This window comes from Ammospiza nelsoni, chromosome 10, assembly GCF_027579445.1.
Source record: "Ammospiza nelsoni isolate bAmmNel1 chromosome 10, bAmmNel1.pri, whole genome shotgun sequence".
Taxonomy (NCBI): Eukaryota; Metazoa; Chordata; class Aves; order Passeriformes; family Passerellidae; genus Ammospiza; species Ammospiza nelsoni.
Window position 1 is genome coordinate 18,439,094 of NC_080642.1, and position 72,089 is coordinate 18,511,182.

The 72,089-nt window shown below is 41.9% G+C and overlaps 1 protein-coding gene and 1 long non-coding RNA gene across 5 annotated transcripts in view; both read right to left on the reverse strand.

Annotated features, from left to right (window-relative positions):
• Positions 1-3,265: 3,265 nt before the first annotated feature.
• Positions 3,266-51,164, reverse strand: PXYLP1 (2-phosphoxylose phosphatase 1). 4 transcript variants are annotated; one of them, XM_059479724.1, is made up of 6 exons: positions 51,059-51,164; positions 36,485-36,616; positions 15,927-16,088; positions 14,924-15,050; positions 6,908-7,047; positions 3,266-5,610 (listed from the first exon to the last, which is right to left on the reverse strand). In XM_059479724.1, exons 2-6 carry the CDS (start codon positions 36,561-36,563, stop codon positions 4,679-4,681), a joined length of 1,440 nt encoding a protein of 479 aa, XP_059335707.1. In that variant the 5' UTR covers positions 36,564-36,616; positions 51,059-51,164; the 3' UTR covers positions 3,266-4,678. The 4 variants fall into 4 exon arrangements, with proteins under 4 accessions (XP_059335707.1, XP_059335705.1, XP_059335708.1 ...); XM_059479722.1 differs by lacking the exon at positions 51,059-51,164 and adding an exon at positions 48,461-48,595; XM_059479725.1 differs by lacking the exon at positions 51,059-51,164 and adding an exon at positions 21,090-21,156 and having other exon boundaries at positions 36,485-36,618.
• A 13,710-nt stretch (positions 51,165-64,874) lies between these two features.
• Positions 64,875-72,089, reverse strand: part of LOC132077708 (uncharacterized) — a 16,909-nt gene continuing 9,694 nt past the window's right edge. Inside the window, exon 3 of the long non-coding RNA XR_009419098.1 lies at positions 64,875-66,272. This is a non-coding gene — a long non-coding RNA (uncharacterized LOC132077708). The remainder of the gene's footprint in view (positions 66,273-72,089) is intronic.

Genomic DNA, 72,089 nt, shown 5'->3' on the forward strand with positions numbered 1-72,089 from the left:
TTTCCTTCTGTCCTGTAGCTGGCCATTGGTCCTCAGTCTCCTGGTGAGGAACAGCTTCAAACCACTGCCTCTATACCTGCTCCAGGAAAGGTGGATGCAAGAAGCCACGTTGTCTATTTGCTATTTTCTATTTTTCATCTTTTATCCTACATATGCTGTTTTGCAAGGACCTACAGGAACAACTTCTGCTCAAACTTTCCCCTCCCACATCTTCCCATGACCATTCTACAATGGCATCTGTAAGGCTGTGTCCTGGGGTGATGCTATGACACTGCAGCCCCTACCGTGGGCTTTATCCCCACACGTGGGTCCTGTAACTTAAGGCTGGGAGGGCAAGCAGGGGAAATTCCTCAGCGAGCAGTTTGTGTTCAGTTCTCAGAGATCCCTGGCTCTCTCTACTGTGCAGCCAGGAGAGCTGTGTCTCTGCTTTTAGCTAGCTCGTTTGTTAGCTGAGGCACGGAGCTCTCCTGGGGCTGTGGCCGGTTCTTCGGGAACTGTTCAGCTGTGCTGCGGTCCAAAATCCGGGCCAGCCCCGGGAGCCCCAGCCCGCGGCCCGGCGGGAGCGGCTGCAGGGACATCCCGGCTCCGGACCCCGGGAGAAGCCGAGCAGGACTAAAAATCTACCAGCTTTCTGCACAATTAGAAGGTTATTACCTAACATTATTCATTCTTTTTTTTTTTCCATGCTTGCATTCTCTCCATTAAATAACAAGGGTTTTTGTTTTTTTTCACTTTCCTCCAAGAAATTCCTTTCAAACCTGTGAGGAGGCTGCCCAAACCTATCTTTCTTTAGAGAGCACATTCATTTTAGGATGTTTCCTCCTAATTTGTCTCAAACTGAGACAGACTGCCAAACAGGTGATTTTTTTTTACCCTGCCAAAAAGACTTAGAATGCAAACTGGACTGCTTCACATTTCAAATGCCATCACTTTTTTTTCACCCTACATTTTTACTTACAACAGAAGAAAAAATAATTATTATTTTGGCCAGGGCATCCTAAAGGAATAGCTTAAGTGTAATTATAAATCACTTTTTAAAATGGCTCTCCAGATCATATGGAAATAACAAGCTTAATGGTGTTTGATTTCAATTTGAAGGAAATTAACAAAGTTCAGACTCTGTCACATCTCAAGTGCTTGAATAAGGTCATAGTACTCACATACAGCATAGCTTCTTCCATGTGAACAAGGGGGAAGGAACAAAACTGCAAGGCAAGCAAACTGAGACCAAACCAGAAAAGTGACAGGAAAAAATAATACTCTGCTTTATACTTCCATATAGAATAGGCTTTACTAATTTCAAAAATAATTCTGCTGAAAAGTGTAGGGCTGATTTTAGTACACAGGCAAGCAAAGCTGTAGAATACCTGCAGAATACACCTGTGCTCAACAACACGAATGACACTTCAAAATTACCAGCACAGCTGTCATTACTCCTTCTTCACCCCACAAGGATTTGAGCCTCTCACATAGACGCCTATTCACTTAAACCACGGGAATGAAGGTCTCATTCTGAGACTGCAGGATGAAATCCACCCACGGGTCACCTGGTTTTAATTCTTCCTTTTCCAGAGCCCTTCCCGGTGTGATTCCCGCAGCCCGCGCTGCAGCGCACGGAGCCGCCACGCGAGGGCGCCGCAGCCCCGCCGCGCTCCCGCTCCCGCTCCCGGCGGCGCCGGGAATTCGCCTTGGGAGCCTTCCCTCCCCTTTTCATGCACTAACAACAATACACGGCAGCTCAGGCCAAGCCGTTTGGCACTCGCAGCGTGCAAGGAGCGTTTGGAGCCAAAGCTGTTACGGCTTCCTAGAAATGGAACAAACGGAGGGGAGGAGTGGGCAGGGAGAGACGGGACATCAGCACGGCGCTGGAAAATGAGCTGGACCGGGTGAGGAAGCACTGCACGGATTTCATTCACAGTGCAACTACTCAACATGTTTAAACATCAGTTTCTGAATACCGTGTTTAGCACACAACAAAACAGCCCACTCCTACATCGGTTTCAAGCCGAGAGCAAGATCTCAAGCAGCATTCCTTAAAGCAGCAACACTTGATTAAACTGTGCAACTGCTCAAGCCACTGTTTCCCAGGTGGTACAGCTAATTCATCAGTGCACCCCTACAGAAAGGCTATTTATCAATTCCAGGATAACTAAATTCTCACCAATTCTTCTTTTCATTGTTCAGGTACTTAGATTTGTTACCTTAAACCAACTATAAATCCACTTGAAATTACAAATTGAATCATAAATTAGGTCAAACTTCAAAATGTTACAATTAATCAACTTCAGTAATGCAGTTTGCTTATCACTTCATGTCCACAGCCAGGTGCAAGGTTTGTGAGAGTGATCTCAGCCCTGCAGCTCTTTCCTTTAGCTCTTCTGGTGGCACTGGAGATGGATCAAGTCTTTCATTGCTGCAGATCCTCTGTGTGTATGGCTTACAGGAGATCTTAATGAACTGTGCATACACAGAAGAATAATTAGCTTTTGCCCTTTTTAAAAAAATATTTTTTACATTAAAGATTTGGTTCTGCCCATCCAGTGACCCTCAAACATACAGGTGAGCAGATACTGACAACCTGAAGCTGTAACTGAAATTTAGTTCCAGATTTCCTTAAATTCCCCAGTCCAGGTTTCTTGCCACTGCCCTGACCACAGGGGAGGCTTTTGTGGCTGAACGAGCTATAAGTGCTCTTTTCCACTCTAGGACAAGAGAGATGGAGCTGCTGGAGAGTCCCCACTGACAGCCAAGATGGTTTGGAGCACCTGACATGAGGATAGAGCTGGGTCTGCTTAGCCCAGAGAAGGCTCAAGGAAATCTGAAGGGAACTATAAGAGACATCTTCACCGTGTTGGCCAGTGACAGGAGAAGAGGCAGTGGGGGCACAGTCACAGGAGGTCCCACCTCAACATAAAGAAAAAGTTATGGGGTCACTGCCTTTGCTACTTATATTGGGCAAAAGGTCCCCTTCATATTATTTCTACAGTCAGCTCAACTTTCAGATTCTCCCTTCCTGTTTGCTCTCCAGCACACAAGCAGATCCAGTCTCTTAGACAGAAATGTTACCACTCCAGTGTGGTACAAAAGCCCCAAATATTCTGTCAGGATTTCTAGTTCAGTGTTCATTAAATGTTTACTTGCTCCTGCCCAGACTGGGGCCCAGGACAGATTAAATGCAGAAATCAGAAATGCAACAAGCAGCTTAACAATATCCACCTTGTTCCTGCAAACAGCTAAGGAAGTCACAACGAACATAACACAAAAACACAGAGACCCCAGAATTTTATTTAAAGAAACATGTTCAAATGCAGCATTGAAAACAGAGAGAGTGGAATGCCAAGAGTCAGAGAACTTATGCTGAGTTATGTTTTCTTTGACAAACTAGCACCATTGAATCACAACTCACAGACTAATTTATTTCTAGAAGTTACAAAACCTCCATCATTATAAAATTTCTAGGAATTCTATTAAAAATTGGTTCTCAATTTACTACTCCTACAGAGATGAAAGCAGTCTGAAGTTTTCATATCTACTCATTGTTCGAATTACCCATAAGAGACAATAGTTTATTCTTAAGTCTAAACATCCTGATCAAGGGAAAAAAAATGTCTAAAAAGAGATCTCCACAAGTCTTTACAAACTAAACAAGTAAGAAAGATCTACTGTGTTATAAATATACACAGTACAATATGTACAAGTCTGGTCTTACAAAATAAGAGCTTCCTAGTCCATAAAAATACTAACTCCACTACAAAGTTTTCTCAGTATTTAGTCAAGCTGTCTCAAGCAGTCACCATAGCAAATTCCTAAAATACTGATTTGTACCATAGCACAACAGCTTGAACGTGTTCACAATGGGAAAGAGCCCAACACTTCACCATAAAACTCATTTCTAAGCCTAATTTCCCACTCAGGTTTAGTGGTACTGTTAGTGTTTGCTACCTATTTTAATGTCACAAGGCCTTCACATGTTTCTAGACTGTGTTTGAACTATTCAAAGTGCTGAAAGTGCAATCAGAGAGTAGAGTTTTGTATCCCTTCTCCAGTACACCCTTCTCTGGCACTGGCAACAACAGCCAAGGGTTTCTAGGTCTGTGAGGTGCAGAAGGCACACTCTCATTTGTACATGCTCAGGAAGTATTCACACACACACACACACACATGCACTTTGCTTTAAGGACCATAATATTCTAGTATTATGGCTTCCTCTGAGTAAAGAAATTCAAAAATTCCTTTAAAATGCCTTAATGCAGACACCTGGAATTCCTAATGACCCTGACATGAAGTGCTTAAACTGACTGTGAGATGGTGTTACAAAAAAAAAAAGGAGTTTTGGCTTTAAACTCAGGCTATCCAAGTATTGCTCTGGAACAGAGAAACACAAAGTCTATGCTCTCTCACTATATCAAGCAAGGGCCAGGTCACATTCACCACATGGTTTATCACAACATTTAACAGCATTTGTGAGTATACACACACACATAACCCTTGGCATTTGTTCTTCTACTAAAGGCCATCTGCAGCCTGAATGAAAATAAAACTATTTGAAAAATGTTTCAAGCATTACCCTTCTGTACTTACACATGAAAATACAAGAAGTAAGAAAACTGAACTGTGCCTCTGCCAGAAAACAAATCACTGACATAAGTTAACACTGCCTCCTTTCCTCCTCCCTTCTCTACAGTGCTCTCCTATGACATGCATCATAGTAGCTTGTACTGTTAAAAATTAAGAACATATCCCTCTTGACAAAGTTGACAAGTTTTTCTAGTGGGCACATTGGCTTGCTGGAACGTTTATAATGATCCCTGCAAAAGGAGGTCTGGAATGTGACATCAGCCCCGTTGTACAGGATGCGGATAAAGTGTTCTTTGGGCCTCTTCCCATCCTGCCACAGCTCAAAAACTAATCTGGCAGCAAATCTGGGAAATCTGGCCTCTGTAATGCCCAAGGCACTAAGAACAGGTGACAAGGTGACATCATGTGCAGAGTAGAGGACAAACACTTCCTCCTTCTTGCCCTCTGCAATACGCTGCAGCCTACTGACAGTCTGGTTGAGGAGAGGATGAGTAGCCAACAGGGCATACAAGAAGTAAAGTTTCTTTTCCTGTCTTTCTCTCTCATCCTCCAACTGGTGTCTCTTGATTACTTTGAAGTGTTCCATACCAATGCAGCCAGCTTTGGTACATGGAAATGAGACATTATGACAGAAATAGCACAAGAGAGAATCTATAGGGTTAGAAGCTCTCAGCTGCCTGGTGGGAACGCCCACAATCTTTGCCATATCCACGTAGATCTTCTCCAAATTGCTGTTTTTCACCCGTAAGCTGTACTGCCTGCGCTGCTCCTCCTCCAGGTAGTGGTTTCTCATGGGACAGTCACAGCTTCCTGAGCAGAAAATGGTGCTCCACTGGTGCCTCATGTTAATTTTCTTCCAGTCGAAATCTGGCAGGAAGGTGTAGAGCAGGGCCAGCGCGCTCTGCAGGGTTCGGCTCTTCCCCGTGGTCTCCAGGTAGAGCTGCTTGGCTGTCCAGTCACTGGGGAGCAGTTTGTGTTTGTTGATGTAAATTTCTCTGAGCAGCTGTCCATTTCGCAGGTGTTGTACAACCCCTGCATTGTGACAGAAATTACAACACGTGATTAGAATCTTTGCAGTTATGCAAAAAAAAAATTACAGCTAGTAGCCTTACTGATAAACTTACAAAACTGAACTGCACTTATGATGACTGTAAAAAAAACTGTCTGAAACATGAGAAACCTTCTATTCTTCAGTATCTCTCATTTCTAGGAACTAGCCTGATATACAGAAAAGAAGTTGGTTCCATAAAGTTTGTTTGTAACCTCAGTGGTTTAATATTAATTCTTTGGACTAAGACACAGACTGAATGGGTCTAACATGACTATAAAAGTAAGGTGTTTTCAAAGACTGCACCTCAGTCAGGTTTTCAGGCCTGCAGAGAATGCTGCACCCTTGAAAATTTATGGCAGCCAATAAAACCACCAGCAGTCAGGACACAAATACATAAAATGTAAATTAGTGTGCAAACTCACAAAACAATCATGAGGTGTAGCAATTGTATCCAGCTTCCTTCTCCATCTTCCCTCAGGGAGTTTTTAAATTACTTGATAATTTATGCTAAAGCTCTGCCTTTATCCAGCTGGAGAGTGTATCCTTCTCACGTGCCTAAACCTCCACTCCAGAATCCATATTTCTTGCACAGCAGCAAAGCAATAGCCCTGAAGCCTTTATGCACTAGAACACCTCTGTATACCTTGCTGCAAGCCACAGGAGTCCCCAGATGCCAGCTCAGTGACACAATCTGTGTGTCTGTGCAATTTCAGTGGTGTCCTGCCTTGCTTTCTCCTGATAACACTTTGCAAGACTTTGATAGTGGCCAAGGATTCCTTCCAAAGGGATCCCACAAGAATTTGAGAGGCACCAGATGTATAAAGCATTTCCATAACACCAGGTTTGGCTGCTACATCAGCATCTCTTGTAGGGGACACAGGGCCCCTTTGAATCCCAGCCCTGTCAGTAACAGAGCACCAGATCTTCCTCAGGAGGGACTGAGCAGTGCTGTTTGTCACAAGGGTAACAGAGCAGCTCTGAGGTGTGAAGCAACATGAAAGAAAGGTGCTCTGACTTGCTACAAAGGAATTTAAATGGGATGCCAAGATTGACCAGTGTGTAACAGGATTGTCAAGCTATAGGACAAAGCATGGTTTCTTCAACTGTTGCCACTTTCACAGTTGAGTTACACATCCCAGCATGGCTGATGATATGACCAACATGATAAGATGCCATAAAAAAGCATTTATGTCAATATAAAGAGAATCAGAAGGTCCCTTCTCAAGCAGACTGTGTTTAACAGAGCAGAGGATGAGACAGAGCTGCAGAGGAACTCACCTGTCTGTGTAAGCTCTCCCATTTCACACAGGGAATGGCTGGGGAAGTGAGGCAGGCTGCTCAGAGAACCGTCCATTTGGGCTGCAGACCCTTTGGACATATGCTTAATGAAGGCTTCAAGCTGAGGATGAGAAGGTTTCCTAGAGAGATAAAAACCAAAATGTGAAACTTCCAAAAGCATATGGGAAAGCAGCTCGAGAGAGTCAAGTATTCCAAGTATGTCAGCTCAGAAATTTCATGATGTGAAGTTATTTCCCACTGGGACAACATCTGCTCTTACTCAGGACTTTTGCAAGTATGGAAAAGAAACCTAGCTACTTACTATCTGCCAAAGAACTACAAAGAACTATGTCTTGTCACATTAAAATTATGATATCTTCCACTTAAGTATTTTAGAGCAATTTCTGGGGGTTGCTTTGAATTCAGTTACTGTTATGTATTCAAATGAAAAAGAAAATATATTTTAAAATCCTTAAAAAACCCTCCAAAACTCTCTCATTTTTGAAGTACTAATGCTCTTTAACAGCACAGCCAAAGCCAGTTACAGTCTAAAGGGGTTCAATACAGTACTTTAGGCCGATGATTTTGAAGGAGTTCTCAGATATTTTAATGTGCAATGCTGACCACAATCTCAGCTTTTATTTCTACTTCCTTCAGCCTCAAATCAAATAGCACATGTAGCCTTGATTACGTGGAACTGGAAAGCAGTACCCAGTGTCCCCATTAAAACTGGAATCATTGTTTAGGGTATTGCACTTTTATCCAGGAAGAAAGAGGCCAACACTCCTGGACACACACACAAGTAAGATACTCTGCCATGGAAGTAATGAATGCAGCTGGAAGAGATATTCACTAAAATATCCAAGTTAACTCACTGAAACAGAGTTCAAGTCAGTGAAAGAATGCTTAAATCTCCCCCATTGCACTGGAAATTTCAAATACACCACGGATTCAGCTCACTGTGGTACTGTTGCACAGAAAGGTACAAAAAATCCCACAATGTAACCCAAAGGTAACCTGAACCTTTAAAAAATAAATCTGTGATCACATTCCTTCAGCAGAAATGCATTACACAAGTGGGGACTTCCTTGTTAAATGTCAGCAATTACCAAAGGTTACACAGTCACCTCTCTAATTTTGTGCAGAACTGCATCAGAAACTGCTTGGCAATCCAACTCTGCTCCAGATCTTATCTTAATAGGATGTTCAGTTTGAACACAGTTATTTTCACATTGCTTAAAAAATATATATAAAATACATTTTGTCAGGGATCTCTTAAATAACTGGGATTTGTGTTTACTATTCATATTTACATTTGTTAGAAGGATAAACTATTTTGAATATAAAAACCTCAGGTCTCAAAAAGAAACCTGACTTGCATGACACACCAGAGGGAGCAGTAGCACCACTAAAGCAGGAGTGAGAGTCTGGAATAGAAGTTTGCTGGGACAAGCAAAGACATCCATGCTTACTGAGAAGAGCCAACTGAGAAACTCTCACACATGAGGGGACCTCTTGCAGAGCTCTGCTCACAACCTGCACATACAGGAGGGCTCATAAGAATCAGTGTCTGTCAGCAGAAAGGCAGCTCATATCATTTTATAAAACTTGAATTTCCCTGTATTTAATTTCTTTTCAGGAAAAAGAAATGCTGGCAGGAAAATGTTACTATTATCCCACAACTGCCAGTAAGAAAAAAATGCAAAATGAGACAAAAAGCATAATGAGATTAAAAATCAGACTAATTTTTTCATTTTACTTCAAATTAAAGGATAACCAGCCAATTAATGATATTCTAAATCCATAGCTTCTTCTGTATATTGTAATTTTAACAGGGCAACTGAAGATCAGTATTTGCAAAGCAGAGAAAGAACAAAGCCTGATTTTTGTTTCTCAAGCAGTGGAAGCTTCCTGTGGTACAATCATACATTAGAAGCTTACTCCAGCTCCAGATGAACATTTCCAACAGAACATTTTGTACATTGCACTATTTTCACAGCCCAGCAGTGAAATCTAAAAATGGAAGAATTAAGTTGAGAAAATTAAATTACACCCATTTAGCAAATGGCATTTTAAGCATATTACAGAGGTAGCAGGCTGAACCACCAATTTTCTAAATTTTGAACTTTGCAAAACTCTACACATTAATAAACCGACAATCAAAATTTTCCTTAAACTCTGTTCATTTAATTAATAAGCTCTGCAAATACATGTGAAAGAAAACTGACAGAACTGCTTTATCCATCCTGCTTCTTTTGCTGCTTTGCTTAGAAAAGCCTGAAAGAATTCTAATGGAATCAAATCTGTGCTGATAAAATTGCCAGCAATCACTTGTGGGAAGAAAGAAAGGGAAGAAGAAAGAAAAGTATTTATCTGTACTTTGCAAAAGGATTTTTCTGAAAAAATGGCAGACAAAATAAATTAACTTTTAAGATAAAACTACAAAAGGGATGATAATTGAAGATTTTATATTCCAGTGTATTAATAGAGTGTATTAATAATATTAGACATGGAGATGCAAGTTACTTGACTTTGGATTACACTGGATTTAGAGTGAGCACAAGATAAGCCCAAGCCTGCAGAAGTGCATTATGAAATATATGAAATATGACTTTTGGACATCTTTCTGAATAGAAACTCAAAGCTTACTCCTTGTTAAACAGATATCCCTGTACAACTGGGCAAACAAACATCCATTTTTCTCAGCAGCAAGACTTGCAGCAGCACTCAGGCTCCCAGCTAACGAAGTATTCCCCCTCCCGCCCCAGGACTTGGCTTTTATTTAGAATATGAATCCTCCTGTTGAATTGGCCAATTTACAGATGCTGCAGGAGATGGAGTATCCAGGCAACACGGCTGAGGCTGCTGGGGCTGCTGGAGCAGGAAGCAAAGGAAATTGCTCTGTTGTACAGCTGAAAAGACTGAATTATCCTCAAAATTTTATTTCCATAAGAGTAATCAGAAAATAAAAATGAACTAAAGAGATATCCTTCTGTAATTTTCCTGGCCTTACAATGGCAAGCTACCACATTTGCAAAAGGTAGGAGTATAGAAAATATTTCAAATTTTGTCAGAAAATGGAACAGCTTTTCATTTAAACCCACTAACAGCAGCCACACTTCCCAATTTTAGCATTTTGTTCCCTTATTTAAAATCTGTTCATTTGCCTTCTAATGATTTTATTTCTGTACAATAGAATAAATTTTATCTGTAACAAAACTGAGGATGCATCTTTTCCCTCAAATAATTAATTCAGTTGATCCTTTTGTAATTTACAACCTAAGCACTGGGATAATAGATCCCAGATTGAATACTCTGGTTTTCATGTACTAGCATTAAAATGGACCAACATTTAAATCCTTAATCAACACTTAAATATCATATTTGCAAAGGTCTTAAAATGCTTTAATATCACCTTTTATTGCTACCCTGTAACCAGTGTACAAGGGAAGAAATATTGCATGACTATTTGAACTATATTATGTATTTCTGCCAGGAACAGAGCTGGCATCCTTCAGTAAAATTTCCTTTTTCTCTGAGGAGTTAATACAAAAATTCATGGCAACAGCTGAGAGGAGCAAGCTTCTCACAAGGTGTTGCAGAGCCCTCAGTGCATCACTCAGTGAGTAAACATGACCCCACCAGGCTTCAGACACACAAACATGACTTTTCTGTAATCATCAATACAAAATTCTGCCTGCAAACTATCCCAAGAGTGAGTTTCTTTCTCTTTACTTAAAATGCAAAAAAATCATTTTAGAACTTCAAGCAAAAATAACATGTCTTTTCTATGAAGTTCAAGTAGGCAAAAAAAGTGTGGGATCAAAGGAGTACTACAGTGTGTGCTTTCCACAAAACAAATGAATGGGGAAAGCCACTACACCCAACAATAAATCAGTGTAGTCCACAGAAGAGATCCTAAGGCAGCAGAAGTACAGTTGGGGATTATTTATTCATAAAGTTCTCACAGCTTGTACACTTCTATACAAACTCCTCAGTGCTCCCCTGGCAGGGGGAATGAGAGGCTCTGTGAGGTCCCTTCCAGCCCAAACCATTCCATGGCTCTGGAATCCCATCTCCTCCACTGTCTGACTCTTTAAAGCCAGCAGAGGCCTCAGGAGACCTCTGTTCACCTGACTCTGGTCTGGATCCCACTCTGACCTCACTCCAAGTCAGATCCACACTCCCTTCAGCTCACAGGATGACACTTGTCTCATCTCCCACCTCCCAGCTTGTTTCTGTGGCAGCTTCAAAACAAGTGCATATTGAACCTAAAATTTCGGTATTTGTTACTAAGCTTCTTATGATTACCATCAACACCTCTCAAAATGTCTTCAAGTATATGCTAATTAACCCAGCTTACTATCAAATTACAGCAGTCTTCTGAAATCATTTTAGCATCTTCCAAAAAGCGTTTCTTCTCTCTCACATACAAACTCGGCGAAGAAACACTGCATATTTTTTACTTCTGACACTATAAATGTGAGCTACATAAGGAAAAAAATGTGTGGGATTAATTTCTTGCCCCCATAAGCAAATACTACAATGAACAGATTTTCATAATATCATTCAAGTAGTTTTCTTGAGGAAAAAAAATGCATTATTTGGTTCCCTTTGGAAATTTGCATCCAGAACAATAAAAATTATAACAATAATATTAATTGAAGTTTTAGATGGAAGAAATCTCCAAAGCATTTAATCCATTTGCTTATATTCATCCCACACTTATATGTCACAATCCATAACTCACAAAACCCAAGTGTGACCTCAAGGCTATTTTGCATATCCATTAGAAGTCCAGGGGGCTGTGGCATAATCTGCTTAATTAATGAATTCCATCAGCTGAATGCCAAGTCAAATAAAGAGCAGCCTGCATATGAGCAGCTTGCTTATCTGATGTTGTAAGTCCGGAAAGCTTAAACAAGCCAGACTTTCCATCAGACATCTCAGCTCAACTGTACAGCAGCAAGAAAGCCTCAGTTCAAAGGCAGTGATTACAGACCCTGTCACACTCCCCATATAAACACATTTACAATCAACCTCCAAATTTACATCACAAAGGAATATAAGCCTGACAGCCAAACACAGCAAATAACTTCCTGATGTTGAAGTAATGAATGTTCCACTCAAAACAATGGCTTCATTCTAGCTTTATTCAGTAAGGTCAGCTTTAACACATCTGGACAGAATGGTGCAGAGCCAACTCCTTTCATCTTTCTGCTGCCCTAAATTAGGAGAGGAGATGCTCTTTTATATAAATTTTGTTCTTGAGGAGACAAGGTCTTTGAGTGGCTGTGAGGGGTAGGGGATGTGTCATTTACACAGCGACGCTCTAATGCTCACAAATCAGTGAGAGCCACGGGTGTTCCCCTCTGGCCTCCCCAGAGCCTGGCTGTGCCCTCTCAACTGCTCCTCTTGGTCATTCTGTGTCAAAGCCACACTGATCCTTCTCTGACTCCAGGGCCTTCATGTTGTACTCCTTGCCTGAAACTGAATTGGAAACAGCTATAAAAGCTTTTCTGGCAAATACAAAACTGAGGTCTCATGTGGCACACTAATACTGAGAAACACAGCTACTCATCTAACACTGTCACTTGCTGTTAACATCTTTTCAATAAAGCTTTCTCACATACATTCTAACATGACAGATACTAAGAAAGATCAGAAGATCAGAGCCTTTAGGAATCTGGATCATATTTCTCTGCTTAGTATTTCATGCTGAAAATAATCTCACCCCTTACAGGCAGGTCATTAAAAATGTTATCATAGCTATTAGCAAACAATTCATTTTCCATCTTCTTAGAAAAATTATTTTTTTATTAAAACAACTCCCACTCCACTCTACGGTAGAGATAACTGAAGTTTGGTCTCCTCTCTGCAGTCTCAGGAATGCACATCTCATTTCAGGAAGCTACTCAATTTGCAGTAGGCACAGAGCGCTTCTGGGGTTAGGGACCTCTCAAGAACATCCAATTTCTCCTGAAGGATGTTGGACCAGACCTGGATGACCTCTTGACAAAACAGGCATTTTGGTGGAAGCTGAAGTGTGAACACAGGAACAGCAGCAGCCAATGTCCACCCTCTTGGGCTGCCAGTGCACACTGCTGGCTCCTGCCCAGTTTTTCATCCACCAGAACCCCCAAGTCCTCTGCAGGGTTATTCTCAGAGACTCTTCCCAGTCTGTACCCATGTCTGGGATTGCCCTGAGCCAGGTGAACCTCTTAAACTTCTTGACCCTCTTGAGTTTCTCATGGATCCGCTTCTCAAGCTGGACACAAAAGTCTTGTCACTGCAAATTGGCTGAGTGTGCACTCAATTCCACTGCCCACGTTGGTAACAAAGGGATTGAAGAGCACTGGTCCCAGAGCCCTGAGGGACACCACTCACCCACCAAGGGCCTCCATGGACACAGAGATACTGAGCACCTCTGCATCCATTCATCCACTGAGCAGTCCACCCTTCCAACCCACAAGTCTCCAGCTGGAGTCAAGGATGCCATGAGGGATCACCCTGAAAGCCTTGCAGGACTCCAGGCAGACGACACAGGTCACTCTTCTCTTGACCACTGCCCCAGTCACCCCATCATAGAAGGCCACCAGACTGGTCAGGCACATTTGCCCTGAGTAAAGCTGTGCTGGCTGTCCTGGATCATTGCTTTGTCTTGCACTTGCCTAAAAATCCCTTCCATGAAGATCTGCTGCATGATCTCCCAGGCACCAAGGTGAAATGTACTTTCAGTGTGGCATCAACACCTCCAGCACAAGAGAGTAAAGCCATTTGTGAGTCAAGAAATCATGTTCTTGGTTTTCTGGTGTGGAATCAAAGACATAGGAGATTCCATGCCATTCTCAAAAGCTATTTATGGTCCATCTACACTGCTTTGTGTACCTACTGTGCCTCTTTTCCTGAGTAATGGATGAAGGAACACAACACACAGCCCTCAGCCATTGAAATCTCCACAACTGACACTGCTGAGGGGACAGCAGCATGAAGGGGTAGATTTGCCCAGAGCTTTTGCTAACATATCTTGGTATTTTAATTTTAATTTTAAGTATTCAATAGGTTCACTGGCAAGTCCTCTGCTGAAAAATCACCGTCATCATTCTACTTAAAAGTACTTACATGTAATCAAACAAGCCATGGCAAAGATTGGGAAATTACATCATCACTGGGCTTTTCTACTGCTGTACACTATAATTCACCTATATCAGTGAGTAGAATCTAAACAAAAAAGGAAGGTTCTCCCACAAAGAGCCATTCAGATCAGATCTGCAGCTCAAAGTGATTCAGGTGTGAAAACAGTTTTCAGCAATCTACAAAGACATGATGTTAGACAAAAGCACTATACTGAAACAGAAAGGAAAATGATGTTTTAGTGGCAGTTAGACACAAATAACTAACTTGTGACAGATCTAAACAGAGAGAGGTAACTACAGGAAAGGGGGAGTTGTCAAGCAGCAAACAGTAGCACTTTCTATTAACTTGTATTTTAATAGTTAAATGTACAACTCCCATTTTTTCCTGAATTCTGACACAAATTATTAAGGGAAAGTTCTGAGAGCCTGTATTTCTGAAGAGTAAAAGAAAAACTAAATACAAATATGGATAAATAAATACAAATATCTTATGGTAGTGCTGAGCTGCCTGAGAGCTGTTTGTATTCAGATGAAGAGAAGCATGAAGGGAAGTGATCATCTCAAACAATGCACTTACATTTTGAAAATGTAGAAACTTATCTAAAAGGAATGGCAACTTAAATATCGAACTAAATAGCTTTTGCTTTTTAAAGAAATATGAAGAACTTACTCTGGTCAGAACTGGTAACATGCAATAGCTTTTGTTTCAAAGAAAAAACTGTGTACCACTGATCCAGGGGCAGGTTTTTTAAACCATGGCAATACACAATGGCCAGAAGTCACAGTGTACTTCAGGCTGCACAAATTGTTTCCTGAAGAGGAAAAAAATTATTCTCAAGCAAAAAAAGAGCTTAGTAAAGACAACCTCCAAGAATTTTACCTGCTGGGCACCAACATGCAGTCGATGTCAGGTCTCTTTGTCTTGGGAATGGCATACAGAGGGTACCTATCGCCGTGTCGAATTAGCACTTGAACTGACACCAGCTTAAAATAATGAGGGGCATGACCTGCAGTGAAGAAAGGGAAAACAAGAAAATTACCTACATCCACTTTCTTTAATACAAAAAAAAAGAAACTATCATTAGCTTGATAGCTTTAGTATTGAAATGAAAGAAAACACCCCTAGGAAATTACAATTTACCAACCTAAGAAATATTTTACTTCAGATTGCAAGACAAGTTATACAAAACTGAGGCTCCCAGCATATCTCCACAGTACATCTGAAGTCCACCAACCACACAAAACACTACTCAAGCACAGAACTCTGTCAACACAATAAGGTTATTCCCCCTTCATAATGCCTCTCTTCAGGTCCCCATCATAATGATGGATTTTGCAGCATGTCTAATCTGGATCTTTCTGACATACTGGTTTGTGATTTATTTGATAACCATTAGTAGGATATGCTAATGAAGGGCTTCATTCAAACTTGCTGCAGCTGCTGTGGAGTAAAGAATGCAAATATGCCTTCTAGCTGACCATGTCTAATGGCTTGTAATTCCAAAATTAATTACTTCTGTGGGGTTTTTCTTCCTGAATTCCAAGTCAACTGTTTGAAATGCAGCTGATGTGTCACAAGAATTACAATTTAAATATTAAACATCTATACCCCTCCAAATCCTTTCAGTTTTAGACCTATAGCTGACTAGTGGCCGGACAGAACAATTTCTGAAAAGCAAGGGGAAGGGGAAGGGGAAGGCGAAGGGGAAGGGGAAGGGGAGCAGCAGGTTTTGAATGATTTAACGTAATTCAGTGACCAGCTGGCATTTGCTCCACCTTCTCCAAGCAGCAGTGAACTGACAGTGCACAGAGCTCTCATTTCCAATACCAGCACAAAGGAACAAGCAGCTGAGCTGAGGTGTGCCCTGCCCAGCCCAGCTCACCTTCCATGCTGCGCTCGGCGATGCTGGGAACGTTGCAGTACACCTGAGCTTCATACACGGGGTCTATGGCAGGGGGCTCCGTCAGCAGATCAGGCATTATTCTCTTCCTGCTCTTGGGATTCAACCCATCCTCCCTCACAGGGTTTACTGGGATTAAATGCACTGAAAGATACAAAACATACACCATACATCTTCAAGAGACTTTAGGGACATAGAGGATTATGACTTTTTTATCACTATTTTAAAGTAATTATGCACAAAGATTATGGTTTCATGAAAGGATGTCTCTCAACAGTATGCAACAACTTCACTGTGATTTTTTTTCCCTGATTTCCATAGCCCAGAAAAGCTCTTTGTCTAAGTCAATGCTTGGCTAAAACTTCAGGAGCAGACCCAGCTGTACAACAACTCTGGGTTTTGCACTCTCCTTGAAGCTGCTTTTGCTCTCAGTCTCTCAGCATGAATCACAGAAAAAGTGCCACAATAGGTCTGGCTGTCTCTCATCATTCTTATTTAAAAACTGACATTGAAGGACATCAGCAAAAGACACAGCACAGTTATGATGAGGGCAGTACAAACCACTGGGAAAACAAAGTAGTCAAGATTGAAGGACTGGATTATTCATCATTTTCCTCACTAATCCCTGTCCTTACATTGCCACCTTGTCAACCTTAAACAGTCTGGCTTATTTTAAAAAAATAAAATAAATTTTAAAAAACCATAGAAAATATATTTCTTGGAATGAAACTGAGACTATCCAAACAAATATGAAACACAAAGAAATGCAGTAAACACATACAGAAGAGAAGCTAACAGAAATACCACCACTAAGTCTTCTGACATGCAGATCAAAGTTGAAGCATATCTAAATCTAAAACCAGAGTTATAATGACCCTGCCTTAATCTAAGAGCATCAGTGAGTCTTAACTAATGAGTCTTCCCAGACTACACTTGCAATAACAAATGCCTCTATTCTATTCTATTCTATTCTATTCTATTCTATTCTATTCTATTCTATTCTATTCTATTCTCTTCTATTCTCTGGAATTTTAATCAGTAGCTTTAGAGGTAGAAAAGAGGAGGAAAAATGTTCATATTTACAGCCCCTTAGTCTTTTACCTTGAGAGAAAAAAAAAAAAAAAGAAGAAAAAAAAGATGAGACAACAAATTTCAAAGCAAAACTTTACTAATTCTTCTGTGTCAGTTCCATCTTGACTCCCAGTTCCAATTTCAGATGTGAATGTGTTCCACAATAAATAGTTGTACAGACCAGGAAAACCAATGAAGACAGCAAACCAAAGCAAAACACACACAGATTTTTATGAACACATAGCCAGTAATAAACACAGGCTCTTGATTCTTACACTACAATACATTACACTTCAAATATTTTATGTGTTCACTCTTTGTCTGCCAAACCAAAACCCAAGCATTTTCCACAGTCTTGCTAGAGCTGAGCAAGGCCAATACCTGCCAAGTGCAGTGACTTGAAACTTTTCATTAAACTGTTCAGATTTTGCTTTCAGCTGTGTTTGGTGTGAATATTAAACTGTAATTTTCACTTTGGACACTTTAATTGTGGAGCTCAGCTGCCATTTCTGCCTTTATCTACCAGATTCAATTTTTAACTCCTTACTTAGACTCACATGGTTGTGAGACATTGCAAACCCCTGCCTAAGAAAGTGGCAGTAACACAGAGCCTTGGCAATACCTGCCAGAGGTTGGGAACTCTGGGCTTTGCAGTACATTTGCACTTGGGGTATAAATCTCAAACCCAAGAATGTCATACAACAGTGACTGGACTCTGCAAATAAACAGCACTACAGGCAGCAGCTGTCCACAGCACAAATTACAGGAACATTCTATTGGCCAAGGCTCCAAGCCAGAAAAGGTTACAGCAACAACTCCCAGCTTTCTGCAGCCATTCTCTCTAGAGCAACCCACAAACAACACAGCTACTGCTCCCTCATGTCACACGCTCAGAGCTGGCTGAAGCAGCTCAAGTCAGCTAAGACACAGGGGTGTTTCATCAGACAGGGGAAACCATACCTCAACAGCAAAAACTCCAAGTTAACTCTGATCCTAAATTTAAAAGCAAAATAAAGAGCCTAATTTTTTCATCTAAAGCAGTTTTAACCACAAAAACCCTGAACATATCCTATTTTTGTACTGAGACTATTAGGGACTATTAAGGAAGCCAACAGAAGCATACAACAATTTTAAAACCAAGTGCCTATGATTCCTGAGGCCAAACACCTTGTCTGCAGAAAGCAAGTCTCAGAAAGAATAAGTCTCTGATTTATTTTAATCAAACTGAATAAATACCATAACACTGCCAGACAAATTCAAGAATAAGGAAAAGCACTAAATATTAAAGTGAAGCATCTACTGTCTTTAAAATATTAAAAATAAAGCTGAAGATTACGAATAACACTGAACACTAAGAATAACATTGAACACTAAGAATAACATTGAATATTAAAAATAACACCTGCAGGACTGCCAGAATATATGTTTGCCATTTAAAAAGCAACTGAAAGAACATTTTCAAAGGTGACTCTTAAGTCTGTACAGCAGCTATGGGTATAACTCAAGAATATTTTGTGGACTGGAAATGGACTCAGAGATTAGAAATATCAATAGTTCATGTCATAGTTGGTAAAACTTGTCCTCATTGTACAGTGAATATGCTTGGCTTATACAAGGGAGAAGAAAAGATCTATGAGAAGCAGTATTTGCTTTTAACACACTGGAAATAACACATATTGGATGAAAATAGTGGCAATCAGTCAAATTACCTACTCAAACACATGGGTCATCTATTTAATATAGCTAAATAGAAAAAGGAATTACATGAACTGGGCACCAGTCTCTGCAGTCTCCTAAAAATCTCCACCACGTGCATATAGATGAAAATAACAAGGATTTCAGAGTTGGGGGAAAGGGGATAGGAGGGATGAGAAGGACAGCAGGGAAGAATGACAACACAGGACCAAGGAGAGATGAATCCCAGCTGGAGCTGCCTTCCCATAGCTGAGCACAGTCACCCTGAAGATCCCACCCAGCCACACTGGTGCTCCTCAGCCCTTGTCAAAGCTCCTCAGAAGCTGGAACGTTCCTGCAGCTTCAGAGCTTTGGGATGAGGATCCCAACTAACACATCCTCCCTTTGTATTTATGGCTGCTGAAACAACAGAGTACATTGAATATTAATATTCAATTTTATTCTTAGTTGCTTCTCAATTATTTCCTCATCTCCTAACATTCCCTGGACAGTGTTAGTGCCTTGTGTATTTATGATGTTCTCTCCTTTCTCCCTCCCTTCTCATGTCAAGTACTTGGCCTTCATGCTCCCTTGCTGTGCTCATTTATCCCAGCTCTCCAGTCCTGCTTCCCACTCTCATCCTCTCCAGCTCCCTTTGCACAGAAGGCTCCGTTTGGTCCTTCATTTTTGTACTCCCTGTCCCACACAGAGCAGTTCTCTACAGCTCTTTGAAGAAGAGTTGACAGTCTCTCTGTATCCAACTATTTCCCTGCTGAAATCCTCCCCTGCAGTGGCAATGCCACCTCTGTCTCCCCCACGGGTTTTCTGGTCTATTTGTAAGGGACAAAAGTACAAACAGTATTGAACTGATACAGCTCAGAGAGGAAAAGGGAAAAAAAAATAAAAGTAAACTTAAAAAAGCCCCTCACATGAAGCTGAAATTTGTTCTTTTTTTTCCATACTCAGTTCAGCTCTTCCAGCTGTAAATCATTACAAGGTCAGAACACTGCTACACAGTTTTCACATTGTTTTTTACAGCTTAGCAATATTTTATGTGAATTTCTCTATTAGTTCACAGTAACATGCACTTGCCCAAAACAGAAGTCTGCCAGTGTGCACACAGTCACACTTGAATCTATGACTAAGGGAGGTTTTGAGCAGGATTTTTCCACTGCTGTGCCTTTCAAAGCTCATGTTTCACTACAACAGGAATACAACAATGTAAACCAGAAATGTAACACATGATTTTGATGTGCATTTAGCCCAACCAGAGCAGTTAAAATAAAATAGATCTGAAACATATTTCATCATCTAACTGGAACCCTTGCTAACACTGAAACTATAAAGAATATGGACTTGTTATTACAGAAGTAGCTTGACAACAGAAAGGGAAAGAGAAAACATTTTTATTTCCCAATATTCATAAACTTATTTTTGTAACTAAAGAAGCTACATAAAAACTACTTTGAAACAACAATTTTGAAAAGTTATAGTGAGGGGGAAAAGTAGTAAGTTACAGAAACAATAAAAGGAAAGCGCTCAATGCAACTCTTCCCAGAGTCCCACCAGGATAAAGTTGTTTGAAACACAAAGTAAAACTGAATTCATGGGCTGGTATCAGGCAGAAGCAAGACATGATGGAACAGTCAAACAGCAGCTGCTGCCTTGTGAGACAGAGAGGCTCTGGTCACACAAGATCACACCTGAACACTGCTGAAAAATCACTCCTTCAAGAATTCTTGCAGCTCCAAACTCAGATTATTTTTTTAAGTCAATACAGTTCAAAATAAATAAAATCCAAATTCCAATACTAAGTTTAATTAGAAAAAAAAACCTCCAGGAGCCTTTATTTTAAATCATACCACAGAACCTGAAGAGCACATTCTAAAATGAACTCAACAGCTTGACTAAGAAATGTGTTTAAGAAAAAACCCAGTGGCATTTAAAGAGCAAAAAGTTAATTGTATGACTTCCATACTCCCTCCTCCCCACCAAGTTCCTGAATGCCCAAATATATAAACCCCCAAATATCAGACAAGTAGCTTCCAAGCAAGAGGGACTCAGAAGTGCTCTCAGTGGAATGATAACAATTCCTATACAGCAACTACTCCCCTCTGGAAAAATGGCAACTTTACCAAATCAGCTATTGTGCTCAGAAGCCCAGGCAGGAGACAGATACCTATTAGGGCTACAAAACTGACATGAATTTGACAGGATTCAGTGCAGCAGAAAACCAAACACACAAAGTGCAATTCATGTAGAAAGAACAGCAAATCCAACACTAAATCACTTCATTATCAATTTCTCTCCCTCCTGCCATCCTACTTTCAGCTTGAGATACAAAAGGTAACAACACTGAAGAAACATATTTATCCATGAAAAAGAATCAAGAATATTTACCTAAAATCAGAAAGACAGGCAATAAAACCAGTTTCCATTGCTGTTTTCCCTTGTAGCTCCAAACAGCCTGAGAAGCAGCAGCACAAGTAGCCATGTTAGTCTCAATTTTCTGACTTAAGAGCTGAAGTTTTCATCTTTTATAACACAGAAGGTCCTTTCAGGCCCATGCAAACATACTATTTAAAACAGTCAAATAGCAATGCAGCCACAGAGCAGAAATGAAGAACAGCAAGCCCACTGTAAGGAACCTTCTGCTGACGGGTAAAGAAAAGCAAACGCACATGTTGGAGAGCACAAAAAGTTATTTATCCCCTTCCACCTTTCCCCCCACCCCTTTCTGCTTCACCAGGGCACTAACAAGGCTGCCTAGCACAGAGCAGAACACTCAGGCTTCTGAAAGGCTGGTGGTGAATGTGGACTCCACAGATTCATAAGGTTGGAAAAGGCTTCTGAGATCACTGAATCCAATTGTTAACCCAGCACTGCTGTCTCCACCACTAAAACCTGGCCCCAAATGCCACATCCACACATTTTCCCTCATATCAGTCTGCAGTTCCCCTGGCACAACTTCAGGCAATTTCCTCTTGTCCTGTTGCTTGATGGGACTGGGAGAAGAGACTGATTGGCACCTGGTTATAAACTCCTTTCGGGAGATTGTAGAGAGAGAAGGTCCCTCTGAGCCTCCTTTTGTCCAGGTTAAACACCCCAGCTCCCAGCTCTTCCTCTAGCTGCTCTTTCCCTGGAAAAAAATGGAAGCTAGAACAGGAGTACTGTACAGAAGAACAACCCAAAAGAGACAGGAATTCTTGAAAACAACTGAGGTGGGGGGAAAAGGTGAAAAAACAATCTGAAAAAAAAAAAGTAAAAAATCTGGAAAAAGCAGCTAAGGCACACATGGGCCAAAGAGCACATCCTGCAACACTGAGGGTAAACTGCCAGTGGAGAAATGAAGCAACCTGAGCACAGAGCTCTGACACCCTGTGACCCTGGGTATGAGCCTGCAAGTCCCAGTGTGATCCCTGCAAACCCCCAGGTGTGGGCCCAGAAAACCCCACCCTCACCCCCAGGATCAGTTTTAGAGCTCTGCCTGGGACTGCAAATGCACATTTGGGTATTAATGAAGTTCAAATATGCCTATGTGACACACAACCCACCTTTCTCCTTTTCTGCTTTTGCATTGCTAAATAAAGGCTCTGACTGGCTCAAAGGTAAGATCTGTATTAACAGCAAGGGCCTTCATCCATAATGCATAAGGGCACAATCACTAATGTGCTGTATGTGAATGGTGAGTAATCACACAAACAAAAAAAGGCTTATTAACCTCACACTGGTCAAACTATTAAGTACTATTCAAAAAAATAACCACAAAGGTCTTTTGAAAGGCTTTCTAAGCCTGTGAACACAAGTTTCTAACTTTAGATTTAGTATTTATATAAAATATAAATGGAGCTACTAAACTTTTACAGTCCTAAAATTTCACTGGCTTTTAGTTTATTAGCATGTGTAGCCTAATTAACAAAAAAAAAACAAAAAAAAACAAAAAAAAAAGAGGATTTTTTACTTTGAATCAAATCTCTTGCCCTACAGAACTTGAAGAGGAATTTTTTTTTAATGTAGGTCTACAATGAACCTACAAACAAGTGACAATCCTCAGTGTCTTTTCAGTTTCAATCCCTTAACTACTTTTTTCACCACAACTCTGCTTCCCCAAGCATTTGCCCTTCCATTTTCTCCACTCTTGCTGTGTGTCCTGCCTGTTGAGGAGCAGGGGCAAAAGGGGTCCCTCAAGCACAGAGGGGCTCATGGGCAGCCACAGCCCCCTCTGCACCACAGAACAGGCTCTGAGCTTCAAGGCTTTCTTCCCACAGTGCTGCGAAATTCTCTGAGCACAATCACAAAGAAAATTTAAAAAGAGTGAAGGGAGCTATGGGGGAGGTGGGTAATAGAGAGAAAAACAGTGAGGAATGGAGGAGGGCACACACTTAAATTTAACCTGGAATAGCAACAATGCAATGCTCTGCTTTAACAAACCTGGGAAGACAAAGAAGGCTCCTTGGAGTGCAATTTCTCCCCAGTATTTCAACCTCACAGCATTCCAAGGTGACACAGGTACAACCCTGAGTGCAGCTGTGGCAGGGCAGCAGAGGGGAGCCCTTCCTTCCTTACACACCTGAAATGTTACCTGCCCAAACTCTGACAGTGGGGGATCCAACACAGATCCATCAGCCTCAGCAGGGAACAGGGCAGGAACTCCCAAGCTCACAGGATTGACTAAGCAGCCAAATGGCAGCGAGCAGAGACTCAGATCCCCTCTGAGTTTCCAACAGTTTGCAAACACTCAGCACCAGTGGTGAGTTATGGGCTGACATGTGCCCAGACACATACACCTATTTAACTCACTCAATTTTGGGACTGCTGCTGCTGTTTTTCCCTCTGTGAAAGAAATCATAGTAATTTAGAGACTTCTCAAGCAGTCTTACAGCACAGTTCTATTGCCAGCAGCCTATATGTCACATTCTAGGACAAACTTTAAAAAAAACCAGTATTTAGGTATAGCAAGCAAGTAGCAGATATCATTGAATAAATATTCTTTTCATGGCAGTGTTTTTAATCAAAAGTGCTGAAAAATGCTTGCCACAGCAGCCTTGAACACCTGCACTTGATACTGCAGAGCCACACTTCTGTCATGGCCTTCAGCACAGCATATTTTGACACCAGAAATTAAAATCCACTAGAACAGTTCTATTGATCCTATCAAATAAACATGGACATCTCCCTTCCTACAGCAAAAAAACCAATTACTTTGGAAGGCCATGAGGAATGCTGCAGCAGACTTGTGAAACAGAGCATCATATTTCAAATTCTTACAGAGAAATTTTAACCTGTCATGAGAAATTGATTAAATTCACACAGTTGGGTGGATGAGGAGAGTGTGTGTCCATTTCAGTGCACTCATCTTTGTTGGGTAAATTTCTGCATACTTGAGTCAACATCAGAAAAACACTGTTTTTAAAATTCTGTTAAGTGCTATGTTTATATTTCCTCTTGTAGTTCCTCAAACATCTTCAGTTTCATGGTGGTAACACAGAACTAAGTCCCATTTCCTCCCCCAATTACTTCTTGTGATTTAATCAAGAAATGAGGTGGATCTCCCTTTTCTTTTAGCCTTGCAGACCCAGTCACCAGAGAGCCTGAAACATCAGGTCCCTTCCTGCCTTTCTCCTGGAGAATTCAGCTACAGCCACTCTCCATCCAAAACCTGCTGGAGTTGGGAGCAGGGCAGCCAAACACGAGGAACCACTCTCCTCCAACTGCAAAAATACCCAGGGGAAATTTGAAATAAAAACACTGTTACTCTGTTCAAAGTGCAGGAAATGTAAGTTTTCTGAAGCATCCTGTATATCCTAGGTTCACTGACAGAAAATGGGAACTCAGGGAATTTAGGAGGCTGCAGATGGAGCTCAGCTAACCCAGTGGAAGTCAGATCTGATGAAGGGGGAAGGAGTGTGAGCTCTAGAGTATTTAGATTTTTAATGTTTTGAAGAGAATAACAAACATTAGGGCATAAGGAAAAAAAAAAATAAAGACTTAACACTGCTCTCCTGCCACACACAAACAAAATGGAAGCCTACACACCCAGCATGAGTTTTTTCACCACAGTCCCTGCTTTCTCCCCAGAATAATAACACAATTGCAGCTGCAACTTGTAAGTGCATCTTAGTTTTTCTAATCAATCCTGGTGTTATTTTCTTACATGAAATGCAACCAAAAGCTTATTCTTCAGTCCAATGCCACCCGAGTCTTCAGCCTACTTAGTTTTCAGATCCCTAAAGTTTTCCACTGGAGATGCAAATGTTCCTATGGACAGCTGAGAGCTACTATAAATAGGCTGCTCTCCTCAGCTGCTTTTCACAGAGCTGGACAGAAATAGCCAACCCTCCTACCCCTTCCCAGAGTGGGGCAAAGCCTACTTGCCTGCCTATTTTCTGCCTCACAAGCTGTGAACCTTCTTTAAAGGTTTTCCTTATTTTGGGGCATTTGCCCAAAGCAGCCCTTGCCCATGGAGCCACAGCTCACAGGGACTGATCCAGGGCTTTATTCCATATCAGAGTCAGGGCAAAAAAACAGATTTCAGTACTTGTGTGTTCATGTTCAAAGGTAAAATAGAACAACTACACACAACCACCATGCCTGGTAGCTTTTTACCTTTAAACACCAGTACTGCAGGGAACAGGTTTCTTATTTCCAGCTGCATTAACTGCATGGCTAGCAGATTTTTTTACAAGGTCACAATCCAACTTACATGAGGAAAATAAATATGTTAAGAAAATCCTTTTTGCACCAAACACAACATGGCAGGCCTTGTACTCTTGTGTTTGAGACCTAATTTAAGCAGATACATTAAATTATACAATGTGTGCTTGCATTTATTAAGTCCAGATGTGACTTTGAAAAGAGCTTTATCGTTTCAGGGGTTTCCCCCCGCCTCCCATTGTTTTTCACTGGACAATTCAGAAGGGCATATGGCACTGCTTAAACAGCTTCCAGGATTTTCAGCCTGACAGCAATAACACAGCAATGCTTACTGCAAATCTGAGCCTTTTCAAGCTCTAGAGATGACAATCCTTTTCCACTTCTCCTCCCAAAGTGAAAAATTACTTGCTGTATTTTATCATATTTTCCTACTACACTGAAACTCTACATGTAATGTTCACCACCAAATAGATTTATATTTTCATCAATTTAATATAATAATTTCTTTAAAATAAATACACATGCATGCTAAAGCTTTTCTTCCCCAGCATGTCACTAATTACCCCATGGCTTGGCTCTGCACTGGGTCTGGGGGGAGTGGGGGAGGTTCCTGTGAGACACCCAGACAAGCAGATGGATTTGCTGCTCTGTAAACACATTGCTCAAGTCACATCGTGCTCCTTCTCCATGTTGTTCAGTGACAAGATGCAAAAAGAGCCCAGCAGTGCTTGCAGTGACACAGTTATGTCAGTCCTGGGCCACCACAGCCCCACCGGGACTCCCACGTGAGAAGGGCAATAAACCACCAGGCTCTGGTGAAGTCCCTCCTATTGCTGAGAGCTGCCACATCTCATCATGCTGTGGGAAGACTTCATCTGTGCCAAATCAGTGTCCTGAGGGCCACCAAACAAGGCTTAAATACACAAAGACTAAACAGGGGGGAATAGTGGCCTGAGCATGGTTTTTATAAATACAGTAGATCCAGCCACTGCTGCTTATCCAACAAGAGTCATGAGCACTGCAGGAAGATTTTAAAGCACTGTCCTGCTTCTGTCTACAGAACTGAGCACCAGCTAAATGAGCTAATCCAACTGAATTGTCCTGGAACAGATTTTCCAAACAGCTTTTATCAGCTGCGTTCAGAAACAGTTGGCAACTCCTTCCATTTCCATAGTATTGTCCCAAAATAAAGATCAACTGCTCTGCACTGATATACACTGCACTGAGGGCCTCTGCCATCCTTTTCCAGGGGGTGGGGACCTTTGCCTTTGCTTTTCGTTTGGGGTTTGATTGGTTTTTTCTTTCCTTTTGTCCTGTATGAGTCCCACAAATACTGGAGTGGGAAGCTGTGCAGCAGCAATTGCAACAGGACTGAAAAAGGATGCTTGGCAGATTTCACACATGAACTGAACACCAACACAGCAGCCAAGAAGATTCAGCACAGCAGAAGAACACACAGCAAAAAGTATTTTCTCAGGAACATGGGTTAAAAATCCTTCAGGCTTCAGTGATCCTCTCATCTACAGCAACTGGGCATGATACAAAAATACACCCCATAAAGCAGAGTTCAAGGTAGTTCAAGAGTTGCTGCTGTTCTGTTACCCAGCAATCTGCTGCTGACATGAGCTCTCCACAGCTGAAGCCCTGTGAGAGCTCCTTGCACACAGGACAAACATGCACCACTCCTTTCTATCATCCTAGGTGCCTCTTTTCCTTAGGGCTCTCCCCAAACTCAGAATGGGGAGACTCAGTCTCCTCAGACTCACCGCAAAATGTCTTTTGACATTCAAGTGTCATTAGGATGTGTACTGAACACCCAGAATCCCAAAATACACAGGGAAAACAAAGAAATAAAGAGACTTAAAATCACATTCTGCCCACCACATCTTCACAAGTACTGCTCCCCTGGTGTCAAAACACCAAGGCAGCAGCTTCTGGGCTGCAACAAACTACACCAGCTCACTGGTAAAGGCATCTTCTGATCCTATCTCCTGAGCTGTCCCTGCCCTCCCTGCAGCATCCCTGCCTCACACCTGGCCGGAGGCAGAGATCAAAGCTCTGCAGCCCAAGGCACAGGGCATCAAGTGCCTCATATGTTAATGGCATCAGTCAGACACAACCCACAGACATCTGGCACTTCTCTACAGCACTGTCCTTCCAAGATAAAAAGCCTTACAAATTCAAATCAATATTTTCACTACTGCATTAAATTAGCACTTTTCTGTTTCACATCTATTCCCAACTGCTTTCTGTCCACAAAGTGACCTGCTCAGGGAAGTGATCTCAACACCATATGCCACTGCTTACCCAAGCCAAGCCAGCTCTCTTGTTTGTCCTTGTCAACACCAGGCCAAGGCACAGAAAGCTGCCATGGATTTGCCAGCAGCAAACCTCAAAACATATTTAATACAGTAGAACCTGGCAGATTTCTGTGCTGGGGAAACCTTCCTTGACAATCAATCTCAGGAATTCAGAACAGTGCTCTCTGGATCCGAGAATTATTGGTATCTTTGGGACTCCTGCCATAAAACAGCTCAGGGGAAGACAGTGAATCTTATTTTTTGTCTTCATTCATCATTAATGTGCACAGTTGGTAAACCCAAAATTACACCACATATGTTTCCAGACCTTTTAATCCAGCCATCTCACAGAAGTAATGAAGAGAGATCACTTCCATTTTACAAGACTTCATATTTCACTGCAGCAAGTCCACAAAAGCCCCAGTCTTTTAAATACAAACTACTTAGACCCTGCCTCATTTAAAATAAATCATAATGAAATTTAGTATGTACAAGCACTGCTTTTCTCTCAGAGAGTGAGCTTTGAAAGGCCAGAAGGGAACTAATTTTGAGAACAGAGATTACTCTTGTTAGAAAAAACAAAAGGCAATAAAAAACTGCCTCTAGGCATTAAAATCTTCAAAATCAGTGCAGTTTGAGACACTTTATTAATCACAGAAACTCCACATGCCCAATAACACACAATAATTTTTTAAAAAATCTTTACAGTCAAGTGACAAGACACTTTGGATTAAGTCAGTCTCTGTATCATTTCAGCAATGATATTCCTGCAAAAGCACAGATAAAAGAACAAAACTGCCTGAAAGACAACTCACAAGAGAAAAATTAAAAGGACTAAGGAGAAACATGAACAACTGTATGAAGCATATTAAGCATCTCTCTTTCAGATACACACAGTGGAACCAGCACATCCATAAACCCCAATGGTTTTCATTTGCAGCAGCACAGTGGGGATTAAGGCAAGAACAAAGGACAGCTCAGAGAAACAAACCTATCATCAAACATGAAGTTTAAGTGGCCCTCCATGCTTTTCACAAGACTGCACATGGCCTAGCAAGAGGGAAAGCACCACTGCATTACACCCAGTGACATTAGGGTCCTGTTCCTGTCCTGTTGAAACCCTGCTCACTGAACAAGGAGAGAAGGGAAATTTGGGTCACAACATTCTCTGATGAAGATGCAGAACCCAAATCTCAAACAAAGGACAGCAAATTATTAAAGTATGATGAATTCATTTGCAATTAATGGATAACATTGTCCTAAAAGCTTTGGTAAAAGTAAAGTAAGAGATAAAGCTAAGAAAATGTGAATTATTGTGAATTCTTAGAATGCAAACCCCACAAAGAGGGGCCATGCTCCTGGGAGAACTGAGGCTTGACACTGTGCAGATTTCACCTGTGTGAGCTAACGCTGACTCTCCATTTATACAGAATAAAACAGCTGCACATTAGGAACAATATTCTCTTTCTGCTATTTCTACAAACAAAATATGGTGAATATCCAAATTTAAAACAATGTTTCAGTTGTTAAAACATAGTTTAGCCCAGTATACAATAAACATATGGAAAAATCCTAGGAATAATTTTGTTTGACTTAAAAGACAAACATGCCATTCCAAACATGCCTGCAGTGACCTGTAAGGCAGCCAGACTCTGCTTTCAAGAGCTGTGAAAAAGAAAAGGCAGAGAACTGGTTTAATGACAAGACAGAATTTGCTAATATAAAAATGAATAAATCACCTGACCTACCACTACAGAATCAACTGCACAGCAGCCTTCAAACATGTGCCTTAACACTTCATATTAATTCTGCTGAAATGCAGTCCAACTAACCACCATGGCTGAAGTCAGAATATGTAGTTAAATATGAGTTATGAAGTTCTGTAGCCTGACAAGTCACTTCTGTTGGTCAAGTCCTGTCTCAAGTGATTTAACCTGACCTATATTTAAAGCAACTACTTTGAAATGATTGCTCTATTTTTGTAGGAGAAAGTAAGACTGCCCCACAGTATCATTCTCAAGAATTCATCATGTCTCCTTTCCCTTCAGGGGTTCATTCTGGGGATTGATGCATTATAGCACCACTTTTGAAAAATCACAAAACAGTTATTTAAAATCCAGTTACAAACATAAAAAGGATCTTTTAAAAAATCTCTGTATTTACAGTTAGCTCTCTTTATTTGTTGCTAAAATACACAGAGCTTTGGATTTATTATTTGTGGGTTGTTTTTCCCTTTAATCTTAAATTCAGATTAAATTAGCACTTCTGAAGAGCAAAACCCAGAGAGACTTCTCATGAGTGGAAAATTTGCCATGCTTAGGAGCTCGAAGGCAAAATTCATGAAGGGAGATATCTGTTCTCCTTTTAATTTCATATGCTGGTAACACATGACAAAAACAAGTTCTCTACATGAAGCATTCTAAAGATGTGGGGTTTTAAATATAGTTACTTGTATACAGCAGCAAAATGCAATCCCCACCTGAGCAGCCACTGCCCCAGGGCTCTGGCTCCCAGCAGGGGCTGCAGGAAGCCTTGGTGAGATCTCAGGCTAAACCCCAAACACCTCAGTGCTGCACATGATGCCCACACTGTCCTCATCAAGTAAGAGCTGCTGGCAAAGCCCAAGCCAATGAAATAAAACTCTTCTGCTTTTCTGTGTGGAAAATCCCAATTCCTGCTTCCTGTGACTCATCTTTAAAACCAAAACCTCCAGTGTGAAACCAAATGACAGAAAGTAGAGGGAAAATATTACTGGAACAGCAAAATGTCACTTCCAGATATGCTGATACACCAACACCCAAGCATGACCCATCGAGGCAGAGAAAGTATTTTTTTAAAACCCCCGAAAACCCATAAAACAGCTCTCCACACTTTACATGGGAACCAGCACCCTGCTGGGGCAGTGGCCAACATCCTAAAATGCAGTGGCAGTCACCAAGATGCTTTTTTATCAAAAGGCAAGCCTAAGCCACTGATCAAAGCATCCAAGTATGTAGAAAAACAAACTCTAAACCAGAAGAGAAGCTCCATGGGCAAGAGCTGCCTGAGAGCCAGAGCCCTCAGAAGCTCAGTCTAGAGTGGATGTCAGCCACAGGGCTATAAAAAACAACCCTGTAAAAAGGGATGCTTTCCCACTATCATTTTAGTCCTCTTCTCTTGACTGTTACTTTTTTCCTTAGGCTTTCAGTAAATAGGGAAAAAAATTAAAACAAAAAGTGTTTACTTCATGGAAAAATTAATTTCCATGCCTTTGATTACAGAGTAAAAAAAGCATTGTCAAGCAAATTTTACAGAATGTACACATGGCATCCTAACAGACAGCTTTTAAATTGCCTTTCCATTTGGTTCAGCCAAGGTTTATTCAAGGAGTCCCCACCTTGAGGCTTCTGCTGCCAGTCACAGATGCTTCTAATGAATGCAATGAAAGGCCAGTGTTTGCCCAGTAATTGGCTTCTCAGGTACCAATCTTTGGAGCAAAAAGAAAGCTGCTCTTCAGATCTCCTTGTAAATTGCTGTTCCTGACTGACCTAAGGGCTCACCAATGCAATTAACATTGACAGGGTCCTAAATTCTGTCTTACATCCTTAGCTGGAGGCTGCAGGCCCACAGCTGGATTCTGACACATCCTTTGCATGCAGGTGCACTGCCATCCTCTGTCCCTGAGCTGCAAGAGCTGCCCCCAGCCACTGCATTTCCCTTCCCCTTGCACTGCTCCAGGCAGTCACACAGCACAGAACAGGAACAAAGATCTCAGCCACTGCAACCTCTTCTTCTGGCAAAAAAAGAATGAAGTATCCCTACATATATTCTGTCTTTGTACAGGAGGAAACTGCCCAGTTTTAGTCAACAGCATTATAGATAATATTTACAGAGACAAAATACACAGTATAGAACATGCTCATCTTTCCATTCTGCAGATTTTCTGACAAAGTGAAACCCTGAAAAGTCCAGATAAAAACAACATAATTACGTTTTAGAACAGCCTTAACTGACAAGTCTATCAAAACCAGCTCTCCTTTTGTCTTTAATGCTGAAGTTTTAAACTGTTTTACAACCATGTCCATTTACATAAACAAGGAGGAGAAAAATATAAAACACATGTGGACTAATAAACACTATAAGAAAAATACTTCTCCACTCTTTTCTGTAGATCTGGCCTCAAACATAAAACAAGAGGGAAACAATGACAATTCCTAATAAAACTTTAATCTGCCAGTCATATTTGGTTTGGAAGTCAACCAGTTTCCCAATCCAATGGGCTTCCCAAACAAAAATGTTCCATTGATATAATTACCCATTAGAGACAGAGTATTTTTCTAGCCAGCACTGGAACATTTCTTTCATGTTAACTTTTAACACTGTCATTTTCATACACTATTTAAAAATTCAAACATTTACAAAATCCAGTGGCATTTGCCATTAAAGAGATGTTCCCTCTATTGCTGATATCTCAGGTTTAACTCTGTACAATGCATTAATAGCAAAACTGAACTTGAGGGCACATCTGGCCCCAGCCTTTTGTTTTGAAGTCCAGGCTACACAATTATATTAAAGATGTCTAGAACTGTTAAGGCTTGTACCTTTTCAGCAAGTATAAACTCTTTGTTAAAAGCCTTCTATGTGCCTACTACAAATGGTAACAAAATCTGACAAAACTATGAACAGTTATTAAAATCTCCTAGTAAATTTTCAGATGTGTCTCAAATGCATTTCTCCCATCATTCACCAGGAATGTTCAGGGGAAAAAAAATGTGACATTATTTACCTCAATAAACACACAGAGCTTGAAAACAGTAGGACTTCCTGAAGCCAGTTCCCCTACCCTACTGCTCCTTGTGAAGCTGCCAGTAAAGCAGCAAGCCCCATGGGCAGCCAAAGCTCAACACAGCCCCTGGGCCTTTTGCTCCTGTTCAAGGACATGAAGAGCAGAACCAAGTGCTCCATTGCCCAAAATGCACAGGACAGAGGGCCCTGGCAGGAAGGATTGTGTCTCACAGGACCCACAGCACTACATCACCTTGAAGAATGACTGTTGGAGTTTAAAAGGAGTCTCCAGCTGTGCAGCAATCTGCTTACACATCTCCTTCTAGCCAGGATGAGGAGATGAAGGAGATGCAGCTGGCGTTTGATGCAGGCAGCCAAGCCAGCACACACATGTGACAAACATGAACCAGCACACACATGTGACAAACATGAACCAGCACACACATGTGACAAACATGAACCAGCACATACATGTGACAAACATGAACCAGCACACACATGTGACAAACATGAACCAGCACACACATGTGACAAACATAAACCAGCACACACATGTGACAAACACAAGCCAGCACACACATGTGACAAACATAAGCCAGCACACACATGTGACAAACATGAACCACCTGCTCCAAGAGCTGCCTGTCCCACCCTGGGACAGAGCTGAGGCAGCTCCTGACCCGGGTCCTGGACAGCTGCTCCATGTCCATCCTCTGAGTCTGCTGGTGGGAGAGAACACCTCCAGCTCTCAGAGCTTTTCAGAGAGCCTTTGGGGGAAGCTTTCTCCATTATCTACCCCATGAGCTGAGCTGTTAGTATCCACAGAAAGCACCAGCCTTGTGGTGAAAACAGCACAGGAAAGCAGAATACAGAACTCAGAAACCACAAGAGAAGAGAAAGGGACCAAGAACGAGCAAACATCACAACAGGGGACAGAGTTTTTTATCAATCCTGGGTTCACCCCCAGCTACCAACACTGAGGATTCTAGGTCCTACCCTGGGGTTGTTTTCCCCAGCAGTTTTCTCCTTGTGTCTGAACTCGAGATGTGACAACTATCAGCTCTGAAACAAGTGCCTCAGGAGTTTGTCTTACAAGCAAGGACACACTGACTGCTCACACAACCACCACCACCTCCACCTCATGAGCTGCAGAAACCACTGCTCACAAAGCACTCCCAGGTCCTTCCCAGCACAGCACATTAAAGTCAACCAGCATCCTTTTCTGTTTGACTGGGTGGCAAACTGCTGCAAGCAATTCCTGAACCCTCACAGCTGAAGCAGGAGCCAGACTGTGACCTTGTCAGCCAGCCCAGGGTGGGCTGTTTGTAATATTGAGTCAGAACCTACAGAAAAACAGCTGAGCTTGCCCTTTACTACTCCCTTTGCTTCAGTCAGCTAAAATTCACAAGTCTGGCTTCAAATGCCACAGTTCCACATGTGGATAAGAGGGATAAAATATCAAGCACTTACAAGAGTTATGCTCTGCTCTAAAGAAGTTTGAAAATAGAAGATATGTACCACTTGTATAAGTATACATTTAGTGTTACTAGTGTTTTGCTTTTATAAACAAATTTATCACAGAAAGGAACAGACATTTTCAACATTTCATGCTTAGAAAAGCAGTAGCATATTTTAAAATTACCAGCCCTCCTCCACAAAGCTGTGCACTGCTTGCTAACAGAGATTCACAATCTCACAACAGCATAAAACATTCATTTCCACTCCAAATGCTTCAGGAGGTACCTCCCTTCTAACAAAACAAAATAAATCAGTGGCTTGGGCATTTTCCTGAGTCTAAATGTATAAACACTCATTTTCATTCCATGAACATAAACCATATCATCAATCATTTAGGCTGGAAAAGACCTCTAAGATCAACACCAACCACTGACCCAGCACCACCAAACCATGACCCCAAGTGCCACATCTACATGTCTTTGAGATCCCTCCAGGGATGGTGGTTCCACCACTGGCCTGAGCAGGCTGTTCAATGCCAAACCACCCGTTTGGTGAAGACATTTTTCCTAATACTCAATATAAACCTCCCCTGGCACAACTTGAGACTATTTCCTCTTGTCCTGGGAGATGAAACTGATCCCCACCTTGTACAACCTCCTTTTGGGTAGCTGTAGAGAGTGATATAACCCCCTGAGCCCCCTGTTCTCCAGGCTAAACACTCCCAGCTCCCTCAGCCACGGCTCATCAGACTTGCGCTCCAGACCCTGCACCAGCTCCACTGGGGAATTGTTCCAGATCTCAGTGTCTGCCTTGTCATGAGGAGCCTGTAGCAGAATGTTCTGCCTAAGCAGGGGTAAAACAGCTCAAATTTTACCCTATTTGCAAAGAAGCTGTAAGTGCTGGATGGAGAAGGAGGGATTCATGCTAATTTAGGTGTTGAAGAAAGCTGAGACCAGCCAGACTCACCAATCCCAAAGTTCAACAGTTATTCTGAGGATGTGAAAAATCAGTGTTTCCTGACAGAAACAGGCACTGATGAGGCTGTGACAAAGTTCCTGATAAAACAACAACAAGTGCTAGCACTGTAACTCACCTGAAGCTGCAGGGTGCCCAGCTGGCACAGCTCACCTGGAAGCACAAGCTGATGCAAGAGGGTTTTGGTTTTGCTGTGGAGATGGACTTTACTCCAAGTTTGGACCAATTGCTCTACATCCTGAAGCTGGCAGAAGTTAAAGTATCAGGCTACCTGGATGTCTTGGCTCCCAGCAGACTGTACTGCAGCTCTCTTGGAGTAAAGCTCTCTGTATCAGTGTTGGCATTGGCAGTGAGCTCCACCTTGGCTGCCTCCAGCAGCTTACATGCTTTTTAAAGCACTTCTCCAACATCCTTATCTCTAGCAGAAATTTTATGTTCTAATTATGCAGAAAATCATTTTATCTTTAGATGAAATGTGATTCACTCTCCTAAATGCCTACCTCCTCATCTCTAAATAAAACTCATTTAGTTAACAATTCAGTTTCATATTTCAGCTGCAGCTCCTCCAGGACCTTCCCCCTGTGCACAATTCAGAACCAACCCTAGAGCATCAAGGGCAGAGCTATAAGGAGCCTAAAGGGCAAAACAAGCTGCAATCAGACCCCTGGCTGGTGCCCAGAGGAGCCTGAAAAAGCAATTCAGAGCCACAGGTCCCTTTATGACACGTAGATGAGTTTAAGCACACTAAAATAACAACAGAAAACCACAAAGTTTCTTTCATCTTCCCTCCCTCCCTTTTTTAAAGTTTTCTGTCATGTTCAAAAGACACATTCTAATTCTAATGTAACCTTTTGGGTTTGGGGGCTTTTTCACTGGGCAGAAAAAAGCACAGCCCAGAAGGACAGTGCTCAGTAAAACACAACGAAAGATGGCAAGAACAACAAAGAATGTTATCCTATCCTATGGACTGGACTTTTACTTGCCTTCTAACAGAACTCACTGCACTGCTGTGCATTAATTGGTACAGACCACTTTAACACAAAACATGGCTTTAGCTGTAAATGTTCTCTCTGCTGCAGCAGGCGACAATCAGGGACAGGGCACAGTGCCCATGGGTCACCTGCACTGCCCCTCTGAAGCACAGCACAATTCATCTGCTCCTGAACAAACCACCCACTTCTGCTGAACCAATCCAACTGCCTGAAGTTCCCTGAAGGGAGGGTACAAATCAGGAGAAGTTCCAGCACTCAAACCTCTCACAGCAGTTTCCTAAATCCCATCTGATCTGATGCAATGTAAAATAGGAATTGCAGCAGTTTTCACTCCAATGTCGTTTGCCTACTTTCATGGAAGGATTCAATCACACTCAATTACTCAACTGCACTACTACTACAAAATGCAGATTTTTTTTTTTAATACAGTAGCCTGATTTGAACTCTCTAGATTGTATAGATTCCTGCACACAAAACTGTTTCTTACTTTTTTGGAAAACAAGCAAACAAAAATTCTTACAAACAAAAAAAACCCAAAATAAACTCCAAGTATTTCAATAAAGAAAGAATGCTTAAACAACATGTAATCATGGCGATTTTTAAACACACCTATAGAGCACCATATGGGGAAAACAAACATGAGGACACTTACAGAACTGCAGACTGAGGCTCAGAAAGGCTAACAGGGCTGCCAAGGCCAGCAAGAACAGAAAGCGGTTTCGGAAAAGCATTATTATTCACTCTGCTCACTCCTCATGGTTTCATCTTCAGGTATCTCTGGTTCCTGCAAACAAAATAGAGGCAAATTATATTTCAGATGTGGAAGAACCAGTTATCCTATAAAGGCAAGCACACAAGGTAATTTAAATTGGCAACAACAGAATGGAGAAGCTGCCTTCACCCCAAAAATAGGATTAACTGTATTTCCACAACAAAACTTTCAGGTAAATAAAAAATATTTCTATTTTCCATAAAATGAAGCCAGTTCCTGCTAACACAGGCTTAATACTCACATTCACAATTCTTAAGATAATAAAGAGTGTTAAAGCTGTCAGTCCCACTACACAGTAAACAAAAATTTAATAAAGCCACAGCAGTTGTTACTCATTGCAAAAATAAAAATACAAAAAAAAAACAAGCCCTCTCTTGAAAACATCCAAACACACTTTTCCTTGCAAAATGACATTCTGAAGAGTACAGAATTTGCTCAAGTGCCCTGTTTTCACAGATATACACTCTCCTGTGGAAAACTACTCTAAATAAGGATGAGAGGGGTTGCTCTCCCCCCTTACATGCCTTTTTTTTCTTTTTTAAAAAAACAGCTGCTCTTATGTGCAAGAGATGCCTCCTCCTAGCACTGACAGTGTGCTGCAGGAAATTGGTTAGTCTTGAAAGAAATCTTCTGAGATTGCCAGATCCTTTGAACTGAGTTCTGTTTATGACTGAACATTCAAACCTGTTGACAGAAAGTAACTTTTTTTCCCCTCCACCATTTCTTTTTGGCCCAGAACTTATTTCCTCACAGAAAGAGGCCTCTCTTTATCTCTCCTGCTTTTGAGAATGACAAGTCTTACATACACATGTAATTAACACATATTTGCTTATCAAAACTCTTCTGGACTCCAAAAATGAACCATCTTAGATTTTAATCTCTGAGTGTTGATAAAAGCACAACCTCAAAATTCTGATTTTTTTTCTACACCATTCCCTTCCCCTCCAATTAATTTTCTTACTGATATTTAAAAAGGTCTCAGGAATCACTGAACTTATTTCATCCACTGGGGCTGGTATTGAAAAGAGTTGTGTGATCGCAGTAAGTGAAATCCATTATACACACACATTTTGCAGGACTGAGGTCTTTCCAACTCATTTTACTTGGACAACTACCTTTACAGCTTTTGGAAACTGTGGAAAAATGGAAAGATCTGGAGATTCTGAGAAGCAAGAAACCAGAGTCATTACAGTATTTTCCCCAAAGGCTAACAGCACCACAAATGGAATGTGCAAGCAGTAATAAAAATAAAGTAAAAAGAGAAGGAGAGGGAAAGTTGGAAGGAACAATTTTTAACAGTTCTCAATTTCAAAAAAATCATAGCTCATCCTGGAACATCCTAGTGAAGGGCAGGCAGAAGCAAAATTGAACTACACACTGCAATTCAACAAAGCTGTGAAAGATAGAAGGTAAAAGGATTAGTGTATTCCAAACACCAGGAGAGAATAAAGCAGTTCAACCAAACAGATGGGACAACAGAAGGAACCACAAGAAAAAGCAAAAAATAGACTTAGCAGGAAGGAGAAGGTAAAATCTTTTTAAAAGCTCTCAGGAACAAGAGGTCTTGTGCACAGTCTACACAGATTAATACTGTTGTTGCACAAAATAAAGCTGCCACAAAAAAGAAAAATTAAAGACTGAAAAATAGGAGATCTTACACACTTCATACTAGCAAAATGTCTTCCTGATTAAGCTTAATGAGCTTTAAGCCTTAATTGCAAGATCAGAAGCTTTAAAACATGGAGTGTGAAAGGCATCATTCAAGAAATTACAAAGTGGAAAGATTTTTCTTTTGAATACACTTTGGCTTGCTAACAAATTAAAAGTTGCTCTGTTGTGACTTATGAGGCATAGGAACAGCTCCTGCTGAGAAGCTGTTAATTAAAAGCCTGTCAACACAATTTGCCATCAGCTCCTCCTCGGCAAGAAGCTGCAGGGAAGCAGGTGAAGGGATGTGAGACAATCCTGGAGCCTCTGCTCCTCCAGGCTGCCACACGGGGAGCACAATAACCATTGTGGGCACTCACTGAAGGGAGCATTGCTAAGCTAAAAATGATAAAATTAAGCCTGGAGAGGGAAGAAATAAAAGCAAACCAACACAAAACTATTCTTACATGCATATGAAACCAACACAAACCACAGAGCAGAACACAGCTGGGTGTGCAGGACAGACCATCAGACAGCAGGAGCAGGGCAGAGCATCCCCTCCCTGCTAAGCTGACATTCAGGCACTGCTGATCCTCATCTGTTTACCCACACAGAGTGGTGCAGGTCCTGCCCAGCCCCAACATCTCCACACCATGAAGGGATGGTTCCATCCACAGCACGGGCAATCCCACAGCAGCACCTGGCTGGCTGCAGGAACGTGGTTCAGAGCCAGGGAAGCACCCACTGCTTTTGGAGGGCACTCAGTGCCAGGAGCAGCAGCTTCTGCCCAAACTGCAGTGATTGGTGCTCATCTCTGAGACAGAGAGGTTTAAATTGGATATTAGGGAAAATTTCTTCCCAGGCTGCCCAGGGCAGTGGTGGAGGCACCATCCCTGGAGGGATTTAACAGACCTGTGGATGTGGTGCTCAGGGACAGGGTTTGCTGGTGGCTTTGGCACTGCTGGCTTTTCCAACCTACACAATTCCACAGTTCTGTTTCTATGAATGCAGTACTTGATAGAGATGACTTTAACAACTCCAAACATTTCAGTCACACTAATATTAAATGTGACACACTTAAATGGTTTAGAAAATCATAAGGAGAGTCATTAATAAAGCATCCTACACCAAAATGTAGGTAAGTAAAAGGCTCCTTCTCAGTCACCTTTTGCAGCATACCTACGTACATACCTATCCACAGAATGGAACCTTTCCTTTTAAACACAATCCAAAATCTCAACTCATCAAAACATGCCAGAATGACTCACAGCACTCAGAGCACCCTCAGTATTTACCTAATCTCACACAAGTGCTGGTGGAAGGTGTTATTGCATGCTCACAGCAAGGTAAAAACAGCCTTATGGTTGAAGGCCAGCCCAGGGAGTCAGGAAAAATTAGTAACTACGAGAAATGCTGGGAGAGAGGCAGGCAGCCCACAGCCCAGGCAGGGCAGAGCAGCTGGCAGCACTAACCTACACTGTGCTCAGCACTGGAGGGGCACTGCCAGCCAGGGCATCACACAGAGCCTCCCCTGGCAGCACCAGCAACTCAGCACACCAGAGACAAGGCATTTCCTGACTGGCCACACTTCTTTTGGTAAAGTCAGGCCCTGAAAATAACTTTACATCATTGCTTTCAAAGCACTTGTGAGATTATATGAGACAGTAAACCAGCACTGCCAAACTCCTGTGCCAACTGACTGATGCTGTTACATCCTCTAAATCACCAGCATCATCTATAATACAAACCTACTCTCCAGCATGAAGCACAAGCACAGAATTATACTGACTCACCATGACAGCTTAAATGAGTTCACTTGATTAAAACAGCATGTCTCCATAAATAATCAATAGTACTCCTCAAAGTCTGCCTCAATAAAATCACTGTATTTATCTGACGTGCTGCATCAAAATGACATTGTCTACTGAAACATAAGAGAGCAAAAGTGGTCACGATGAAAAAGCAGCAAAGACAAATGGAGACTTTGCCCCAAAAGGAAGGCAGTGCTCAGTCTGTACATAACTGTGTGCCAAAGACAGAGCAAAGTGTATTTTGGAGCAAGCTTATAGAGTGTAGGAGGGAGAACAAAAAGCCCACAGACGATATAAAGTTGATTTGGAGTAACATTCACAGGTAGTTTTAGAAAAGAATAACAGAGGGACCCACCCATAAGTCTGATACCTCTACACTGCATAAGAGATTTTAACTATCATTTCTTTGTGATGTATCCTTTGCCTTTCATTTGCATCTGAAGGCTTACTTTGTGACAAAGCCTGTTTTGAAGGCATCTGAAATAAAGGTGACAGTTCCTGATACAGTTATAATGAAAAGCTCTGCCTTGACTTTCACTTTAACTCGTGATGCTGCACCAACCACTCCCCAGCCACTGGGCAGCAGCCTACCAGGCACATCTTTCATCTGTTCCCAAGTCCAGCCCCCAGACAACTTCAGACAGTGAGCTCATACTCTTGAATTAGCAACTACAGAAAATAGTTGTGTCAGCAAATGGCACAAGCCAAACCCTTTCTTTGGCACTTTGCAAGTGATTTGCATTTTTTTCCTGCAGGAATGCAAAGCAGTGGCTGGGATTTTCTGGTCATGACCAAATGGACCAGAGCTATAAAGATCCATGGCAAGAACCAGAACAGAGAGAAATGGAAACATGCAGCAGGACCAATTCCCTGGTCAGCATGACCTGCTTGGTTACTGATGCTTGTAATTGTCACAGTGAGGAAACCCTCACAAAACCCCTGCAGTCACTGTAGCAGCAGCAATTTAAATTGAACATATGATCCCTGCAACACTGAGGGTACATTTTGCACAGCATCACAAAGTAACACAGCATCTGGGATACTGTTCAGCACAATTCTCCATTTCCCCACTGGAAAAAAACAAGAAACACTCTTTTTAAAAAAAAAAAAAAAAGCATTTAAGCAAAATAGGTCACAACACTTGGTGCAAATAAATGCATTTCTAAAAAGAGTAAAACTGGCTCATCATTGAAAATATGAAATAAACCCTGCTCAGTAGTGTTATTTGTGTTAGCCCTCCTACCCCATGAGTTAAACTGGAAGTCAGTAACCACAGGACACACAAAACTCAACTGGAAGTACAAACAGGTCAGCAGCCTCACAAAACAAAAACAAAAAAACCACACATACAAAAAAAAAAACCCCAACACCTAAGTGAAGATAAATAAGCCTTGATAAAAAAGGCAATTTGTACCACTCCACAAGTAAAGCACGGAAACAGCACGAAGCAGTGCCTGTCCAGTAGAGCACGGCTACATGTTAATATGTAAAAACTAATGGTTACTTATAAGATAATTTTATTTTTTACTTACTTAACATTTTACCAACAAGTATCTGATTTAAAAAGAAAAACAGCTAAGATACTGAAGTTTAATATATTTTAGCACATGACAACATCCACATCCAAATTTTTCTTGTCTTTGCAAGTTTCCTCCTTACCTAGGCATTTCCAAGATCCCCACAGTGGCACAGCTGGCCCTGCACAGTGCAGAGCTATTGCATGGCCCAGCAGTACTGCCCAGCCTTTCAAGGGAGCAGCATGAGCTCCCACTTCACACAAGGCACGGGATCAGAGATCTTGAACAATTCTGCCCCTCTGTACAGCACTCACCTTCCCTGTGCAGCAGATTTGCCCCTGAATTCAGTAAGCCTGATGAGTGCTGAGCACACAGAAGTGATGAAGGGACTCCAAGCCAGGCTGAACGCTGACACACCTCAAAGATAATCCACTGCTCTCAAAATACAAGGTTTCCTTGACTCCAAAATCTGAGCTTTTAAACATCAAGGTGCACAAGCAGACAAACTGGTGAACACTTTAAACACCTCTTCCTCCTAAGCAGCTTTCAAGTTTGAGCAGGACTCTCGTAAAGTTCTACACTGGAAATGCTGGAAAAGCCACCTTCAGTTTCCATCCCTCAGAGGGCTTTCCTTCTTCTCATTTCTGTCCTACTCAGTCACCACCAGGAGCTGCCTTCTCTCAGATGCCAGAGCAGAACAAGTGTTTGCACAGTTTGGGTTTGCATTTGATTTTGCCAGACTAAATCCTTTAGAATGTATTTGTTTTACTGAACTTAGAACTCACCAGTCTATCAATCTCCTGAAACTGGCCAATAAATAGTCACACAGAGACATCTATGTTCAAGTTTTGTGCATTAATGTTATAGTTAATGCAGTGTAACCTTAGAACACTGCAACTATTCTTTATGAGTTTCACAGCATTGGAAATTGACTTATTCTGCAGCCAGAAATCTCTCCGTTTCTGGAATTTCAATTCATCAATTTTCTGATGAAATGATGCCCACATTATCTTGAACAACCACAAGTGAGTAAAAAAAAAAACAAAAAAGCATGAGAACTGTTAAAAAAGCATGCAAATAAAGTGTTGGATTTTAATTGGTTTTTTCACCCTTGCATAGCAAACCATTTAGGTGTGTCATCTTACCTCCCTGTACTCTGACCACTAATCGTCTTGCAAAGAAACTTCTAAAACCAAATGCCTCTGAAAACTCAAACAAGTACTTTTGCAAGAAATACCATAATTGTGAGTTGCAAATACCCTTATAAACACTTGAATACCAACACAAGGGTGTGTTTTTAGACCAAGCACAATAATTTCTGGCACGAAGCCACTAAACAAGATCAGCACTGCAGCTTCTACATAATCAGTGGTTCCTAGAACTATTAATAAAAATATAAGTAAATATATGAATTAATTTAGAGATGAAAACCATAGTTTCAAAATACAAGGTACTATAAATATCTGATTCTTTGGGGATGAAGTAATTGCCCTAGAACACTTTTTTCCTTCTCCATGCTCTCTGCTATTCCTAGAATTATCAGTATATGTGAGAGAAGTTCTCAACAGTTGCAATTCAAATACTATTTCCACATCCTGTACATCCTTTCATTAAAAATAAATAAATAAACCCACTATAAATTCATTCTCCTGTTCTCCAGAACACTTTTCCTTTAGAGACCCAGCTTGGAGCCAGCTTGCTGCCTTTGTGCCCAGGCTCTGGCAGCACCCTGACAGCAAAGGCATTTTTGCTCCTACCAGCTTCACTGGGCTGTTTACACAGAATATCCAGTGTTCCCATCAGCCAGGACACAGGCATGGCATGCCCCTGCCTGGAGGAACCTAACAAAAGTCTAAATTAGCTCTGACAGTAAACAAAGGGAAAAGGCAGAGCTGCACATAGAAACAATTATGGCATGTTTATTCCAAGCAGTGTGCACAGCTCTTTATGTTCTGCTTTCTCACAGATTTAGACATCTGTTTAGACCAGAGGACAAAACAGTGGTCAGCAGCAAAATTCACACTTGCCAGCTCACACATGCTCTCCCTTTTGGTTCATACTTTAGTCACTGATGCTGTGCATCACTTCACTCTGAGGGCTCAGAGCCTCCACGGGAACCTCCATGCCCGAGCTCTGCTCCCCAGCGTGGAAAACACCCAGGAAAGCTGCACACAGCACCCACAGGAACCTCTGAACTCCTCCCCAGAGATGTCTGCTTGGCACAGCCAATGCTGCTCTAAGGGCTCCGAGTGCAGCACAATCCCTGAAGATGGATGTGGGTTTGAATCTGAAGCTGCATTCTGGACAGAACAAGATACAGCATGAACTGCTCCCCTCAGACCACAGAGAAGCTTCTCTGGTGTGTTCCAGCCTACCAATAAAATCCAAACTATAATAAAATATGTCAAATTACAAAGCCTTCAACAGAGTTCAAACAACAACGGATCACAAGCCATTCCCCTGTTTAAAAGTCAGACTTCATGGCATACCCAAATCTTAACTATTGAAGAGACCACTGCAGTTCCTTTGCTAGCTTAAAACCTCTTCTCTTATTTTCATATTCCTTTTATGAATTGTTGAAAGTCCCTGTGCTTTGGCCTTTGGTTTTCCAGCTATGACTTGATAGATTTCACATGGTTTACTCACTTGAACAGCAAATGGAGCTCATTAAATATTTCCAGGAGTAGGTGTCCTTAACTTTGGTTTCTTTTGGCCCACATAAACCCTTAGCTCAAGAGATTCCCCAGTTCAGACAAACTTTTCAGTAAGTGTTTTGATCTGGCTTTGCTTATCTCCTTTTGTTTGGAAATAAGATCAATGTCCTACAGTACTGTGTAGGTATTAAAAAACCTGAAGTCAATACCAACCCATCAGTCCAGCGCAGCACTTTGGGGGCTCTGCTTGAACCAAATTTTAATACTCAGGAAAATCTGTCACGAGCCCAACTCTGTGTTGTGCACTTCAGGAATGTCTCCATATTCCTACTCCCTTTCCTATGTAATACTAGGTCATACAAGCCTCTGAACTGCAGAGAAAGTAAAAACAAAAGCAAAGGAAGTTATTTCACTTCCTTAAAGGAAACTGAGCAACTCTATTTTAACATTATTATGAAACTTGAAGGAAACCTTAGGATTTTGATGGCTCCAGGCCAGAACTGAATATTAACTGGCAGCAAAACCATTCTAGAACATAGAGATAATTAAATAATTCTTAAAAAACAGCACCAGAATGTAATTATTTTAAACTTACCATTTTAAAACCATATACCATATGCTCATAACTATAAGCATAGACCCTAATCACCCCCAGATCAGCCAGTGGCTGATCAGATAACATCACAGCTCAAAAAAAGCACACAAAGGCAAAGCAGTTAACATGCTTAAGTCATTAAATTATTTTTGGGGTTTGTTTTTAAGGTAAGGTTTTACTTTTTACCATTTTAATTGTTTGAACAACTCCATCTCCTGCTATAAGACCCCTGTGCATGTTTCCTGAGCCTCCCTCTGCCCCAGTGTCAGGGGCTGTGTCCTGAGGCAAATAACTTCTTCTGGCACTAACTTTGAAAGTAAACATTGCAGGGATGCACTCAAAGCTAGTTGTGATCAACCAAGGAAGACAAGTTGAATAAACAGATCAGTGAAGAGAACTCATAAACACAGAAAAATGCTTATTTTCCCATACTGAGTCAAATTTATCCCGTGTAATGTTCAAGATGATGTTACCTTTAAGGACAGTATTTTTCACTGCTTGTCAGCTCTTCCACTCAGGTTAAATTTGATTTCAGAATGTGATCTGAGTTCCCAAATCTGTACTACTTTTAATTCCAAATTACCTTATACTGGGTCAGTTTATACCCTAGCTCACACAGACACACGCTGCTGGTGGAAGTTACACACCCACAGTCCTCAGGGGCCCACACAGGTTGATTTGCTCACAGTATCCAAACTGAATGGATTTGGGGACACTTTCTCTCCTCAGCCCACTCTCCATCCTGCCTTGTGTCCCATCTTCACCTGGTCCTTCACTCACCCTCTGGAGAACTGCCAGAATCTGAACCCAGTGCCCCAACCAATCCCCCCCAGCTGTCAGGGGCAAATGCACCACTCACCACTCTCATCCTAAAATTCACCATTTTACATCTGCTGATTTGGCCACCACTGAGAGCTTTCCAGGCAGTAAAACACCATTTTACTAAATTAGCTTAATTATAGATGTGGAAAATGGCAGTGCAACAACCTGGTAAGTGTTGCAAGAGGGATGGAAGGGATGACATTGATTTTTACCCATCACATTTCTACTCTATCCTGTCCTTGTGTTCAAGCTATATTTTGACCCTCATCCCAAAAGATTTTTCTTCTGCCTCTAGCCCTGCATGAGATCTGTTCTATCCTGGTCACCCAAGACTTCCATATTCAACCACTTCCACAAAATCTCAAGGATTCAAAATTACAGGGCAGATACACACTTGTGTTCCAAATGGAAAACTTGTGCTTCTCCACACATTCTGCTATTACCCACTGCAACTCATACTGGAGAGGGGAAAAAAAAAAAAGATTAAACATACTTTCTCCAGCAGTTTTGTCATCTTCCTGCAATCTAACCCCAGAATGGTGATTACACAGATGCATTAGCACACAGTCAGCATTTTCTGCTGCCCTTTCCTCCCCACAGCACTCTGCACAGCTGCCAGCTCGCCTGGCTGCTTGAGAGCTGAATGGGGAATAACACAGGCAGCAAACTGGGAAAAGTGCCATGCTGCTGGCAAAAGGGCATGCCTGGCTCTTCCCTGGATCCTCATGGCAGCAGCACAAGCTAACCACCAGGAACACATCATCTCACAGAGAGAGACAGCTGAACACACAGGTGCAGACAGGAGAGTTATTGCTTCAAAAGGAAAAATAAAAATAGGTTTAGGTAAACAGCGCTGGCATTAAACATCATGTCCCAGCATTTCCTTGGAAAGGCCCTTTGGCTACAATTCTGTTGCTTTATTTGCTTAGCTGTTTTACATTTTATCAGCCCACAGAAGCTCCTCATGAAGGTACCCAAAGGTCTTCAGAGAAAGACAAGGCTGTGTTCAGACTCGGGAGCCATCAACAAACCAACACCACAACCACAGAGAATAAAGCATGGGAAATGCAGGGCAAAGTGCAAGAATCACTCTGTCCCTTTAACAGTGATGAAGCACTGAGGGTACCAGCTGTGTGTCTGCAGGGTCCCCATCAGCACTGCCAGCATCACAAGGCACAGCACAGCACCCTCCACCCCCCGGGGAACGGGGACATTGATCAGTGCACACCCTGACACACAGCTGTGCTGTCTGTGCCTTTATTTTCACAAGGGAAACCATCCATGTGACAATTTCAGGGGAACTGACTTCATTCTTGGTTCATGCTGAAGTTTTGGGTGTCTGTAGAAGCTATGAATGGATCAGCTGAAAAACAGCTCCTGATGAGCATTTCCAGACAGCCATTCTGAAAGTGCTCACCATGTGGCACAAACAAATAAGCCTAATTATTCCAGCTTCCAAACATCAGTTAAGAAATATGCCAGCTGTCTAGCTTTTCAAAACCCAGTTTACTTCTCTAATCAATATGAAATAGCCTGTCAATCTTGCTCTGAATCCTCTGCCTGTCATCAGAACCACTTAGAGCCTAATCACACACTTACCATCTACCTTTGTAGACCTCCTGGCAAATGTTTCTATTATCAGCTTGCACAATGCAAAAAAAAAAAAAAAGCTCTTTCTTGCTGCTCAGGATGAACCATTATATTGATGATTCAGGCATTATCTGTTTTTTCAAAAAGAATTGTAAATGCCATTTGTCACAGTACACCTTCCCACTCTTGTATTTCTTCACTGAACAAGAAAATGCCTCACCCAGCTGTAATCAGAGAACATCTAATATTTTCAAGACAAACAAGAACATGAATTTTGAATTCTAACCTAAACCTAATGGAACAAAATAAGCCATGTGCTCCTACATTGACTTAAGTCAAGACTCATGTATCCTTCCCTACAAATTTTAGACAATAAAATTTCCCAAATTCTTCTGCCCTAAATAGTATGCAAAGCAAAATGCTTGCTTCAGGGATTCACCAAAGTGCAGCCTGATTTTAACAGAAGACGAAGCATGTCACAGTCTGTACAGCATTCCCAGCATTATCCTGGAAAACTGCTACAGAAACCTTCAGCCATCATCAGCCTTTGCACAGCTTTATGACCAACTGTTTCCAATTCTGTTTCTGTGTAACTTATGCCATACACTGGCCTACATTTCCATTCCCTGTCACAGAATGCATTTTCAAAAGCATGTAAAAGAAAATAAGAAAACATGCATTTTGAAGCACAATATTTTATCAGTAACACAATATTTTAACACAAGTCCATTAAAATTACCATGACACTCAAACCCATGCAAGTAAAAATCTTGCTTGAAATCTACATTTAAGTCTCCTCCCAAGAATTTGACATTTCTTCCCTTTTTGCTCCAAAATTTAAGTTTTCTTTTTTGTATATAATTTACCACCCAAGCAAGAGTTTTTTAAATACACCCTTCTGAATGTGAACCAATGCTCACTTACTGCCTCCCTCTCCCAGGGAATCAAGATTAAAGGCTATATCCAAACACTTCCTGAACGTGATGCACTGCTGGGACAGTTTTGACCCAAACTACATTTCTGTCCAACATTTGGACTACTGAGGTTCTCTTTAAGCAGCTCTTTTCTCACCCTTGAGGCTGCCATCTGGCAGCATTTGTGTGTGTGCTGCCCCAGTGCCACAACACCTTTCCCTGCATATTATTGGTAACTATCTACCAGTAACTCCCAAAACTTTCGTGCATTCCCTATAACAAACTCCATCTTTAGTCTGCTCATACCTCCTTCACCAAATGATTCTCCAAACAGCCAAAGCAGTAGCTGAGTATTCTGTGCACATTCCCAAGCTGCTTGAGAGAGCACCTTCATCCCTTTGGTAGAGGCAGGCTTGAAGACTCCACCCTCTTGAACAATTAAAGTACCACCAGCTCCTCTGTGGCATCCGTCATAAACCAAAAATCTAAATCATAAAGCATATGTTAGTAGGTGGATTAACATTTAATTCCTATGCTCATGTGATGTATGCTTGTGAGCAACACATATCTCACAGTGGTTTTCCACCCAATTAATTGCCAACATGTTATTGTTGGCCAAAAGATAAAATTGTGGGGAGATGAGGAGAATATGCAACGAGAACTGACCATAAATCCAGATAAAAGCCACACTTAGAACCACATGAATCCACCATTCATTCTTTGGGCAATAACATGCAGACACACTTAAGATACAAAGCCTTTGTATGTAAAAGAATCTTTTCTTTTCTTTTTAATATTTGCAGCTTTATCAGAAAAAGCATCCAAAAGTCAAGTTTCAAAGGTCTTCTATAAGATTGTGAAAATAAAAAAAGACATACATAAGAAACCTCAAAGGACACTTTAGGTTTTGTTTGTCTAAGGAGGTTATGGTAAGTGTGTAAAAATACACACCCCCTTGTAAAACCACTGGAGGAAGCACACTGCATGGGGACAGTGATTTTGCACACCATGAAGCATTGCTTTTTGTGTTTCTTCACTCCAAGATGCCCACCTCTAAAACTAGACCAAAAAAAAAAAAGAATAGAAGACAAAAGTAAGCTGCTAGAGAAAATAAAGCACCCAATTATGAAAATTCAACTATTTAAACAAGTTAAAGTTTTTTACAAGTTAAACAAGTTTTTAACAAGTCAAAGCCTGCAGCCTTACCCGAGGCACACCTCTACACAGGCACAGACACAGCCTCAGTTACACCAAAGTAATTTTACAGATCTGTTGTTGTCAGACCTTCCTATGACACCTCTGTCCCTCAATGCTTCCTTTGCCCCAGAACAGGGAGCTTATTCAGCACTGACTCAATTTTATAAAAAGTAGTATTTCAGCACTACTGAGTTTACATAACACAATCAAGATAGTACAATTAAAAGCCATTAGAGAGGAGCATATGTGTTTTAACCATGTGCACTACTTGTAGTTACCTTTTTGAGAAGATTAAAATTAAGCAGCTTTTGCTTTTCATCTCACTCACACCCTCCCACTACAAGTTCTGTCTGAGCTAATCCTCCTTCTAGAGACGTCAAAACAGGGCATGAGTATTACAGCTACTTACTGCCAAAGTGTGCTGGTTTAATATCCCATTACTATTGTAATACTGGCACAATAACTTATTATATGTGACAGCCTTTGCAGTTAGTCAAAGATAGAGCCACTTATTCAGTACTGACTTTTTCATCACATAAAAATATCGTTGTGAAATTTGTAGAAGAGAAAATTTAAGGTCTGTACTCAGACACTCATCTGAGACTATGATGCCAGACAAAATAAAAGGCTTTTAAAGTCATTACACATGCTTTTCCTACCCTGTAATTTCAAAGACTTTATGCAAAGTGATCAGTCCAGAAATTCAGGTTACAGTGTGTGCAAATGTATTGTTTACTCCTTACTTCCCGGCTTTTTAAAACACACTTTCACAGAGTTTTGTGTTTTTTTAAGGGCCACGCTCTGCACGAAGGCCAAGACAATGTCCACCTCAGAGCACACTTCCCATGAGAAGCCCACGCTTGTCAAAACGCTCAGGGTTATTATTGGGGAACCTGCAGCACAAAAATACAGTAAGAAGTCTGTTCAAGGTCCGAGAAATATCTAGGTTAAGTACATGCGATGCAAAGGATGCTGTGGGACACGCTACAGACAAGAGGCATCAGGAAACAGGTGGATGCACGAAGTTACTCCACTCCGGCCACAGCGTATCCGCCAACAATGGATGGCAAGGGCCGGAACCCGGAGCAGTCCCGGGACCCGGAGAAGTGCAGGGACCCGGAGCAGAGCCGGAACCCGGAGCAGCCTCGGTACCCGGAGCAGTCCCGGGACCCGGGGCAGAGCCGCTCCGGCCCCGCTGCCGCTCGCTGCCAGCCGAGGCGGGCACACGCGGGGACTCGCAGGGGAACGAGCCCTGCCAGCCCCTGCCCTGCACCGCTCACACGCACCGGCACCGGCTCGCACACAGCAGCTCACACACACCGGCACCGGCTCGCACACGGCTCGCTGCCCGCGGGTCTCGCCCAGCCCGGGTCCGGCCGCGCTCTCGTCCGGGGCAGGGCTGCGGGGCTGACCGGCCCCGAGGCCCCGCCGGCCGAGCCCTCACCCGCCAGGCCGGCCCGGCCGAGGCCCCGCGCCCGCAGCGCTCCCGCCGCCCCTCCCGGAGCCGGGCACGGGCCGCACCCCCGCTGTCCCCGGGCGTCGGCAGCGACCGCCCGCCCGCTCCGCCGAGCCCCTACCGGGACAGCGGAGCACCGCGGACGCGGCAGCGGCGTCCCGGGGCAGCAGGCACAGCGCTCCCCGGCGGCGCGCCCCCGGCGCTGTCCCACCTGCCCGAGGGGCCCAGCTCCGCCCGCAGCCGCCCCTCACCTGCCTGGCCGCGCTCGGCGCCTCCTCCCGGGCCCGCAGCTGGAGCCGCCGGAGCCGCCGGAGCCGCCACGCCACGGCCGCGGCTCCGCGCCCGCCGAGCGCCCGGCCCACCCTGGCACCGCCCCCCCGGCCACGCCGCCCGCCCGCGCCCCCTGCCGGCCGCCGCCGCCCCGCCACCGCCCGGGCAGCTCCGCGCGGCACGGCCGCGACGGGACGGGACGGGACAGGCCTGTCCCACAGCCGACATGGGACGGGCCGCCCGCTGCCCCCCGCCGCATACGGGGCCCGCCCGCCGAGAAGCCGGCAAGGGTCAGCCCTCTGAAGCCGCCTTCTTTCACAGCCACGGCGGCGGAGAGCAGCGAGAGGCTCCGGGGCCAACAGCGGGCACCCAGCCCGAGCTCCCCACGCCCCAGCCCCGGTTTTCAACTTCCCGCTGCTTTCAGCTGGCAGCGTTGCAGAGGATGGCTGTCGGTTCCCGGAGATGCAGCTGGGCGCGGTGGGTACTGCCGCTGACTCCGCTGGCGCGTTCTGATTTCTGACTCACCGGAGTACGGCTGGAAGCTGTCACGGCCCTTTGGAAGAAATGCCACAAATTTCAGTACAAAGATATAACAAACAGCTCTCCTGTGCAGCTGATAAAAGTGAATTCATTCTATAACTTGCACAGTAGTCACCAGGATTTGCTCCAAACAATGCAGTTCCCAGTTAACCCGCCTGTCCCCTCACAGGAGCCAATTCTACCCCACTAGCAGGAGTGCTTGTTCAATCCTGCAACCTTTCAAATACACCAATTTTTCATGTATCCCTAAACCAGACCCTACAATCAATTCTGCAGATTTGGGGAATGCCCTAATTCCCTTTACACACCTACTCTGGCATGTGGATGCAGAGCCTATGTGAATGCTAGGTGATCAAAAGTGATAGGAAAGATGTGTGCTAATGTCTTTACAAACAATTCGATGGGTGAAGGTATGGGTGTTAATGTCTTTGAAATGGGTCTTAAAGTCTCTGCCAGCTTCAAAAAGCGGGTTCCTTACCCGGCCAAGACATCTTGACTTCTGGAACAGACAAGGGTGTCTGCACAAAGGTAAAATGCCAGGTTCAAGGCGGGAATATGGGGTAAGTGGTTTGGGAAGGCTGAACCTTCCTAGCAGCTCAGCCAATGGGGAAAGGAAGAGGGACACACTCAGCTGGGAGTTCAGGATAAAAGGGAGGCTGCACCCTCGAAAACCTCGAGAGAGAAAGTGGACTCTTTCCCTTTATTCGAATAAAGACTCCTCTGTATGAAAAGCACGCTGCCTTTTCGTAGAGCTATTTTCTATGCACTGTCACTAAAAATGTGACACCAGCGTGTTTAGTTGCAGTAAGGAGACACCTTGAACAATGTCTGTGGTTCTCACACTCCCATGGTTCCACTTGCAGCCCTGGATGCTCCTGCCAGCTTCCAGCTGTGCTGTCACTGCTCTGCCAGATCACAGACACACTTATCTCTGTGGCCTCTGCTCCTGGGTCACCGTGACTGGTGACCACAGCCCTGCCAACAGCAGCACGGAGCCAAGTTTTCTTTCTTTGATGTTGCACATCCAGAGAGCCAACATATCCAGGAAAAAGATTGGGCATGGTTTCCTGGCTAAACTTGTACTTTCGCATGACTGGTATGGTTTCACCTGGAAATGTGCTGAGGTTCTCCAACTTTCTGTTTGGGATAAGAAGTAGGAATTAATCTAGTTTTAACCAACAGACAGCAGAGCAGTGTGGGAAGGGCTTGTTCAGCTGCAGGTCAGAACGGAGCCTTTCCCCACTGCTGCTTTCCAACAGCCATCCCCAGAGCTGCTCAGCAGCCTGCAAACCACTGCTGCACATCAAATGCAGGCACAGCTGTTCTTCCCTGCTACCAGCGTCACATCAGATTAGAGCTAATTGATCACAATAATTTCCTTCTTTTATATAAAACCAGTGTCAACCACCTGAAAAAGAATGTCTGGTAGAGGAGTGGAAGACAAACTATGAGCCCCTAGGTGTGGACAGTGAGTTCTGACTGCAGTTACCAGATCACTTCAGGGCATGTTAGGATAGCAAAATGCCCAACCATAGCACAAAGAAATCTGACCTTCCCCTACCCAGAAAGCAGAAGACATACCTTATAGAACAATTATCTCTGCGTGGAAACAGTGATTTGCCATCATGGCAAATGTTTGCCAGGGCAGTCCCATTTCCACATCCCTCCAGAACAAAGTGCAGTTCAAAAAGGATTTAGGATTCAGAAACTGTCAACTGGGGATCCTTGGGAGAAGGATTAGTTAGGGGTTAGTTCACAACTGTCCTGCAGACAAATTCTAACACACATAGTACACAATCAATTCGATTTCACAGCATAAAATAATTCATTTTTCTATTTAATACAACAGCTAATACTTCTGCAAGAAAGGAGAATCAGGGAGTAAGCTCAAAGACTTTACCCAAAATACCAGCTAGATCCCATCTACTCCTTCATAGATAGATTTACAGCCAGTTTTGTGCATAAAGATAGTTTTGGGGCATTTCAAAGCTATTGTATTGTTGAAGTGTGTGAGAGTATTTTATATGAAGTAATATTTGCATGCACTTGTTTCACTTCTAGGTTTATTTCTTCACTAACAGTTTCAGACCTTCTAAGTCTGTGGGTGGGGTTTTTTCTTCTTTTAGGAACAGAGGAGTTTCAGTGATCTGAAGCATTCTCTCAGTTCCATTGTTTGACTTGGGCTGGATTTCTCAGCTACACGCCTGGATGCTTCAGAGAGTCCTCACTCTCCATCTAGTAAAAGGTGCCATTCTTAGCAAGCACTATTTACATTTTGCTCATCACTGGCTGAGATGCTTTGTGTATCAGTCCTACTGCTTTTAAGTATATTACAGAAACTGCCAGGTCTGGAAGGAAACCCCTTTGAAAACAGTTATTTATGCCTCTTTTCACCACCACATACCTGAAGTCTGATGTCGCCTCTTTCAGCTGCTTTGTGCATGTTCCTGTGTCATTCCAGCTGTCATGTGCTGTATCTGTCCAATGCCTGACAAAGTTACCCCTGATTTTATAGCTTTGAGTGCCTTGGTGACTCATGTATATTTCAGAACTATATTCCTGTAACTTACTGGGATGAAAATATCATTACCCATTAAATTACCAGACTCTAAGTCTCACTGGATCTTTTGGAATCTTTTAATAATGTTGTAACTGTTGATTGGATATGGTGCCACAGCCACTCACAGAGATTTCTGTAACCCTTCTGTTGCATTAAAGGAGCTTCTGTTTTCCTTAGAGGCTGTCTATTATCTTATTCATCAGCATTTCTACATATATGGCTTTACAGCATTTAAATTATCTCTGCAGGGAGTCACTCAATCCAACCCTCAAAGATGCTATTTTGCAGAATATCATGATCATGTTAAATGTTATGTTTTCATCTCTTGCTATCAGGATTTAGTTCCTGATAATATCACAGTCAGCCTCATCAGTTTCAGCAGTAATCAAGCAATCAGTAATTAAAGTACATACTAGGAATATTACCACATATCTTGTTATTTTCCTCTACCCTTTCATGGGTTGATTAAATCCCAAATAATAATTACAAATTCTACATTGTTTCTAGGTAAGGAAAGATCTGGCTGTACATGCCAATATTGCCCTTTCTTTTGGATAGCATTGCAGAAAACTCCATTTATTTTTCAGAGTGAACAGAAGAATGCTGTTTGCTCATGACTCTGTGTCCTGGAGGATATAATACCCCTTCATTTGGAAAATTTCTGATTTATTTGCAGGATTTAAAAAATAAATTAGGACTTCTGAGAAAATGTAACTTGGACAGTTAGTCTGGCCTATTACTTCCTCCTCTTTTTTTTTATTTTCACATCCCACTGCCATGGAGCTGGATGCAGATCAATCACTGGATTAAAATAAAGGCCTCTGCTCCCAGCAGGTCCATGTTTTATCCCAGCAGGAGCCACAAGAGTATTCCAGTGCATGGCAGAATGGCATAGACCAGTGAAGTCACCCAACCACAGTGCAGTCAGCTACCTACAAAGTTAGTTTAGGACTGCAATCACCACATGGCAGTGTTGCCCATCACATTGCAGCTGTACTTTTTCTAAGTGTTCAGAGTGATCTCTTTTGAAGAAAAGAGCTTGTTGTCACTTCTTTGTGGAGAAATTGCTGCAAGCAGCAGTAACCACAAATTTAATTTGAAGTTAACCACAAATTTAAGTCAAAGCTTTTGAAAGAGGAAATATGTGGGACCACACTTGGGGAGGAATGTATGCAGTAGAAATAGGCTTTATAAGTACACTAATAAAACACTTCTATAGTGCATTTCTTATTTCTCTCCAGCAGAAAACCAAGTGCCATTTCCCACTTTGCAGACATTCAGCAGTAATCTTCATAGCCCAATTTCTCCAGGATGGACTTGCTAGCATGAGACACAGTAGAGGAACCATAGTTCTCCTTTTGCTCAGAAAAAGCTTAAGTGGCTTCTTTATTTTGGCATAACACCTTCTGACATATCATACTTCAGTTCTGATCAAAGGGATCCTGTTCTTAACTCACACTTCAAAGCAGTTTTAAATGAGATCCTACACTCATTTAAGAGCATAAACAAGTGACTCAAACTCTAGCTTTTGCTACTATCTAAGATCTCTTTTAATGAGTATCTCTTGCATTGATAATCAGTAATTTTATTCATAGACTTTTTCTCCAGGTGTTACTCTGAATGCCTATCTAGGTTTGAACAGCACACATAATGAAGTGTGACAGACAGCTTTTGGGACAGCCTTAGGCCAAAATTAAATGTTAACAAACTTTCCTCTTAGAAACCCTACTTTGTCTCTCCAAATAGTAGAGTTATGGGATGGAAACCAGCTTGGAGAGAGCACCCTCTTTGCCTCACTGATAGGTGCACTATTTGGCCAGCTTACTATTTCACCTATTTAAAGCTCCATTTAGTAATTTTCCACTAGAATTAGCTTCTGAAAAGAAACCCCACAAAGGGTTCAGCATAGTCCTCTGAAATACAGGTCTCGGATTGTCTGAATATGTATCATTGCTTTTATTTGCATTTCAAACAATGCAGATAAAAGTACAAATGCCCAAAAAGGAGGCAGGTGCATAGAAAAAGCCACAAAAACAACACTTAAAATAACTGCATGCATACACAGCTACTCTCCAGTGTCATTTATGAATCCAAACAGCTCCTTCTGTCTCCCTGGAATAAGGCAAGCCATTCTTCCAGCACTTAATTGGTTCTAGGGGTAACCAAGTCCAGCTGCTCTGTCTGGCAAAGCAGCACAGCTGCCTTCTCTCAGTCCAGAGGATCTGGGGAGAGGGGGAAAAGGGAAAGTAGCCCCCACTTCAAGAGCTCCATTCCCAGGGTCTCACATACCTGACTAGAATCCAGATCAGAATTTTAAACAGATCCTTTAGGAGCAGCAATCAGCTTCCTAGGCAACCAGAGTGGCCACATTGCTGGCTGCTAACACGAAGATAGGAGGAAGGGGAGAGGGTGTGAAAATACATATATATACACATACACATATATATCTGTATGTATATATATAAAAGATTGCCCTTATATGCTTCAGGAGGGTTTCCTAGTTCATAAATATTCTTGCTGCAAGCTGTGATTTCAGTTAAATTCAGACTCAACTTGCCAAAGATGTAGGCAGTAAAGTTACTCAGAGTGACAGCTCTTAGCCCTTCTGTTGCTGGGTGAGTTAGGATCAGATGGTGAGATGCCAGAAAAACTGGCTTTAGTGTCTGAGTGCTGCCTGGCTTCTGAGGAATTCCCAGGTATCTTGGTGGGGAAGAATTCTGACCTTCTGGCAGAACAAAACTGAAGAGTTGTTAATAACGTTAGGAAAATTTTAAGCACATGATATTATTTCACTGTTATATTAAGTTCTCAAGGAAAATGCTAACTTAAAAAGTAAAACTGGGGAAACCTACCTGGAAAACTAGTCTTCAGCAAGGACAACATCACTTCAGCTTCCTTATGACCCCATTCTCTGATACATATCAAACCAGCTCATGAGGGATCCCAGCAAGACAGGAGAAGTGGTGGCTGTTTCCTCCCGAGTAATTCCTGATGGAGCATCAGGTCTGGATGTCAAATGAAGCTGCATCTGCTGGCTTTGATGCAAAGTTCTTCCATTAAAATAAGTATCGAGGGCACTTGTATGTCCCACATGTCCAAAATGAAGTTGGGAAAAGCCTTGGAATACTTTATGGACACACACACACACACACACACAGAAGTTGGTGTTGACCTACAGATATTTTTCATACTGCATTATTTTTCACCAGAGAGGCAAAGAAGTCATAAGGAACAGGAATGTCAGCCTCCTTAGGCTGCAGGCACTAACACTTCTTGGCATCAAAACCAGCAGGTACAGCTCCATTTGGCATCCAGACCTGATGCTCCACCAGGAAACAAAGTGTACATCAACACAGATAACATGTGTGGATGCAGAAGAAAAGACCTTCAAATAAGGATATAAAGTTGAAATATGAATAACACAATAATTTAGGTATCTGAGTATCTTAGCATCCTATTTTTGTGCACAAATCCATTGGCTGAGAATGCAAGGCAGATATAGTCTGGAGCCATGTCCTAGTTTAAGTAGAGATAAATAGCACTGCAAGATCCACCCTCCCAAAATTTTAATTCTTCCTGCTTATAATTAACACTGACTAACATATTGTGAATCAGCAGAAGACTTAAACACACGTACATGCACATCCTGCTGTATCAGATGAACTTCCAATACCAACACATGTAACTGCTCCAAGGCAAGAATAGCAACATGCTAGGCAGTTATAAAGCCAGACACTTCAATATAATTTATTTCTAGCTGCATTTGATACTCATGTCAGAATACACCTCACTTTTAGGGTTCAATTCTTCTGCATTGACATACAGAAGGCACTACCCCAGTGTGTAGGAACAAATAAGGAAGGGTGTAGAATGTAGAGATGAATGAGTTGTGGAGTATTTTCTCAGTGTGTCAGAGGAAAAACAGTCTGGCTAAGACAGATTTCTTGTTTTATACCCACATATGGTGAGGATTTCAAGAATTAATTCCCTCTTCACTACTTTAAGGTCTGTCAAAGGAACAAATCCAGTAACCTTAAGAGTAGCCCCACTCTTAGCAGAACTTGCTTTCAGACAAGGAAGTGAAAAAGCCATATTTTAATACTTGATTCAGCCTGGAGGAACTTGCTGTGAACAGAAGTTACAAGCAGGCAACAGACAGTATTCCCAGAATATCTAAAAAACTGTAATTGTAGCACTGTCTGATTCCTTTTGGCTTCTCCTGTTCTTACAGATCTTTGCCAGTACATTCTGTGAAGAAAAGTAAGTCCCCCATTCTACTCCATACCCTTAGGCAGTTAATTCCTAAATTGTCTGGTGCCTTTGGGTGGGGGCAGCCAGTGAGGCAGGGCAGCATTGTTAGGGCTCCTTAGCACCCTTAGGGCCACTTTTTCTTCTCCATATGAGCAACATTTCTTGTTTACAGCGTTCACAGAGGCACCTTCCTCAGTGAATTGTGTGGTGTATTAATCAGCTCTTTTAATATTCTGCAAAGAGCATCCCTGGCTCTCAACAATCAGCTCTTACAAGATTTCCACTGTCAGTGCAGATCCATGTGAAGCATGGCAAACACAAACAAGAGAGGCAAAGGGCAGGATGCTGAGCTGGGAAGTGATGCTGGGTCAGGAGAATGACACTTTCCCACAGCCTAAGGTCCAGCATGTGCAAGGGGCTGGCAGCAAAGTTTGCTTCAATGGGTCTGATGATGGCTTGCTATTCTCTGCAAAAATTTTTTCTTTAAAAGAGTAGTGTTAAAAAAAAAAACTTCCCATACTATCTCAGCCTTTCTCCTAATAATTTCATTTTCTCTTTGTATTTTTTGCTCTTCTGATACAGGTTACAGCTGAGACATTTTTCGAGCCAAAGAAGTAACACTGTACTTTTTTTGTACAGTGGTTACAAACCACTGTAATTTTTAGAGTGCTCTGTAAAATTATAGATGCTAAAAAGGCTACTTGGAGATTGCCCTTTATTTCATATATCATGGGGAAATGCAATTTTTCTATTTTTAGTATTTTAAAGAGTGAATTTTTTTTAGGTTAAATGAGCAAATATCAGGTCAAACGATGGTCCTAGAGGTCATCTGTATCTTGCTGAATGCAGACTATCAGCATTCAGAGTTAATGTAGAGTGCCTGCCAGTGTAAATCATTTGTCATTGTCACTCTGAGGATTCAGAGTGACAATGAAAACTGTAACTTGTTTTTTCCCTTTTCAGAAAAACTGATGGTTTTGTCTTGTTAGTTTTTGCATGCAGCTAACTAGCATGTTTCAAGGGCAGGACAAAGATGGGAGGGTACTGAGTCAGGAATGTAAGAGAGGCAAATAATGTGCAGTGCGTGATGACAAAAAGAGACCATTTGATCATTGCCACTGCAGAGAGGAGCTAAATAGCACCAGTCCTGTGATGGGCATCACATTGCCCATAATGAAAAGAATTAGCAAAGCAAGGGCCCAAACACTCATTAGCTCAAGTACATGTCTGAAAACAAACATATCCATATGCATGGAGATGTCAGGAAGGATTAATCCCACATCTCAAGTGAAGAGTGACCCAGCTGCAGCAGATTAAAGAGCTTCATTTTCAGCTATTGGACAGACAAGGAGAATTTCACTACTACTACTACCCACAAAAAGCTGCAGGTCCTCTCAAAAATAAATTAGGGAACCCACCTGAGGGATCACAGCTCCTACCTAAGGATCAAGACCTGAGGGATCCACCAAAATGCTTCCTTACACATAGCATGGTAAGGAATACATGCCAGGGCCTTACCAAGCAGGCAGGCAGGGCATGAATACCCTCAGTGTGACACTTACAGCAAGTTATACAGACAGCTCCCAGTGTGGAACCTCCTGTCCATGTCTGTGCTGAGGGAGAACTGGGGATTGGATGTGCGTCCCAACACCAAACATCTGCACACGCTGTAAGCTGCAGCCCAAATGTGGAGAAAATAGAGCAACGTGCCTCTCTCTCACTGACTGCCATTAAAGTGAGCTCTGGCCGCTTTTGCAGCTGCAGGAAACCACGGGCTTGTTTCCCTGACAGCCTTCAAGTGAAGAGAGTTTTCTATTTTGAGAATTTCATTACCCTTCCCCACTCCAGTAGTTTGATACTTCTTTTCAGAAGCTTGAAAGCAGTTATAACCACTGAAATTTGTCTATTTTTCCTCCCTCAAAAACAGAAGCTGTAAAATTGAATTTGAACTTGAAACATTTAAGTGATTTTTTTTGCCCATGCAACGGCAGACTTAGTAGATTCTGAGAGTTTTTAAAGTAGTCTATATTGGTTGTGCTTATTTTGCAGACTGATTTCAGACACACAAAAAGAGCTCTGTCATTCCCCAGTGACCTCAATGGGGTTTTTTCAGGTTTACATCAGCATGAATAAGAGGAGGAGAATTAGCCCTTTTAAAAAGCAAGATAGCAATGCAAGCCTCTTGCCCAGAGTCAAGTGCAAGTTCTGAATGAAGAAAGCATTCTTACATTTAATACATATTTGAGTTCTACTGAATTCTGCTAATATTAGGTACATTTTAAAAGACTTTTAAAAAAAGTCCTTTAAATGGGCTCAGATATAAATAAAGAGATGTAATCTCATATTCTGCTCTCAGTGACACTGGTGTCAGATTTTCTTCACCTCCAATCAAAACTTGACACACCAACTCTGCCAGGTAACTCCAGTACATGCTTTTAAGACTTTATGGCCCTTTAGAGGGACCATGTGCAGTTGGGAAAAAGAACAACCAAAACCTGCACAGGATGTGCTGTGAAACTTTAGTATCTCTTTTTCTGGCTGCTTGTATTTAGAGAAGTAAAACCACTGTCTAAGTGTTGGGTTTATGTGCTAAACCTTCTCTGAGTAGAATGAGATTGTGCTGTTGTATGTGGGTTTTTTATTTGCTAACTTGCATGCCAGGAGCAAATGCTTGTTCCTTAGCAGACAATAAAATGATCTGTGTTTATCTAAGGGTACTGTCTAATGTTCAGAGGCCTCTATTTACAGTGCATTTTAAGTATGTTTGGATTTTTCTGCTCTGACAGATTAGAAACTCCCTGCAGCAGTGAAACTTTTCATAAACTTTCTGATGTGGTTTAACCTATCCCAGCTGAAACCATGGCACCTTCAAACTTTTACACTGAATAAACTGATATTTAACTGTAGCAGACTTCAGTATATTAACAGCTTCCTCACTGAAATTACTAAATAAGAAGTAGAATTGGTCAAATACATTATTTTACAAAAGTCTAGCACCAACAGTCTTGGGTGTATTGTTTTTCATCTCAAATGTACATAATTACTCACTCTTACAACAAACATGCAGTTCATAGTCCAGTCAGCATAGGGTTCACTACACTTTAGGCCCTTGTGATACTGAATCTCATAATTCAGGTCTTTAAGATCTAATTCATCTCAGCACTTGTCACAGCAGGCAAAACTGAGTTATGGCCTGTTTTGTCCTCAGCCAATAGATGGGTGGGGTATTAAACCACATTGAAAAGAGAAAGCCAATTTACCACCCTGCATGCTTAAACAAATAAGCTGATTAAAAGAGACAGTGATTTTGTGTGACTTTCCTACAGCTGCTAAATAAAAGAAAAAAAAATGACAGCTTTCCTCTCTGGTTTGAAAGTGAAATATTTCAGTTCTGAACAAAGGAGGTGGGTAAACAAGTGGCTTTGAGGGCAAGAGGAAAGCATTGCTATTCTTTGCAAAGAACGCCCTAAAGCATGAAAGCAGAGCACGCTCATTGTATCCATGACACTGCTGTCTCTGAGGCACAAAGGGATGGCAACCGGGCTCACACAACTTTGGCTCCAGCCAAGTAGGAGGGATCCCAGCGGAGTTCCCATGGAGCTTTCATCAGAAATGGAGATTCACAGTGTGTTTAATCTCATCCCCCAAAGACTTTTCTCTGTGTCAGGCAGCAGTGGTGCATAAAGACTACAACTGCAGTCTGGCAAACTGGGTCTCAAGTTGCACAGTTTAGTGTAAATAAGCATATACACACATCCTGCTCCCCAAAAAAACCAGAAAATAACCAAAAAACTCCAACCTAAACTCAGGAGAAATTGAAGAAAGATCACCCTTCAATTCACCAAATACTGAGTCTGAATTAAAATGCCTCTGCCCATCAAACATTGTTATTATAGGACAAACTCCTGTTGGAGTTGCAGCCTGTTTGTCACATCTGATTATGTCCAGTTCTTGCCCTCAATGTCAACAGAACAAAGGCATTCATTAGTGAGCTCCCTGGTAAAACACAGATGAAACTTCACACAGGAGTGGTATACTGAAGAATGTCTTGCCTGGAGAGAAAGAGACATTCATTGTCTGACTGCTTTAAAAACCTGAACATGATCAGGTCAGACAGATCTGCCCACAAGGTTACTGTTTTATCTTATAAGATCCCAGGTAGTACCTCTGAAACAGCTGTTCTACAAATTTTCTCTTTAAAAGAGCAGTGTAAAAAAAATACTTCCCTTACTATCTCAGCCTTGCCTCTAATTATTTCATTTACTCTTTGTAGTTTTTGCTCTTCTGATACAGTTTACAGCTGAGACATTGTTATGTTAACCCAGCATTTCACAGGGTCACCAAACTCCTCCTGTCTATGTCATCTTGCAGAATTTTACCTTCAGGTAATTTGTGAATGGATGCAGAAGAGAAATATTACTTAACATCAAGTATGGATTAGTTTGACTGCTCCCTGAAGTTGAAGAGTGTTGTAAGAAAAGAGCTTAATTCAGCCTTTATTCCTGTACATTTTAAACATCTTTTAACACATCACCCAATCTGGTGTCATACACAATTTTAACTTGAAGGGTTTTCAAATACAGCTGATGGCAAACATGTTTCAGCTCTATAATTGCTTTTTCTTCTTTGTCAAAACTAGTGACAGAACACAAGTCTCAGAGCTGATAATATTGATACTAAAATGTGCTGTAATAAAAATTTTTTTAGGCTAGTGATTCTAGTTACTCTGGCAAGGGATTATTTCAGCATCAGACAGTTATTCTGACTGTGAGAATAAATCTCAAAAGCTACCAAAGTGTCCACAGGGGACACAACATGCTCTGCTTTCAGTTTTGCCTCTTATATTTTATCTTTTCATTTTTCTTCACAAAACAAGGGTAAAGAGGATAATTTAGTACTGCCAATTAAAAAAAATTTCTTTTCAGCCCACTTCTGTATTTTATTTTAATGGCCTTTTCAATGTTTTCCAGCTGAATTATATGGAAATATTTTTAATTTTACATATTTTGCTTGAAAAAAAACCTCACGTTAATGCATGGAATATGAGAAATTATTATTGGAAAGACTTCTTCAGGCTAAAGACTTCAGTTTTAGACAATGGTTTCTATTCACAACATAAATTGCATGACCTGAATGCTGTTCCCAGAGCTTTGTACTCAAATTGAGCTCCATTGGGAAACTGCTAGTAACCAGTACTTTTTGTAGACTGTGTCTGTCTTTCCACTGGTGCTCTCTCTACAAATGTAAGTAAGACACAAATCTCCCCCAGATCTGCTGGTTTCTGGCATGTCAAGAGAGAAATCATCAATAATAACCATTGATGCAAAGTCTAGCCGGCAGTCAGGCATTGCTGCTGTCCCTCAGGGACCAGGGCTGGGATCAGCACTAATGTCTTCATTAACGATTGGGATGATGGCACACAGCGTGCTCTTGCCAGGTTTGCAGATAACACAGCTTTGGGATGGCAGGGCAGCCCATCAGAGGGACCTGAACAGCCTGGGGAAATGGGCTGACAGGAACCTGGGGAGTTAAACAACAAAAACAAATACAGATTCCTGCATCTGGGATGGAACGACCCCTCACAACCCAGACAGGCTGGAGCCAAATCTCTTGGAAGCAGCTGTGCAGAAAAAACCTGAAGGTCTAGGTGTACAAGTTCACATCCATCAGCAGCAGATGCTCCTTGGATACAGGAGCCTAGGAGGCTTCAGCCTGGGCTGCATTCTTGTGACCACCAGTTGAGAGAAGTGATCATTCCCTCTGTCTGGCACTTGGGAGACCTCTCTGGGATGTAACATCCAGTACTAGTGTCCCCAGCATAGGACAGATATTCACATTCTGGAGTGAGCTGGATGAGTGGCCACCAAGATGGTTTAGGTGGATGATGGAAGAAGGGAGGCAGAGAGAAATGGGCCTGTCACTGCTGGAAGAGAAAACACTCACAGGATGTCCTTCCTACAGTCTGTGCTTCCCTGAGCAGGGGGTGCAGGGCAGATGGAGTCAGATTCTTCTTACAGTGCACAGCAGTAGGATAAAAGCAACAGGCACAAGGAGCGATCAGAAAGGAATTAGAAAGAAAATTTTCTCACCATGAAAGTACAAATGCCCAGGCAGTTGTGGAATGTCCCTCCCTCTTTTGTAGGTATTTAAGACTCACCTGGACAGATGCCACCACAACCTGGTCTCATTAGGCTTGCTGTTAGCAGGGAGTTGGCCTAGGTGACCTCTGGAGGTCACAGTGAAACCCAAATTACTCTAAGACACTATGATTTCTAGATATAGGAAGAAGAGCTACAGGGAGCTGTTCACAGTTCACCTGCAAATGGCTGGAAAAACCAGCAAGATAAACAATCTAATCAATGATGAGCCTGTTGTCCCATCTTTAACAAGTTTTAGGATTTTATGATATATTTTAAAGGTAAGAAATACTGAAGATGAAGCGATGGACAAGATAATATCCTGTATCAGACTACCAGTAGCATACCCTTGAGATCATTCTAGTATTGTCTTTGATAAGATATTCCAGGTAGTTTAGTCCTGCTGTGATTAAACAGCACTTTAGTTTTTCAGGCTGAGGAAAACATTTAATGCAATAAGTATAAAGCAGCAAGGGATCTGATTAAACCAAGGAACTGATAAATTATACCAAAATGAGAAGGCTGAAAATTGGTTCATAGATGGTCTGAAATTGCAACTACATCTGTTTAATATTTAATTTTGCCATTATCATTAAAAATATGCAGAAGGTGATATTTGTCAGTGTCAAAGGTGAGACATGTTATCAGCATCAGAGAAGACTGAAATATCCTACAGACTGAACTGCACAATCTTTGGCATGACAGCATAGAGACTGGATGATATTTAATTGCACAGCACACAAAGCCATGTATTTAAGGAATTGCAGCCAGCTGGAAATTACCAAGTAAAAGGATGCAGACATGGTGGCAAATCACTTGCACTCTGGTGTACAACACAACAAAAGGCTGTAATTTTACTGACTTTTTTGATGCTTCCAGATGTCCTACCAGAGAGCAACCCTGAATATTGTACAGTTTTTCAGACCCAGCTCTTAATTTTTCAGAAACTTTTGGGTTTTCCATACAGCAAAATGCATATATGTGTGTGCACAGAGGAAGAGTTGGGAAACTCTGAAGCACAAATAGAATTTTTAGGGCTGGGATTTTCTGTTTGAATAAACAACACTAAGTCCAGACACATGTCCAAATACTGCTTTTGAAAGCTTCTGGCAACACCTTGAGCTCCACTAAGGAAGGAACTACTCCAGTTAATGCTTTTGTAGGGACAGCAGGTGACATCTTGCCAGCTTTTCTTTTGGCAGTGTCATTTCCATGCTAGACCTATCCCAAAGATTTTGTGTGCTTGAAGTATTCAGAAAATGTTGTTGTTAGGCTGTGGAAGGCAGAAGTAACAATTTTCTTATATTGAATCATATTAATAAGTTCTCTTATTCTGCTCTGATAGTTTCTTATTTTATTATTATATACATTATTAACTATGCTAGCAGCAGGACATAACAAATGCAAAATACTTGTTCAGGAACACTACTGTTTCCAGCAGGGAATAATTAAGGATGCATGTCAATAACATTTAGGATTCTAATGAATAAAAGATAACTCATGCAGGCAACTTGGAGACCTGCATAATTTTCTCCAAGAAGGTTAAAATGCATGATGAGTGCCTAATTCATAGGGAAGCACTTTTGGGTCATATATTTCAATATCAGACAGGATGAGATCAAGGTTCAGGTAATATACAGGTTTGAAACTTCATCTTTCCTGCAGGAAGCCTTCAAAAGGATGTCAGAAATCTTCAGTGCAATTCACCTGAAAAGCAGAAAATACCTTGCAGAGGTGGAATTTTAGACCTTCAACACTTAGCAAAGAGAATACATATCAACATCAGAAACTTTACCTCTCATTCTTGAGAGCACTGACTGCATTTCCCCAGCTGGATCCGAGCTGGTAAACAACTGCTAAGCACATCTGTGCTCCAATCTCCATAACAGCAGCAAATGAAAGCAGTAAAGAATATGACCATCAAACTGGCTTTCTTTCAGACCCTCCACCATTCCTCTAATTCTCCTAATTGCCAGATGCAATTTAGTTTTACATCCCAAAATGACCTTGATTTTATTTTTTCTAGAAAAACAGCAAAGGACAAAATGCATTTCTGTGTCTCAGTCCACTTAGACCATCTAATTTGCTTTAAACTTGGCTGTCTATGGCAAGTGTAGGCTGTGGCATTATTGGCTGAATCTTGTTGGGATTCCACACCACAAAATTGTAACTGTGTTTAGAAATGTCCCCTATCTCTTAAGTACTCTTCATTTCTACTGGCATTCTGCAGGCCTTTTGAGGGCAGGGGCAGGATGGGGAGAGAAAACAACAAGGAAAGCAAGTGCAAGGGCTGTGACTGTACAGAACACAGGCTTTAGACAACCAGGGCTCATGAGACAGGCATTGGTACACAGATCCACTTACAGAGCTGCCTTTAAAACAGCAGATCTAAAAATCATCAGAAATTTCCAACACAAAAGGCACAACCAAGACTAGTTTGCTGGTTTGGAATTTTTAGATGCCTGCCTCTCAGTTGCTTTGATAAAACCAAGTGCTGAAGTGCAGCTGATGTCTTGGCATCACCTCTTCCCTCATGCAACTGAATGGTTTTACCAAATGTAAAAAATAAAATCTTAAAACTTGAACCAAACCTAGAGAATGAAATTGGTTTAGGATAGGTTACAACTGCCCTCCCTTCCAAGCAAGCAAACAGCAGCCAGGACTCCACATGAGGCACTCAAAGGTCTCCAGACTGGCATTGGGATGTGGGAGGCCTCTGCTGCAGGCTGGAACTGCTCAGGGCTGGTGCAAGGCACACAGAGGAAATAAGGGCCTTTGTGTGGCCCACTTTATCACCTGTAGAAGAAAAAAAGAATTTTTCTGCCACTTTTTGTCAATGTTGTTCAAAATCATTTTCATCTCATACATGATTTTAATGTCACCTGGCAGCTCACTGTGCCTTTATCCATGCAGGGACAGCCACTAACTGGTTTTGCTCCTGTTCCAAGCTGGGGTAAGCTACAACAGAGCAGGATTTCAGGCAGCTTCACCTCTACCCCTGTGCTGTTGCCTAGACTACAACAGACAGACCGGGTTTGGCCAGGTTGGTTCCTGTGATGGATGGGCACAATGGAATCTCTTCTGCCCCTCTGGGCGCCCCACTAGCACAGTTCCCTCCCTAAGAGCAAGCACTTTCCCTTAGCCCACTGCCATGTCATGTGTAAAGAGCTTGGGTTTTTTTGTTATAGTCTGAACCAATTTCTTTCTCTTTCAACCCAGTTTCTTCTTCCTGTTATGAGGGAGATTAAATTTCTGTGTCAAGTTTTACTGTATTTGCTGTATTTTTCTAAAAGATGATGGAGTATTTCATCCATTTGCAATGATGTGAACTTGGGTTGGTTCCAGGGTCCTCCAGATTTCTGGACCTAGCTAATGCATTTCTGATCTTTTCAAGCTTTCAAGGATTTAGAACAAAACTTAGAAACATTATCAGAGCAAACCCTACATTTAAATGCCAGGGAGTGAGCCAAAATAGACCTCCAAGCATTAGTTTAAAACCCTCAATTGACATGTTTGTTTAAAGGCAGTATTCAAGGTGCTGCTTGGCCACAGGAGATATAATTAAAATATTGTTTCAGACAGGGAAAACAAAACTCCTCAAGTTGATCTCTTAGCCACGCTCACTAACTGCAATGATTTAGCCCAGGGAATATGTGATGATACTTTTACATCAGAGCTTTGGAGGGTATTTTTTAAAGAGCAAGCATGTGGTGGAGGTATATCAGGCAATTTGACATTGTAATATGGTCTGATCCCCACCAACCAGATTCTGCAACCAACAGCAGGAAGCAGGGCATCAGCTGGCAGCTCTAAATTCATATTCCAAAGGCTGAGGTACATTTTACAAGCCATCTGTGGCCTGCTCTCAAAGGGACAGAAGGCACACAGGAGTGCTTTGAATTCTAATGAGTGCATTGGCTTGTCAGTGCCCTCTGCACTGGCACCCTGCTTCCCTTCACACTCGAAGTTATTTACCTTGAAAAGACAGCTAAGGATCTGTACTGAGCCACCCACTGTTCAGCTGAGGTGCAGGGCTTCCTGATATCCCAACCATACCCCTGCAACTCTCCTTTTTCTTCTTATCTGAGAAGACAGAGTTCCTTGCTTGGAATTAATCTAATGAAGATGAAGAAAGAGCCTCTTTGCTAAAAATAGAGGTAGAGAAGTGCCAGATAGTATTTCTCTAGTTTCTGGGAAATTCTACACAGCACTTACCATAGGCCAAGTAATAATTTAGCTGATTTCTCCATCTTTTCACTGACCAGTCTGTGGACTCATGTAAGATTTGTCACTCTGACCATTTCCTGGAGACCTTTAGAGGAAATTATTACTACTCCTGAAAAATATTCTGCAAATCCCAAACAGGATGAGGATGACAGGACAGAGCTTCACTGCAAACAGAATAATTACATTAGAATTACCATGGCACAACTGAAGACAGTATTTGGCCCTAAGTCTCAGGCAGTAAGTGCAAATGTCTTCCTGCAAACAGCAGTTACACTACTTTCCAGCAAATTAGGCAAAATTCCAGGGGGACACTTGGCTTTACTGGAAGTGATCTTTTAATTCTTTGTAAATGAAGGACTAAAAATTATGGTCAGGTCAAGAAGGTCCGGGGTGCACTTCAGAATGTAGATCAATAGCCAGAAAAATTCCAAATAGACTCCCAGCTAAGTGTCAGTGCAGATTTTCCTCATGAAATGAGTAAAGTGCTGCTCTATTGGCAACCTCATTATTCACTACTTAGCAGATGCAGTAATGACTTTAGGCAAATGTGAATATTGAACCTGAAAGGTCTCAGTACTATAAGCAGGAAACAAGCAGAAATGACAGTTGTGTTATGTCTTAGTCCCTCAGAGGGCCAACAGAGCAGAAAACAGGAACTCAGAATTTTAGCAAATTGTTCTTCTAGGGCAGAACTGTTTTGAGAGAAGAGGGTGGAAAGCGAAGCAGAAAGAGCCCTGTGAAATACTTTCCTTGTTTACTGTGCCTTTCTTTCCTGAAGAGAGCGGGGGCCCCATGAATGTGACACATTTCTGGTAATGTGCAGGGCTGGATGGGGCACACAGCCTCTGCCATCCAGCTACACCACTGGCGAGGGAAAACATGGACCATGGCTTCCTCCACAGCAATAGCAAGCTGAGCAAGGAGTGTCAGGGTATTGGTTTCTCTGGGTCTGGATTGAAGGCACCTGAGACAGCATTTCATGTTCTGACTCAAGTGTTTATTATTTCTTATCAGTAAAACAGTCTCACTGCTGTGAGCTTGGCAGCTTTTCCTTAGAAGGCACAAAATGGCCAACAATCTCTTGTTCCAAGGTCTTTTAAGACCAAACTATCCAAATAAGAACTGACACCTGGATTATTTTCCCTTTTAACCCAATAACTGATCCCAAAGAGCTACAATGGGGACTTTACTGCTCAATTACAAAATGCCACCCAAACCCATGGAGAAGAAGGAAGAAGAAGCAATCCAGGAGATACTCTGTGCCCTCCATCTTGCTTCCATCCACAACATACTAAAAATCCCAAAACCTAAATTTCTCACCAAGTGATACACCTGCACCACTCTAATTGTCACGATGTTGAGGAAATTTTCCTTACCCCTGCAGTTGAACACACCCCCAGGACAGTGGAGGACAGTGACAGTCTATAGAGCAACCCTCAGGTAACACCTCCCTAGTCCCCTTTGCCTGACACAGGTTAAGATGTTGCTGTGCCTACAGAAAAATACTGAACACTAAGGAATACATAAGCAAAACTTAACTGAATGATTTCTTTAGTCCTCTGGTAAATGAAAACTGAATTTCTGGTTGTACAACCCAGCCTGCCTGTTCCCTGAAGTTTCATGGAATCCTTTCATATGAATAGTTTAATTCCCTTCCCTTATTCAGTGTGAATAAAATAAATTTAGACATTAACTGACTAGTGAGATAAAAATCTCAACGCCACAACTTAAGCCTTTTGTATATCAAGCCTAGGGGAAAGAAGTGATTAATTTCCATGGCATTAATACAGGCAGAAGGACCTGTCACAACCACCAGCACTGATTCCCAAAAGGAACACCCCTCTGCCAAACACTGACATATTCTCAGCCCGACAAGCAAATTGCAGGGAAAACTGAAGCAGCTGAAGGCCACTCTGAATTCTGTCTGGTTCTGCTTTGTTTGCAAATGAAAACCCTTGTTCACTATGGCACAGAAATTACCTCAAAAATGTTAGATGGGGTTTTCATTTCCCAACAGACTGAGGGAAGCTGCTCTGGAAGAGGCTGTATTGTAATGGCACCTGATTTACTGTCATGAGGGCAATGTTTTGCAAATCTTGGCCTTAGCTCAATTTAAAACTGGAAACACCAGAGCTATAGCTAGTTTAGCTAAGGGGAAGCTAAAGTAAACTGTGCTTTCTAAAAGTAGTTATTTTTATGATGTGTGAGGGGGAACCTTGCTGTATGCTTCATCCATACTGAGCAGCAAGTTTAAAAAAGAAAGAAAACCTTGCACAGGGAGGAACTTTTCCCAGGGCCCAGCTCCCTTGGGATTGCCCCTCCTTGCATGTAAATTTTAAATGCTTGTTGAAGGTCATGGCATGGAAAAACTGCACAGGACTGGCTTTGTGGTGTCCAAACCACAGTGCACATCACCATTGCTTCATCTGTGTCATTTCCTTTGCACACCAGCTACTGTTAAAAAAAAAAAAAAAAAAAAAAAGAAAATCAAGCATCTCACTGCTTCAGTAGATCTCTGATCTTGTCTACAACCATTTTCTGTGTCTTCCTTAAAAGTACAAGCAAAATATGCCATCAGTAGGAGCAGGGCAACCTTTTGTGGTTTAGGATGTGGCGAGGGCAGCAACACTTGGCGTTTTGCAGGTTTGCAGTTGCCCTGCTCACTAAGGCTGGCGTGCTCTGCCTCCCTGTGGTTACTGCTGTCCTGGCATAGCACAGCTCAGAGGAAATCACCTCCTGCAAGGATTGCAACTCGGGCAATCTTGGACTTGTTCAAGCCTGAGAATATTTTGGAATAAGCCAAAGGATGCTGTGGAGGCCAGGAGCATCATCAGAGGCAAAAAAAGCATTTCAGTAATGCTGGAGTTTCTCTAATGCCTCTCTGATTATGAAGAGACATTAAAAACATCACAAAGTAAGAGGCATTGTAGTGTAAAATTAGCTGAAGTCTAAGCTTGACTAACTAAATTAAATTTATTCTAAATTAACATATTCATCGTTCAGAGCTAGGTTTCTCAAAGGAAGCATTTATAAATCTTTTGGCTACAATTTGATTAAATCTCTCTTTTTCCAGCCTAAAGCCTTGTTACTTAACACTGGTATATCATGCATGTTTTCTTTCTAGGATATGCTAAAGGCTGTTTGTTATTAGCATTTCCCTTTGATTTACAACAAAGAAGAAAAACAAATTACTGTGAATGCTGAAGCACTTTGGACACTTTAGAACAATTTCCATTATTATTTATCAACATTCACAATTGATTGCATAAAACAATCAACTGTGTTTAGAACATTTTC

What these genes read in the sequence shown, in the direction of transcription:
- PXYLP1 (XM_059479721.1), bottom strand. Translation starts at nt 21,183, where the DNA reads ATGGCTACTTGTGCTGCTGCTTCTCAGGCTGTTTGGAGCTACAAGGGA. An exon ending in GCCTGTCTTTCTGATTTTAG is followed by an intron (nt 16,089 to 21,089) that starts GTAAATATTCTT and finishes TGTATCTTTCAG; the next exon opens with TGCATTTAATCCCAGTAAAC. An exon ending in CGCCGAGCGCAGCATGGAAG is followed by an intron (nt 15,051 to 15,926) that starts GTGAGCTGGGCT and finishes TCTTCACTGCAG; the next exon opens with GTCATGCCCCTCATTATTTT.